Genomic DNA, 72089 nt, shown 5'->3' on the forward strand with positions numbered 1-72089 from the left:
TAAGTAATCACAAAAATTAATTAATTAATTATTTTAAATATAGAAAACTAACTTCATCATACTCTTTATTTTATTTTAGAAATTTAAGAAACATCTTCAAGTTATAAATGATTAAGTTAAAACTAAAACATCCTAACTTAATAAGATAGGCTAATTTAGAAGAGTCATTTGTTTTTTTAAAAAAATAAACTAATAAAACTAATTAAAGGGGGAAAGGTTGATTTTACTGATTCAAAGAATCGGTTTCATTAACCAAAAAAAAGAAACGAAGAAGGGAGGAGCCGCAGGGGAGCGAAACAGGGGAAAAGGAGGAAGAAGTTTTGTGATGCTGGTGTTTCTGCCGGCGTACGGTGAGTTTCGGGTGAAGGAATTCAGGTGAGAGGATGGGTCGGGCAGGTCGGAGGTGGCTGGCGCGGTTGCAGGGGACGCAGCAGGGCTGCGCGAAGGAAGGACTGGCGGTTGGCGTTCGTCGAGTTTGGTGGTTCAATTGGTTCGGGGTGGTTGGTGGTTCGACTGGTGGTTTTTCGAGTGGTGGTGTGGTGGTGAATAGAAACAGAGGGGGTTGATAATGGTGGTTTTTAATTTCATTTTAAATTTTCAAAATAAAAAATCAAAAATTAGGGAAAAAAGAAAAGAATTGAAGCAAACCTTTTGAGAATGTTTGCATGAATAATTTGGTGTGTGAAATTTGATATTTAAAGAAGAATTTGCTCAGAAAATTTGGAGCTTTGGTCAAGGCCATTAGTAGCGGAGGTGAGGCTATGGTGGTAGCTATGGAGTTTTAGGGGTGGCCTTTTGAAATTTTTACCCCCTAGAATCTGGTTTTGTGGATTGGAATTCAACTCTACTGACAAGAGTTGTAAATTTTGTTGACAATTTGGGCTCCTTTGTTTTCCTTTTTCTTTTTGACTAAAAGACATATGGGTTTGGACTTGGCATTTGGGCTTTGGATTGCTAATATGGATTGCTCAGAATGGATGGAAAATATGTACAAGACTACAAGGATACCCACAACCAAATTTAAAGAGTTTAATTAATTAAAAATAATGAAATGAATAATAAAAAAAGTAAATGATTTAATTGAAACTTGTTAAATAAATCAAAACTAAATGAAATCATTATTTTAATTAACATAGTTATCAAATAAAATCGCGTTGTCATAAAATAATTTTAAAGTGGAATTAATATTAAACCTTAATAAATAATAAAATAATCTTTGAAAATTCAGGGTATTACACTCTAGCCCGACCCTGGAATGCAGGCAACCTCAAAAGATTATATGTATAATGTTTGTTACTTGCAATAAGGACATATGTAATAGCTTAACAACAAATTGCAGCTAGAGTCGGACTATCAGACTTAACGATTAAAAATAGTTTGACACTTTCTGTAATCAATCAAAAGTTGACTTAACCAGTCGCAAAGACTTAAACAATCAGTAGATTCTCCACAATCCATTAAAGGACTTAACCAATCGGACAACTATAACTTAACCAGTTGGAAACATAAAACTTAGCCAACTTCAAAAATATAATAAATGATTATAACTAAACCAGTTATTCAAGAAAAGTAAGTCACTCGGATAATATTGCAAATAACAAACACAATTGGTGACGAAGAAAGCAAATATTTCATTAAGTTGATCAAGAGATTACAATGCAAGGTCAGCTACTATAAAAGGCAGAAAAATAGCTACATACAAGTAAGATAAGCCTAAGAGATAGGGGGGAGAAGTTCGGACGCATCGCTAGCATTTGCGACGGAGTTATAGCCAATCATTTCATTGCCCTGGGCCACCTCGTCGACCCGAGCCGCCTCGTCCGCCACCACGGCATCATCTTCCTCTTCCTCTTCCTCGCCCTCATCCAGGCCCATTTAGGCCTGATCTCGACAGTCTCATCCTCGTAGGCCTCCTGGTACTTAGACCAGATATCGTTCCACTCCATCGAGGGACAATAATCGGCCATCACTCCCTTCAACCGCTACAAGGCTTCATCCTCAACCATCTTGTGAGACTTGTGACCTACTTCAGGGTTGTAGTCGTCACAAGCCTGGATAGAGAAAAAACAAATTATTGTTAACATCAAGGTCAAACCAACAAACCAAATTCAAATCAGATAAAGGGACAACTTACGTCAAGCCACAAATGGTTAAGCTTATTCGTCTCCTTCTTGTAGAGGGTTGAATTGATATGCTCTCGGCTAGTGGGAGTGTAGAGGATCTCCAGAGTCTGGTTCACCCTCTTGTTATTGTCTAAGCGTTGCAGCTTAGTGAAGGGGATATGAGTGGACTCCTCAGCATTAGGATCCCCCACCGCCCGCTTGGGAATAGGAGATCGGGGGTGTAGTCAGGACTTTCTAGAGGCTGGAAGTCAAAGGAGTGAAGGACAATGCCAGTATCCCCGGTCCTTTCCAAGAACTCGACCCGAGGGCTTGTGACCTCCACAGACTTGGTCAGCTTGGCCTTCTTGGCCGCCTCCCTCTTAGCCCTGGCTTTGGACGAAACATTCTCCGTTTGGGTTACCTTATCTGCTGAGCGTTCCTTCCTCTTTTTCTACTTCGGGATAACAAGATCCTAAAAACTAATTGAGTTAGCAAATCCACCAGATACAAAGTAATAGAATGCAGAATAGTAAACTTGAGTCGGTACAACATACATTGGGGCAGCATGTTTCTTTATGGCCTTAGCACTCAGTTCGGCCCATATCCAAACCGCCTTGAGCGCAGCAAAATTTAATCGTTCTTCCATCGTTGGATCCGACTCAGTGAAGAAAGCTAATGAAGGCTCTACAAAACCAAAAGAAAAAGTTAGACCAAATAACAATGTGCAAAATGGTTGCGACTGAAAATCGGACCCCCTCGGCAGATTACCCTTCGAAAAGGCCAGGCTCAGTCCTTCAGCAACAAGAAAGTGCTTGTTCTTGAAAAGGGGGAAGCTATGCAGCCAATTGCCAGTCACATAGATCCCCCCCTCCCTCCCGTTCACTATCTTTGATTTTAGCTACATGTTACAAGCCGCCACAACCTCTTCGTCGTTCTGCTTGGGGACCCGAAAGTTAAGCTCATAGTCGGATAGTCGGCACCCCCAGTCTCCGCGAAAGTATACGAAGGCGAACTCTCTCCTGAACCCCTTTTGCGACGTGGACAGGTGAGTCACAATCTTATAACCCCTTTGGACCCGAAAACTCCACCAACCCGGGACATTCTCCCTGACCATCATCTCCACAAGTTTGTACATATCCCGCCACAAGGTGAAGGTCGGCATTACCCTGATTATTTCACATATAGTTTGCACAGCGAGTATGCCTCCTCGGGAATTCGGTGAAATCTGGCATAGGGAGAGATTATAAGCATTCGGAATCATCTTGACAAAGGGAGTCAAGGAAAACCGAAATCCCATCTTCATGGGCTTGTAATATATTGTTGTACAACCAGGAGGTGGAGTCAAGATCGTCTGGTTAGCTTCTGATCGGACCAAATGTAAAGGGTCCTTTATTAAAAACCTTGCACTTATATCCCAAAGATCCTCCTTCAGGGCCTTCATCAAGGCAGGAAAGGGGATATAGGTGTGAGGAACTCCCTTCGGATCTAAGTCAGCAAACTTTGGTTGGCCTGAAGTCGACGCCTCGCCTTCCTCCCTCGGCATAGTTATCCTAACTACACCATCAGACAATTATTGGTCTAAGAAACTGCTCGAGGAGGGATAGGCTAGGGACACCTCCCACGGATAGAGAATAATGCCCTCGGCCTCCTACTACACTTGCGATGGAGAACTCGGGAGAGAGACTGCGTCGGGTACAGCCGACGGGTCGGGGAAATTGATTAAAGTCGACACCAACGTTATTCCTACCCCCTCACCTCCTCGAACAATTAATAGGGAGGTGAATTTGGGGGTCACTGACTAGGATAAGCCTCCCGTTATTTATAAACAAGGGAGTCGATTGAGGTTTATTGAAAGAATAGAAACTTAAAAGAAAATTAAGAACATACCTGGTCGGACGATAAAACTGGGAAGACTGAAATAGAGAGTTGAGAGACAATTGGAGGATTTTTTGAGAGAGAAAGTTTGAGAAATGAAAAAATGATTAAAACATATATCTCCTCTCTCATATATATAGGCGCACCTCGGGGGAAGTGCAACGCCAACCTCCCCGCGTCGCCTTAATGAGGTTTTTGGGAGGCCCAATTAAACCAATTCAGCCCAGGAGCCATGGCCTAAGGGAGGCGAAACGTCAAAGTCCAGAAGCCTATGGAAGATGAAACGTCAGAATTCCCCAACAGTACCCAGTCTGGTTAAAAATAAGAGGGCCCCCAAACCCCCAAGAATCTAAGACTGCCATGTGGCATTTGAGGTTGAATGCACCCGCTCCGGCCAAAACAACCGTTACACTCTCAGCCTATGACAACATAATTATCAGTTGGTACCCACTCGGACAGCGTGGGGCTCATTAGCCCCTCATCTTAGTGGCGTCCGACCCACTCGGCCAACATGAGATCCTTTCTCCTCTGCCGAGTCGCTTCTGTACTTAGTCAAATATGGCTAAGTACTAATTGGCACCCGCTCGGACAGCATGGAGCTCATTATCCCCTCATCCGAGTGGCATACGAACTTGGCCAATAGGAGATCCCCTCTCCTTTGTCGAGTCGCTCCTATACTTAGCCAAATATGACTAAGTACCAATGGGTGATACCCGCTTAGCATGTGGCTCATTAGCCTCTAATCCGAGTGGCACCCCACCCACTCGGCCAATAAAAGATCCCCTCTCCTTTATCGAGTCACTTCTATATTTAGCCAAATATAACTATGTATCATTTGGTACCCACTCGGACATCAGGGGGCTCATTAACCTCTCATCCGAGTAACGTCAGACCCACTCGACCAATGGGAGATCCCCTCTCCTTCGCCGAGTCGCTTCTGTACTTAGCCAAATATGACTAAGTACCAGTTGATACACACTCAGACAACGTGGGGCTAATTCGACCAATAGGAGATTTCCTCTCCTTTGTCGAGTTACTTTTGTACTTAGCCAAATATAGCTAAGTACCGATGATACCCATTCGGACAGCATGGGGATCATTAGCCCCTCATCTGAGTAGCGTCTTACCCACTCAGCCAATAGGAGATTATATCTCCTTTGTCGAGTCGCTTCTATACCTAGCCTAATATGGATAAGTACCAATGGGCACCCACTTGAACAGCATAGGGCTTATCAGCCCCTCGTCCGAATGGCGTCCGATCCACTCGACTAGACGAAGGCCCAACAGGGAGAAGTCGGTCTGCCTAGGAAAGATTATCTACAAGGCTCAAAGGTACCCTATTCCGCCACGAATGCACGCCCCTGGGTCGGACCGCAGTGTTCCTACCTCCATGGCGTGGGGATAATTGTTTGAGCTCAATAAAGGGTCCGTCCAATATCTCTGCCACATCATTTAAATTTACCAGACATGTGTCGTAGTGGATCCCACTAGAGAGTTGACATGGCTTCAAGGTGTCTAGGGATCCACAAATGGGGCAAGAAAGGTTAATTGCTTGAAAAGGCAACATAGTCATTGATACCGAGAAAACTCATCCCATCAATGTTGCATGTCTGGGAAGTCGCAATACTATAAATATCACCAATTTCATCAATCATCAAGTACTGAATTCCCACCTAACAAACTAGAGCATCTATCTCTATACTTTCTCTCTCTACCTCAACTGACTTGAGCGTTGGAGGGGCGATCCCATAACAACCCCCGGGTAGTCTAACTTTGTCTTTCAGGTTTCCGGCGTACGATCAACAAATTCAGGCGAGCATTCTTGGGACCTACTCTAACTTAGCACACCTCAACAATACTCAATTTCTAGACAGAAACAACAATCATATGAAAATCTTATATAGTACAAATAATTTAAACATTACTAGTGTTTTTAACAATCATTTCTTCAATGGAAAAATCTTATATAATAAAATTGCGTCAAAGTCAGAGTCAGATTATACATAAATAATACATTAATATAAATAAATAAAATTGATTCATTGTCTCAAAGTCGGAGTTGGATTAAGATGTCAGATTTTTTATGGGATCCGACTCCGATCCTCCTTCGACTCGTAGTTGGACTTTTAAACGGAATCAGATGCGGATTATTTTTTTTGTCGAAGATCGGCTCGAATTTTTTCCTTCAAATCGTAGCGGACTAGGATCGGGTTCATACTGGATTGTCATCCCTAGTTGTCACTTGTCGATTTGTTGACTACTCTCACATAACTACGAAACCTTCTACAATATGTGCAAGTCCGGTATGATGGGCATCTTTCCAATATTTGGGCTCTAGTACATGCATAGAATGAACCTCACGTTTGGGTAACCTCCAACCTCGTGCATGTATTGGCTCAAATTTTGACTCTTTATTACTACTACTGTAATCCAGCAGGTATTCTTAATAAAACCATGAAACTTAAAGACACAAAAGATAAGATCATAGATGTACCAGCAAGGCAACAGACTAAAGACCTTTCAATTTGGAATCAATTAGCCAAATTAAAATCGTGAGCAGCATTACATATGAATAATGAAATAAGACCCAGTTTTTAGGGGCCGATAATATGGACCGATCGACGAAATCATAGAAAAAATGAAAATTGAGAACCCCAAAAGTATAGTTACAATTTTTGGTGAGCGTGACTCATACTATATGAGAAGGATCACAACATCCCACACCACTAAAGACAAAAAAGAAAAATGAAAAAAAAGAAGCTAAGACACGGTGCCATCTTAAATGGTACGGATGGCTAAAGACAAAGACAGCCTCCATAATTAACCTTCTAAACTTATATGGACCATATGTGCACTCTTCGTTTTTTTTTTTTTTAACAATGGTTCAAATGAAATTATTAAGGTAAAATTGGATTTATCACCACAAATTATAACACAAGTGCACCTAATGTTATTAACTATGACTAGTAGTCAAAACACTGCAAGCTGTTGGCTTTGGTGTAGCGAATGTCATAAAAGACGCTGAAGCTAACTTTTTCTAGAAAAATGCTCACGTGACCTAAGCTTCTAATTAAGGAATAAATAGGATTAATGAAAGAAATGAGGAGAAAATCAAAAAGAAAATTATTACAGATTCCACGTTGCCTGCAAGAAAAGTGAATTCTGGCTTCATTTACGACACTCACTGCATCAGGCTAACAGTTTGTGGTGTTTTGGCTACTAGTCAAAGTTGGTGGTAATGGATGCACCCGCACCATAGTTAGTGGTGTTAAGGCCAAATATGCCTATTATTATTTTGAAAATTAAAATACAAGTCAAGACATTATACCCGCTAAATCTTACTGTAACCTTCATATCATGAGTGTTACAAACACAATTTTTAACCCATTTTTGTAATTTCTCTCTCTGACTTAACAGTTTCTCTCTCCATCTTTTCAATTTCTCTTTCATATTTTTGTACTTCCTTTTTAGTTCTCCCCCAAAATAATTTTCTAATTCTCTCCCAATATAATTTAAGAAAAATAAAAAACAAACAAAGACAACAATAATAAACGGAAGTATTTGCAAAGACCAGAGGTGATAATCGAAACAGTTATAATGAGTTTGTCATTTAGTATAATAGTATTTTTTTTTTTTGGTGTTTGCACCCAGTTCATCTTTCGGGCTACATCCGGATCGAGGCCAAGTTCGGGGTGGTTAGGTTTCATTCCTCTCCCAAGTCCCAAGGGTGTTGCGGGGACTCGAACACGAGTCCGTCCTACCAAAGCCAGTCCCCATCACTACTGGGCCAACACTTATTTGGTAGTATAATAGTATATTAGTCTAATGAGGTTTGTGGAAGAGTTGGACATGTTGAGGCCTCGAAGGAGAGGTTGGACCTAACCCAACCACTGAATGGTTTTCTCGTGAGTCCAAATTAATTTTGCTTCGTAGCAATAATATCTCTTATTAACATTGGACACACATGCCCCATGATCTTCTTAATATACAGCTATTATACAACGTGCTTACCATCCACCAGCATTTTGACTTCATAGCCTGTATTAAACTTTGAATTATTCATATACAGGTTAGTGGGTCAAACTCATTTACTTGAAAAAGCAAATGATGTACCATATTAGTTTTTACATTAACATCTATACAAATATATTAAAAGGTGTGCATAAATAAGAAATTGTGTCACTTAAGGAGTTTTAGTTCATGTAATCCATGTCAATAAAAAAATTTAGAAATTGCGTAGTATAGATTTTGATTTTGAGACCTCAAGTACATATATTAAAGTCTTAACCACTAGGCTAAGTTGTATTTAGTGTTATTATCATAAAGTATTATATTAATAAACGAATTTTTTTCTAGCCTAATAACTAATTTTCCTGCAATTTCTGTTAAAAGAGTGTAACTGAAAATCGATAAAATAATTGATGGTGATGATAAGGGTCATGACGAGTGGTGATAACGAACTAGGCCTGCTCGCAAATCGTTTGAGCTCGTCTTAAATAAAGTTCGGCTCATGGTATCTCGACTCAGAACCTCAACGAGCCGAGCCCAGTAAAGTTCACACTCGGTTCATGCGACAATCACCCCTAATCATGGCTCATGCGATGATACTAATTGATAACCCAATATGGGTCATGAGACGATACTATCATACTAGTTGACCAAATATTTTGATTAGTTACATGTAGCTAGTTTGAGAAACTAATTTCATGACCAATTTGTCACCTTGGTTCATGCCAATTATTTTATTAATGCTTCTTTTTAAGAAAAAAATTATTAAAAAGAAACAAATACCAAATAAAATTGTAATTTATAATACTTATATTTTAAATGCTAAAACATTGCTTCATTTACTAATTCAGGTTATATTTTCTCAATCAAGAAGTCGCAGGATCAACCGTACTAAAGTCCTTGTGAAAAGATCTGGCATGCCGTTGGCGGCCGTTTGGTAATCGTTAATAAATTGCGATAATGGAATGACTTTTTAGTGTAATTTTATTAGGGAAGCACCCTTAAAAGCTCCATGGGGAGGCATTTTTTTGTATATGGGTAAACAATCTCACCCCTAAACTTGTGTTTTTGTCTTCAAGGGGAAGCAATCTTCATTACCACTCATTACCACCTACAAGGTAGTATTAGATGGGAATGAAAATTCAAGAAGGAAAGTGGACACTTTAGGATAAATTAGCATTACCATGGAAATGGACAATGATAACTTTCACAAATTTACACACAAATTCATTCTCATTACCACCATTCATAACCAACTACCAAACGAGCCGTGGGAGTACGAGAGGAGGATAAGATACAATAACCCGCATATATGCTCCAATTCATCAGGGTTCCCCTTATCGTATTAAAAGGGGTAAGTAAAACTATTATGAGAGAAAAAATAGTAAAGTAGAATATTCAACTTCTTCTAGCCATGAGTATTAGCAAGAAAAATAACAAAAATGATGTGGAAGTGAGAAAAATGTATTAGAAAAAGGAATGCACGAGTGGGCAAAAAATATGCACTAAGGATCATTTTTTTTAGAGAAAATACACTATATAAAAATTAGTACTATTAGTTAGTACTCCCTCTGTATTTTTTTATCATTCTCACTTAGAATCTTGACACTATTCACAATTAGAGAGAATCTTTTAGATTTTTCTCAATATATAAGAAAAAATATAGTCATGTGGGGTCTTGTTTGATTCGTCTCAATAACTACTTTATTAATATTCAATTATTATAATGTTTACTAATATATAATGAAAGATATTTAATGGCTAATAAGTACATTGACAAACGTGTAAAGTCAAAGTAGGAAAGATAAAAAAATACAGAGGGAGTAAAATCCAAATCCACATAAAAAATAAAAATAAAAAGCCACCCACTAGATACTAGTAGTATTCTCCAGCCAAAGAATGTCCATATTAGTATACTATTACACACGTTTGGCCGTTGCTCTTTTCTAAAAGCCAAATAACCAAGTCCAGCATTTGCCTTGGGGAGAAAAATGAAGGCATATTTCTATTTCTATTTCTATTTCTATTTCTATTTCTATTTCTTTCAACACGTCATTGGAAAGTGTTTAGAATCCAAAGGGTATATAAGGTGGTTTTTGAGGTCCATTGTCTGCCATTGTTTGCTTTTTAAAGAAAAAACAGATCCCCCAGACGTTCTTCTTTGCCTCTTCACCCAACGCAACAGGTATAGTCTATAGTCTATATACATGCTTACATTAGGAATTTATTCTCGTAACTGCTCGAGTGATTCACCCATGAAAGAGATCAATAACAGTAACAGCTAGTGCACTACTCAGCACGGTAAATAAGAGACTAAAACTATATGCTAGCAGCTGCACCAGTAAGCTAGGGCTATACACACCTAAACCCAAATCAAAATGTAACTCGATTCCAGAGGATAAAACTCAAGCTCGAATTGCAACTAAAACTCGATAACTAGATTTTGACCTGAACCCTAAATAAATGGATCCTACCCAAAAACCAATATGAGGAAAGTGGATCTATTTTACACGATATACGAATTAAAGATACACTTGATTGGGCGAACATGACTAGGCTTGATTTCCTAATAACTACTCACCCAAGTATCAACATATAACTATAGTTACCTGCTTTTTTTCCCATTTCCTTGGCCAGTTCTCAACTAAAATCTTGTGATATAAACCTCCAAATCACAAAATCTGCAGCTGATGAGTTGAGAAATTAGAAAAAAAGTCTAAAATGGGGAAGAAAAAAACATGGTACATGTGCTTTCCAATAAACATTTAAGGATATTTGTTGATGTCACTATTTTCTACTACTTCCAGAACCATTCTGGAAAGATGAAACCTTTTCCCGTCAGGGTACTACAATTTTAGGATGGCAACCTGGGGCCTCAATGGCTCAAAAGGCAGGGCAACGAGTAAAAGGAGCTATGGTCTTAAGGACCCAAACACATGAAGAAAGAAGGGATAAGAGGAAAAGGGGAGCCTCCCATGTGCCTTGATGAGAAAACGAACCTTGGTCCTGGTGACTCCCAAAGTTCGCGAGGATTCTCAAGTGAAAGTTGTTATCCCCATCAGGCCATCACCTCCTACCTTCTTTTTCCATGTGCTAAAACAAACAAACTAAATCTCTAGCACAGTAGCAGCATGCTATGCTGCCAATGGGTTCTGCTACAAGTTTATCCTGAATCTTATAGTGTACTACTACAAGTCTACACTAAAATTAATCATATACCCCTAGGTTCAACTTGCTAACATGTCTCTTTAGGTTGAATGCAGGGAGTTGCACTATTCAGGGGAAGTTGAATTTCCTAGAAAATGCGATAAATTGCATAGTTGACTGCAGCTAGCAGAACTCCCTGTAAAGTTCCACTTACCTGGGTTGGGGGGGGGGGGACTTCTCAGGATTTTGCAGTTCCTGTGTTTTTTTTTTGTCAACCAAAAACCACTTATATACTCTCCAAATGTCCAACATTGGAAATTGAAGTCTCCAAAAGGTAATGTAATCCTATGACACGTTCGACTGATTTGCAATTCAACAAATATATAAAAGGAAACGCTGCATAACTCTACACGTTGCATGACTCGTTGAACCAACGTCCAACAAAACAATTAAAGACGTATTGCCATTAATCAAGATTCAAGATGTTTTGCATAGCAAACTTATCTTATGACATCTCCCGAACAAACAATAACACCAAAGGTGTAAAATGACACGATAGTCACACAGATCTCCGAAACTCAAAACACCTCAACTTTACCAATAATTCGGTCAACTTCAAAACAACATTGTATATCCAAACAAAAGTTTGCTCACATGTAAAATCAGTTTAACTTATACAAGTCACTAAAGATAGATATAACTCAATTAGTTAACCACCTTTAGGGTTTGAAATTAACAACATAAAGACCAGAAGAACCAGCATCATCCTCAACTACAGTTACTAAACATACAGGGTGGTCAAAAACAAACCCTGGAACAAACCATAACTTGCAAAATATGTCAATATGAATCCTGCCTTCTCTATTCATCAAATCATTGCTATACATGAAATTTTGCATTGAGCAAAGAGCTACACACATAGAATAAACATTATTCAACAGCTCTCTTTTATGTCAAACTAAAAAAGAGAATATCTATGAACTCAAAGGTACTACCTACACATATATAATCAGCAAATTGATATTCGATCATTGATCAACCAGGAAAAAATTAGAGAAACTCAAATCACATCAACTAACCTACTCCGATCACCCCCCAAGAACCAAACTTTTAACTCCCCATTGACCTGAGCTCCTCCAACGACAACTTAATTTGATCTTGAACCAACTCCAAACGCTTCGAATACACCTCAAGCTCCAAAATTTGCTGTTTTCTCCACTTCTCATCCATTACATCCCCGCCATTATTCCCCACCAAATTCGGCCCTGAAAAATTCAAGGGAACGGCATTTAATGCCAAAGCCCCGACGCCCTTGATCCCACCACCACCACTGCCTGCCATAACGGTCCCATTCACTGCATTACTCACCAAATCCTTAACCAAAGGCGACAAACAACTCCTCACAGCCTCCTCTATCAACCCCTGCATTGTTGAACCAAGATTGATATTACTACTACTAATATTATTAGTATTATTATTATTCGCGTTGTGATTAATACTATTTTCGTTCACATTAATCCCACCCTCTCCACCAACATTCCCTCCCAAACTCACATTCCTCCCAAACTTCTCCTCCACTTTCACCCTAGGCCTCTTCCTCGACGACAATTTTGCAGCAGGACTATTCAAATTGGACATCATAATATCAAAACCAACAGCATTACTATTAATACTATTATTATTGTTATTATTATAACTACCAGTGCTACCTGCCTTATGATCCACCATCATCGGTGTCGAACCCCCCGCCGCGCTGTTGAGGTTGATATGACTTATCACAAAGCTGCTATTCGGTGGCCTCGGAGGCGTCCCTGCTGCTAGAACCGAATTAGGGTTAGGGTTAGGGTTTTGATCGTCATCATCAAATTCAACAACACCTCGAAAATTAGGGGACAAATTAGTCCAAATCTTCCTTGAAATCTCAAACGTAGCTTGATCATGAGGACTCTTAAAGACAAAATCTTTACCAGAACTCATCTTACTCAAAACATTCCGATACTTCTTCTTCAACCTCCTCAATTTCTCAACCAACTGATTCTTATTAAACTCCAATTGCAGCTTAGACTTGATCTGATCATAAAACGCCGCCGTATCATGATGATGACCAGACGACGTCGTACCACGGCTAGATGTATACTCTAGAAAACCTTGAAGAAGCTCGATCTCGTCTTCATCAGTCCATAGACGTTGAAACAACCTTCTAGAATCATCGATCGGCTTCTTCTCTGGAGTTACGATGAGAGAAGAGGATACCAGAGGATCAATACGGTGACGTTTAGGGTCAGGTAACGCGATTGTAACAGCGTTAACTGACGTCGGAGGAGGAACGGAAACAGCGACAGAGATTGAAGAGGAAGGAATGGCGACAGTAACGGCGGTGGAATCTGCTTCAACATCTCCGGCGATGACGGAATCTCCGGCGGAAGAAGAATCGGAATCTCCGGCGACATCGTCATCTGGAACGGCGCCGTTTAGAGGTTCACTGTCGTCGTCATCGTCGTCGAAGTCGTCGTCGTTGAAAGGAGGATGTGGTTCTACCTCGAAAGCCATAGCACCATGAAAGGTTGGGAGGAGAGAGAAAATTGAGGTTGTTGGTTAGGTTAAAAGTTTTACAAGTTAGGAGAGAGAGAGAGAGAGAGTTAGGACCGGAAAGGGTGGTTAGGAGATGGGAGTTCACGAGTTGTTTGTTTGAGGGATAGATGGATGGATGGATGTGTGAATGAATTGTTATGTTATGAGTTATGACTTATGTGTGGAAATTGTAATGTGTCCCTATTGCGTGTTGGGGTTGTGTTTGTTTGGGAGAAGAAACCAAATGGGTGAGGGGGCCACTTGTGTCAATGTGTGTGTGGGTTAAGTGAGTTTATTGGACTTTGTTTGGGGGGTGTGTGGGTTAAGAATTAAGATGATGAAATTGTCTAAATGTCTACTAATCAATGAGAGTAGGTGACTACTATGCATTGTTGTTGATTAGATGGAAGACTACGGCCTGCGAGTGTGTTTGGCAATTGGTTGTTGGTTGTTGGTTGTTGGCTGTTGGTTGTTTTGTATTGCTGGTTTGAGTGGTTTTGCATTGCTGGTTTGAGGGGTTGTTTTGCGTTTGTTGATTGATTATTGACTATTTATGAATGTGTTATGGTGAAACTAGTTGATGGTGTTAGTTGTTTAATACAAAATGAAATAATATATATACTAGGGACGAAGCATATAAGGGGCATCAAAGGGTTGTGGCCCCTGCTAGCCCAATCATACCTGTAATATATAAGATGTCCAAATAAAAGAAAATTATGAATTCTAGTAAAGTGATCCCTCACAACACAATAATAATAATAAAAAAAAAACAGGTATACTTGGCTCTCCTCCTTAACCATGTCTGACTTTACCCTTGATATATACCAAAAGTTAATACATGAAACTCTTTTATTTTAACCCTAATTACAAACTCTGATCAAAAAATAATGTGTGTGCAATAAGCAAAGTAGAATGCTACAGACTTTTTTGGCTCTAATATGAAACTCACTCATTAATAGTAGAAGGAAAAGGAATACCTTGTGCAAATGTTTCCACTTAAGTCAAATGTACAAATTGAAAACACGTTCAATGTAGATAAAGGTGTAAATGGAATGATAAAACTCTTAGATTCTAGTTATTAACTCATATTAGTATGAACATGCATAAAAGTGGTTTGGCAAACGTGCAACTCCTAATATCATATGACTCACCTAATATGATAATTAGAAACCTTAGACATACAATCTGAAGTTGACTCAACAAAAACTCCATTTATTTTACACATACCTTTTTTAGAGGTATTTTCAAACATACCTAATTGAACTCTTATAGGATAATATTTAAAATATTTTTATTCTATGAAACTCTGAGAAAAACAAACTCTTATAATGACTCAACCATCTAAATGCATGTAATAATTTTACAAATAAAGAAAACACGTAAATTAAAACTACCAAATGAGTAGTGAAAGAATTATAGGCATATGTTATACCATGTTTAAGACAATTACATATATAAAGAATGATTGTTTGGCCCTAATCTTTTAGATTGAATTTAGCTAAGTAAAATTAAATGAAGTTGAAGCTAAAGATGGTTGATGGATGTTGTTGGCCATTTTAGTAGTAGTTTTCCCTCTACCACGATTTGAACGTTCTCACCATGTTAATGGGTGATTGTCTGATAGCCAAATAACTGATAATACATGCCGTAGTCATGTTCATTGTTCCCGCAATATGTACACTGAGCACTTCATTCATCGTCTATCCTAATTAGTAACTTCACTCTAGTCTCTCTCTAAAAGCTCCCAAACCCTAAAAACACTCAACTCGCCTCCCAACACAGGCTCGATGGTGGCCACTTGGAGCGTCGCTCACGCGATCGTCAGCGAGCTTGCACGTAGTTCATTCGATCTACATAAGGTTTAGTTCCCTCTCCCCTCGTTTTTCCCGTTTTTATGTCATTCTTCTTCCCCCTCCCCTATTTGTCGTTGTCGGTCCCCCTTCCCCCTCCCCTGTTAGTGGTCATTGGTACCCCCCCTTCCCCCTCCCCTGTAAGTGGTCATTGGTCCCCCCTTCCCCCTCCCATGTTAGTGGTCCTCGATCCCCTTCCCTTTACCCTAGGTGTTGGTCTCCCCTTCCCCCCTCCCCCTCCCCTGTTGGTGGTAGTAAGTCTTCCCTTCCCCCTCCCCTTTTAGAAGTAGTCATCCCCCCCCCCTTTTCCCCTCTTCTGTTAGTGGTAGTAGGTCTTCCCTTCCCCCTTCCTATTAGTAGTAGTCGGTCTCCCCTTTCCCCCCCTCCCCTATTAGTGTTCATCTATTTTCCCTTCCCCTTCCTTGTTCCATGTTTGATGTTTTACCACATCTTCCCCTTCCCCATCCCCTGTTAGGTGCTTTAGTGCATCTTCCCCTTCCCCTGTTCGTTGTTGTATTGTGGCATGGTCAATCGATTCGAGTGACTGTCTTGTCGTCGGCGCTGTTTGGTTTGTTGTTATAGCTTAGGTGTGGTTGGTTCTCTTGAGAAGCACCGACAAAGTTCGTATAGTGAAGACTAGTAAGCGAAGGTTGTTTTTGCCTATGGTGATTAGTCCTTCAGTTTGTTTCAGTTTCGTTTTCTATTTTAGTCTTAGTTTAGTCGTATCCACATCCAATTATCCTTGCCATTTTTTTTATGGTTATGCTAGGATGGTGGTTAGTAGTGCTAGGTGGGTAATAGAAGGATCTTGGTTTCATGTGATGAGAAATGATCTAGGAAATAAGATGCAGTGAGAGTTGGAAACAGTTAGAGAAGCGTGATAGAGGGGCGACTGATGAAGAAGGGACCGAAGATAGAGGGGCGACAGATAGAAGAGATACAGAAAGAAGAAATAGAGCTAAGGAATGTATAAACTATTTTTTTAAACACAAATTGGAATATTAAATTACCTAGCCATAAAGGCCCAAAGTTTTACATACAAAAAAGAGTATAGACGATGAAACGTAGTCAGATACTAAGCCAACTACAAGCCCTTAACTTTACAATTTTTTTTTTTTTTAAAAAAAAAACAGTAGCAAAACGTAAGCATGATATTGTGAAAGTATTATTTGGTGTTGTGATATATGCAAAGGAGTATAAAAGGATTATTTGGTGTTGTATTATATATTTAGCTTAATAATATGGTTTAAAGTCGAATTGCACAAAACCATAAAAAAATATTTCACACAAAGCTTTTATGTTATGATATTGTTTAGAGTGTCTTATAAATCATCCTTTTACTTTGTTTGTGGCTCTTTAATATTTATGTTATTCTACTTTGGTGTCATAATGATGCAATATATTATTGAGACGTTTATTTATAATAGAGATGATATCATATTTTACTTTACGAGTTTTTATACTCAAATTCAGCTTCGTATTTGGCTTTGATGTGTATGTATTTAACTTTCAATTTGATATGTACAGATTTGTCATTTATATATAATAGACAAATTACTTTAGTTGTTGGACAAATTGAGCTCCCTATTGATTATCTCAAATTATTTTTCAAGGTTATTATGACAATTAATCTCTATCATATATGTCAAGAGGGGTAGTTCTTCAAATCACTACATAATAGAATGAAATAACATCAATAAATTATAATAATTGCACTAAAAATTAATACGTGTACTCTTTAATGGATGAAAATAATACAAGTTATGCAACAAAAAAATGGAATGAATTAAGAATTAAAGACGTTAAATGTCTATTAAAAAATTATATTTGTATTCGCACGCATCGCGTGCATATAAGACTAGTCTATATAAATGAAAACCTAATAATTTGAGATACGGTGGAGAAATTTTTACTTAATAATTGGAGCGTTTTTGGTCAATTAAAGCACTCCGATGATTGAAGGTGGAGGTCAAAAAATTTGGAGAAAAAACACATAAATTTCGAAATGCGGTTGTAGAGGTGAGTTTTAAAAAAATTCAATTTCTTTTTGCATGTGAGAAAATCTGAAATCTGGAGATTGTCAGTGTTTTGGAATTATTATTTGCTGAACCATGTGAGAGATGATTCTAGTAGGATTAGTTATTGAACCATGGAGGAGAGTTTCTCATATATGGAAAGAAATTGTGTTTTTTCAAATTCTTAGTCCATGATAAGATTGATTTTTGAATTTTTTTTTTTTTTTTTTTGGAAAGTTATAGTTATATCTGTGATTGTGAGTAAAATGTTGATTCAAAATGTTTGTTTTTTTAAAACACTCTGTAAATATGTTTTTTCGAATGGTGTTCGAACTTATGCAATGTATTCAAATGCAATTCTCAAATTTAAGTTTGTGGATGACTTGATGGGGAAAAATTAGTTATATTTATAAATTTTTGAGAAAAGTTTAAGATTTGATGGGGAAAAATTAGTTCTATTTAGAAATTTATGAGAAAATTTTGAGAGCAAATTATCGGATCATTTAGTGCAAGTTGTCAGGTGTAAATCAGAAATTTATCAGTTCGTTTAGTGCATCTGTCACATAAGGTTAAATTACTTGCATTGCAGTGTTAGTAAGAATTACCTTTTCTGATTGAATTTGTTGTTGCTATGTTTGTTTGCTCCTCTTGATTGATAATGGTACTCACTTCTCACTGTGTCCAAAATTAAATGTTAGACTTGAATAATTTAGGGGCTTGTGCTTTTCCGTAGAATTATGATGTGTTGTACATGTTTTCTTTTGTTTTGCAGGCTAAAGTAAGAATTGGGTTTTGCTGAATAATAGAAGGGTGGGAATAGAAAGAAGATGAAGCAAGAAACTGCCCTGTAGTTTTGATTTGGTTTCAAGTGTTTTTGAATTTTATGGTGCAGTTGTAACTGTAATAATCGGATTTCCCCCTTTTTTAATTTTTTCCCCCTAATCTTAGTGAGGGCAAAATAAGGATTACAATATTTTGGTGTCTCCCCTCTCTTCCCATATAGAATAGAGATTCAAGAGTCTTGAGATTTATCATCTTGTGAACAAAAGGGTTCGACAAGATGAAATGCAACAATCTATCTCTGAAGATAATTTGGGTTAACATACTCTCTCTCATTATATTAGGTCTTTTTTGACAAGACAAATTACCTAAACCCACCAAAAGTTACCCAAGATCAGATTCATTTGGATTGGATCAGCAACAAGTTGGGTTTTTTTAGTAGGGTATGTAAGAACAAGTGAAGCTCATCTTAATGCTTGTTTGCTTTATATTTGGTTGTAATAACATTAGGTTGTAATTTCATTTTTAAATTAATGTAAATTTTTGCAATGTCGAAAAAAATATACATACACTGAACAACAATAAAGACAATAGGTGTCGCGACCTGAATTTAACTTGACATACACTAGTGGAAAAATGAAGAAGGGCTGCGCTAAAAAAGGCATGTAGGGCTGCGCTTTTTGACAGCAGCCCTTTCAGTAGCAGCCCTTCACTTTTTAAGTAGGGCTGCGCTAGAAGGGCTTAAGCTAGAAGGGCTGCGCTAGTTAGGAAAAAGCGCAGCCCTTCTAGCCCAGAAGGGCTGCGCTAGTTAGGAAAAAGCGCAGCCCTTCTGGGCTAGAAGGGCTGCGCTTTTTCCTAACTAGCGCAGCCCTTCCTACCAAAAAAAAAAAATTTTTTTTTTTTTTGTCATTTTTTTACTCATAATCTCACATTTTCTGAAATTAAACAGAAGAGAAACGAAACGAAAATACTAAACCCAAAACAATAAAAAAAATGAAACGAAAATGAAAAAAAGGAACAAAAACTAATATACAAAGAGAAGTATACAATAAGTATACAAGAAGTATACAAGAACATTAATCAAAATAAACAAAGAGAAGTATACAAGAATAACATTAATCAAAATAAACAACGAGAAGTATACAAGAATAACATTAATCAAAATAAACAAAGAGAAGTATACAAGAATAACATTCAAAACAAAGAGAAGTATACAAGAACATTAATCAAAACAAAGAGAAGTATACAAGCAAGAACATTAATCAAAACAAAGAGAAGTATACAAGAACATTAATCAAAATATATAAACAAAGAGAAGTATACAAGAACATTATAGATCTGAAAAAATACAAGAACTACAACCTAATAATGTTTAAATACATAAAACAAAACCCAAATACATAATTTAAAGGAAAAAAAAATTTCGGAAAAACTTAAAATGGCTATTTGGAGGCTTAAACGAACTCGGATGGCTTAAAAAGCCTAAACATCACCGCAAAGCAGTGAGTTTGACATGTTGGCTCGTTCCGCTTCCGAAAAGGTATCACAATAGGCAATCGGACTCCGTCGTCATGTTTAGTGCAAATCGGAAAAACTTAAAATGGGTTTTTGAGACAAATGTTTATGGGAGTTTTTGAGAGAGAAGAGAAGATAGAGAGAGAAGAGAGGGTGAGAGATAAGGAGGAAAGGAATAATGAGGGACGTGAGAGAGGAGAGAGAATGAGGGATAATATATTTGACGAATCCCCGCTCAATATTTCAAAGCGCGCGATTCCGAAATTTCAAAATTTTTCAGGAAGGGCTGCGCTTTTTTTAAAAAGCGCAGCCCTACTAAGCAGAAGGGCTGCGCTTTTTAAAAAAGCGCAACCCTTCACTTAGTAGGGCTGCGCTTTTCAAAAAGGCGCAGCCCTTCTTACCTACAGAAGGGCTGCGCTTTTTTGAAAAAGCGCAGCCCTACTAGTGAAGGGCTGCGCCTTTTTTAAAAAGCGCAGCCCTTCTTCTTAGTAGGGCTGCGCTTTTTTAAAAAAGCGCAGCCCTTTATGTTTTTTCCCCTAGTGATATAATATACTCCCTCCATCTCATAATATAATAATGCTTGTTTCTCATTCTTTAAGGGAAATAAAACTTGAAATGATATACAATTGATGTTGTGGAGAAAAACTGATTTTCTGAGAAAGAATGGGGACTAATGGATTAAAGAGTTTTTAATGTAAATCAACCTAAAAATAATTTAATGGAGAATAATTAATGTGGAATTAAAAAGGAAACAAGAACAATATTTCAGAAAAACCAAAAAAGAATACAACACATTGTATTATGGGAGAACCTCATAAGCATTTCTTACAGTGTTTTCAAACCCACCCACCCCCTCTGTTTCTCATTTGTTTTCAAGCCCGCTCGAGGTCCGGACCGGCCCGTTTTCCGCTATGTGGGATGCGGGCCTGTCACGGTCAAGAAATTTTATTTCCAGCCCGCACCAGCATGAGCGCGCGTGGGCCGGCCGGCGGGCCGAACGCTCCTTTCCTTTGTTTTTTACCCTGAAACTGTCAAAAATACAACATAAAACATGGGCCGGCCCACGGGAAGCACGAGCTCGGGCCGGGGGCTCGTGGACAAATTTTTAAAATTTCAAGCCCGGCCCGCCATTTACTCAAGCCCGCGAGCCGAGCCCGTGAACAAGCTCGGCTCGGCCCATGCCCACCTCTAGTTATAGCTTATAATAGTTTCCAATATGTTATACTCGCTCCGTTTCCTAAAGATCTTCCCTCTTTCCGTTTAAGTGCGTGTCCAAAAGATCTTCCCTCTTTTACTTTATTCCTTATTTGGAATTTATTTTTCCCTTTTTACCCTCTTATGTCCCTATCATATGGTCCACCATTACATTATTAATTCAATTTTACTCCCTTTCTCTCTCCTACTTTAACCCATTTTTATTTGTTTATTTATCTTAACCCCTTTCTCTCTCCTACTTTACCCACCCCACACCCCACACAAATAAAACCTCATTGGTATTTGTAGGAACAGTAACAAGAAAGATCTTTAGAAAACGGAGGTAGTAGCTCATAACACGCATATCAATCTAGGTTGAAATGCATTGCCCAAATAGAGTGCGTCCCAAATCCCAATGTTACCCATTTGTGTGGATATGAGCACACACTAACACTCGCAAATTCTTACATTGTTTTCAAACCAAAACCCCCCCCCCCCCTCCTCTGTTTCTTCCAAGTTTGTTTCCAAAATGTCCAGTAATAGCTTATAACAGTTGCCAATATGTTATAGCTCCTAGCACACATATCAATCTAGATTGAAGAAAATAAATGCATTACCCAACTAGAGTTTGTCCTATCATTACCTATGTGGGTGGGTATAAGAAGAAATTGTAAATTGTATTAGCGAGTTAATGATTGTATTAGCTAGTTTGACTAGCAAATTATATTAGCAGTTTCCATAAAAGTGTTTGGTAAGTAACTAATAGCTACTTGTTATTTGATCGTGTAATATGATCAATAAGGACATGACATATCTATTATTGTACTTTTTATTATTTGTATATGTAACTTTTTAAAAGTTTAGGATATAAATGTAATTTAGCCTACTCATACCAAAACTTCTAATGTGAAAAAACTACTCCCCTAATTTTTTTCAAAAAATGTTTTTATGCCCAATTAGCTATCCTAAATCTTATTTACCAAACAGTCAAATTTAAAAGTGACTAGTTAAATACTCTAACATTTGTTCACAACTATAGTTTTCATTAAACCTCTCCTTACCAAGTAAGTATAACCGTATAAATTAACAAGAGAGAAAAGGTCATAGAGGAGACAGACTAGAGAACCGTTGACGAGGTAGAACCAAATTTAGCAGGTCTTCAGCGAAGGAAAGAAGAAAGTGCAAGATGTGTGGCAGAAAGCAGAAAGGCATGCATGCAGGTGAGCCATCAATTAGTGATTCCAACGGGCATTATTGCTCCTTCCACTAGAAACTAAGGCTATGTTGAGTTCACCTGAAATTTTCTGATTTGAACTTATCTGATCTGAACTTATTTTTTCTGATCTGATCTGATCTGAACTTATTTTTTCTGATCTGATCTGATCTGATATGATTTACAAGATCTTATCTTTTATAAAATATATTATTACTATTATATTATTACTTTGTAAATCATTATTATGCAATACATTATAAGATATTCTTTATAGTATTACTATTATTATCATTTTATTTCTATTACAACTTTTACACAATTTTTATCATTAATAATAATTATTATTATTATCATTATTATAAGAACAACAATAATAATTATAATCATAATTATTAATATTACTAAAAAATAATTATATAACTCAAGTCATTATTTTATAAGAGCACTTATACAATGTTTCACACTTTCCCTTAAAAAAAAGTTTCACACTTGAGATGTCGGCAAACTCAACTCTTTTTTTCAATATAAAATAGAATAAGATATGCAAACAACTATGACTTGAGCAAAAAATAAATAAATATCGTGCAACTTCAAATAGCTAGAGAGATTTGGAATTCGGTAGGAAGAGGTATACCGAATCTAAATTTATAATTTGTATCTCATACTTAGCTTATTTTGAAATGTAATCCGAACTTAGTAGTTTCGTTGTCATGAATTTGAGATATCATATTTTATATCTTTCTTATTTTTGCGTCAATTTTATATTATTAACACGTGGCTTTTAATTTTCTATTATTTAATAACAACAAAATAACTTAATATAATAATAACAATGACATTTTAAATGGTAACCAGATAATAATAATTACCAATATTAATAATTAATAAGTACAACAATAACAACAATAATAATTCTTTTGAACAAATGTACTAGTAAATAATTATACTCCCTTTGTATTTTTTTTATCTTTCTCACTTAGAATCTTGACACTATTCACAATTAGAGATAAACTTTTAGATTTTTCTCAATATATAAGAAAAAATATAGTCATGTGGGGTCTTGTTTGATTCGTCTCAATGAGTACTTTATTAATATTCGATTATTATAATTTTTATTAATATGTAGTGAAAGATTTTTAATAATAATGAGTTTTTAAATATGGTCTGATATGATCTGAACTGATCTGATATGGTCTGATCTGATCTGATCTGGTATGGTCTGATCTGGTCTGATCTGATCTGATCTGATCTGGTCTGATCTGATCTGATCTGATCTGGTCTGATCTGATCTGATCTGATTTGATTTGATCTGAACTTATTTTTTCTGATCTGATCTGAACATATTTTTTCTAGTCTGATATGATCTGATCTGATTAGATCTGAAATAAGCAAAAATAAGGTGAACTGAACATAGCCTAAGTACTCTCTAAACGGGAGTATTAGATATGCTCTAAAATTATTAAACACTCACCCTTTCAAGTTTCAACCGCAATTTTTGGATCCACCAATTATTTATTGCAAATCCAAATGAACTATATTATACAAAAATTAATTGTAACAAAATAAAAGTTGACTATAGATATAAAAATAGATTAAAACAAAGAAAATGATTACATTATACAAAAATTAACTATATCATACAAAAATTAACTATTACATACAAAAATTAACTATATAAAAGGTGGATTATATCATACCAAAATTGACTACACAAGAAGATTATATCATACTAAAACTGACTATATTAAATAAACACTAAGTCACTGACTATATCATATAGAACTGACCATATCATACAATACTTTATACTTACTTAGGGTGCGTTCTCTTTAACTTATTGGCCTTGAACTTATCTGAACTGAACTTATTGGAACTTATTAAACCTGATTGGACCTGATTCAACTTATTGAACCTGATTGAACTTGATTGGAACTTATTGGACCTTATTAGAACTTATTGACCTTATTGAAACTTATTAGATCTTATTGGCCCTGATTGAAACTTATTAGACCTTATTGGACCTGATTGAAACTTATTAGACCTTATTGGACTTGATTGAAACTTATTTGACCTTATTAGACAAAAAAATTGACCATTAATAACATAAATATTACCCCTAACGTAAATACTACCCCTCAAAATTTATTATGAAGTAATAATTATTAAAATTCGTCCTTTAAAAAAATTATTAATTATCTCTTTTGATAATTAATTTAACCAAAAAAATTTACTATTTATATATTTGCCTATACATAACTTTGACCACTAATATATCTAATACTCTTGTTTTGATTTTATAAAGCACTAGTGAAAAATCAAAAGTTGATTAACATTTATTGCTAACAAGTTAAAATTGGTACATATGAAAAATTCTCACCCCACTTTCATTTATGTGAAGGTAGTAGAATGCATTAACTCATTATCTCTCACTCTACATTTATATCTACACTAGTTTTTATATGCACGCGATGCGTGCGAAGATACGTAGAAAATTAATTTCTTTTAGGAGATGAAGAAAATTAAATCAACTAGTTTTTATATGCACGCGATGCGTGCGAACATACGTACAAATTTTTTTTTTAGGAGATGAAAAAATTAAATTAATTATTAATTTTTCTAATAAATTAGGAATATTTGAATTCTTGATGGTTTTCTTTTTGTAATATTTTTTTATTTTTTAAATTTATTAGATAGTTTTCTTTTTTATTTTTTCATTAAAGGAAGTAGTTATAATATAGATGTTATGAGGGTAAAATGGGGTTTCTAATATTTTGGTGTCCTACCCCTCTTCCCATATAGAACTAGTTATTAGGCCCGGGCTACGCCCCGGGTAAGAAAAATTTCATTTATTAATATTGTATTTTGATATGATATCACTAATTACAGCTTGGTCTAGTGGTTAAAACTTTAGTACATGAACTTGAGGTCACGGGATCAAAACCTATACCATGCAATTTCTGATTTTTTTTGTTGTACATGGATTATATCAACTAAAACTCCCTAGGGAGAGCGCCACGTGGCACCGTTCCTGGTTTGCGCACGCCTTTTAATATATTAGTATAGATAGAGATAAAAAAAAGAAAACTACCTAGTCTTACATGCACGCAATGCGTGCGATAATGTGTGATAACAAATTAAGTACAAAATAAAATTAATTGGGTAGAAAAACCGTCTTTAGATTTTATTTTTTCAAAAAACTGATATTCAGTTTAAATGTCTTACTTTCCCCCCCTTTTTCATTCAAATGAAATAGTTAGTTATCCTCTAATTTTTTTTCCTTTTTTTCCTTTTTCTATTTTTTGGTGTCCCCCATGTGTTGCCTTATATAATAGAGATTGTTATTAGTAACGAAAATATGTCATCTCTAGTTATTTAAAGTCGGATTGCAAAATATTGTAACTATAATGATTATTATTGTTAACCTTAATTATTTGACCATGACTATAATATTAATTAATAATAATATAATCACCTAATAGTAATATGAATAATCAAATAATAGACAATAATACAAGTATAATACTATACATTGTGGTACTTTGATAAAAAATTCTAATAATAACATAATCAGCTAATAGTAATATGATTAATAAAATAATAGACAATAATACAAATATATTATATAATAATAAACACAATACAAGTATAATACTATATAATCATCGTGGTACTTTAATTAAAATTTTAATAATAACATAATGGACAATAATACAAATGTTTATTGAACATTGACTATTTGGACCTTATTAGACCTTATTGGAACTTATTGCACCTGATTGGAACTTATTGAACCTGATTGGAACTTATTGGACCTTATTAGACCTGATTAGAGCTTATTGCCTTTATTGGACCTTATTGAAACTTATCTGAATTTATCTAAACTTATTAGACCTGACACTTAATTTTTTAAAGTGAGAAGAACGCACCTTAATATGCAGTAAGTTATTATGCATCTAATCCATTCAAATTTATTTTACCCTTTCAATTATCTGATGCGAAAGTCATGATATAACCAAAGCTATAGGAAAAAAATAAAAACCCCATACAAGTGGAGTTCACCTACAGTTTATGCACAATAAACAGCTATAGACCCACACCTTATCCAACCAACACCCTCCCAAAACAAAAGGTCTAAAACTTGGCATATGCCTTTTCCATGGATCCTTCTTCCCTCTCCTTCCTCCACAAACTTCTAAGTTTTCAACCAAAACAAACAAACTTCTTAACATTACCACATTTCCAAACTCCTCCCAAAATTAAGCTCCAAAATTAGTTTTCACTTATACAACCAAAAAAAAACCACCATTAAAACAATAATGGCTTCTGCCATTACAAGACCAACAACCTTCTCATTCCACCTTTCCTCACCTTCTCCTCCAAAACCCAAACTTCACTTCACAACATCAACCATTTCCTCTAAAACCCACAAATTTTTCCCACTACAAAACACCTCAAATGGTCTCAATCTCACCCCAAAATCAGTTGATGTATCAAAAGAAGACCAACCCATTATAGAGAATCCAAATTCAGAGGAACCCAGTTCATCAGATTCAGAGAATTTTGATAAACGTAGATTGGAAGAGAAATTTGCAGTGTTAAACACAGGAATTTATGAGTGTAGATCATGTGGTTATAAGTATGATGAATCTGCTGGTGATCCTAACTACCCTGTACCTCCAGGGCTGCCCTTCTCGCAGCTGCCGGAGGATTGGAGGTGTCCAACTTGTGGAGCTGCTAAGAGCTTTTTTGATAGTAAGAGTGTAGAAATTGCCGGTTTTGCGCAGAATCAACAGTTTGGACTTGGGGGTAATTCACTTACTTCTGGACAGAAAGCTCTTCTTATCTATGGTGCATTGTTTGCTTTCTTTTTGTTGTTTTTATCAGGGTACTTTTTGCCATAGTAGTATATTTGAGAAGATTTAAAGGGGGGGGGGGAAATTAAATGTAGTTTTTGTGGATGGGATGTAATTGTAATACTATTGAAATATCAGTACAGAAGGAAAATTTTTCAGATGGATTGATAGTTGCTTTTTATGTGAGCATGATGAAGTATGTTTTGCTTTGTGTGTTTGTACATTGATTTTGAAGAAAAGTGACAATCTTGGGGAGAAAATTTGGTTTTGTAATACATGGATTGAATCAAATGCGGAAGATATAATTATGTATCATGGAGGAAATGTTTGTATAGTATATAAATCTTTCTATCATACTATCTAATCTCATCGAATATTGTGGATTCTAGCCTGCTCATTTCAGTTAAGATACGAAATTTGAATAGTTGTGATCAGAGAAAGAAGTCGTATCTCCTCTAATCGCAAGGTTAAGGTTGCAGAGAATGAGAGAATTATGTGTGTTCCTATGTAAGCAGAACAATACTACTATATGGTTACGGGTACTGTATACTAGCTTGATGTATGATTTTAGACAAAGGATCATCATTGAGGTTCTGAATGATAGTTGAAAAGATCAAATAAGTCTAGGATCTTGATTCTTGGGTGTATGTAAGGTTAATGTATCTCGTTAAAGTCATTGTACAACCTATATATCATATAGTACTTCTTACGATTTTTTCACAAAATACCTTCAAGTTTTCGGTTTATTCACAAGGTACCCTCGCACTTTTGGATATACACGGGGTACCCCTCAGTTTCACTATAATACACCCAAGTGCCATTAATGACTAACGACATTAACTGCCGTTAATCATTAACCCTAATCTTTTGTTTTAAATCCTAATTAACCTAACTAAACCCTAACTTCTAACCATAATCCCTAACCCTCCCCCTATCCTCCTACCACCCCCTCCCACACCTTCCTACCACCCCTGCCCCCTCCCCCACCCCAGCAGCCACCACCCATGCCCCATTCCCCATCCTAGCAGCTCCCCCCTCCCTCACCTCCCGCAGCCCCCAAACTTGATTTTCGCAACCCTACCCCCTCACCCTGTCGATTTTCGCACCCTTCCCCTACCCCCGTTGAATTCTGCAACCCTCCCCCCCACCCCCCTCGATTTCTGGGCTCACGACTGGCTTTAGCTTTAATATGGTGAAGGATAAAGTCGTTTCTCTACAGCAATCCTAAAAGCACCTTTTTGAGGAGAGAGAAAGAGAGCTTGTTTTAGCTTCAATGGCGAAAAAGAGAGTTGTATCTGGGTGAGAGAGGTCGAATCTAGGCAAGAGAGTGGTCGAATCTGGGAGAGAGAGAGGTCGAATCTGGGCTGCGACTGGTGGTTATTGGTGTGAGAGATGTCGAAATCGAGGGGGGCGCTGTGGAAATTGACCGGGGGGCTCTGCATGGTTGTTGGGAGGGGGCGTTGTTGGGGTGGTGGGGAGGGGGGTTGCGGGGTGGGGGAGGGGGCAACGGTGGTGGGAGGGTGTGGGAGTGGGTGGTGGGGAAGGGAGGCTGGGGTGGGAGGGTGGGGGCAAGGGTGGTGGGAAGGTGGGAGGAGAGTGGGGGAGGGTTAAGGGTTAGGGTTTAAGGTTATAAGTTAGGATTAGAAGGTAGGTTTTAGTTAGGTTAATTAGGACTAATTAGGGTTTAGTTAGGGTTAAGACTTAAGACTAACGTCTTTAACCGTCGATAGTTATTAAGGGCATTTGGTTGTATTATTGTGAAACTGAGGGGTACCCTGTGTATTTTCAAAAATGCGAGATCATCTTGTCTATAAACCGAAAATTCGGGGGTATTTGGTGAAAAAATCGTACTTCTTACTTCGTGAAAAATTCAAATGGAAAAATGTGGATATGTTGTGCCATCTTTCATGGATATATTTACAACTTTGAAAATGAGATTGGATACATGCTAGGTACTAATAAATGATTAAATTGTTGTGAGAAATAGAGAGAGAAGTTATGCAAATATATCAGAGAGTATTGTATTGCATTGATGTGAAGAACTGATTTCTTACATCGGTATTTATAGGCAAAAGTATACTGTTTTTAACATTACATTTTCAACGATTTCTGCGCGGACGAAAACTTTCCTAACATGCAGTAAATGCATGGCATGACATTCACTATGCTTGAACAGTGAAATTTTCCAATTCACTGTTTCTCAACACTCCCCCTTGAATGTCCATTTATAATTCATAATAGACGTTATCTTATTAAGAATCTTTGTTAGGAAAAATCCTGTGGGAATAATCCTAACTAGGGAAAGAGTATAACTATTATGTATCTTTATATGCTTAAAATCAACTGCCTCATTAAAAACCTTGTCAGGAAAAACCCGTGGGATAAAAACCTGATCGAAGGGAAAAAGAGTGCAGCGCATATAATACTCCCCCTGAATTAGCATATATCATGAAGATGACGCATTCCAATTTTTGGACTAATTCTTCAAATTTCTTCGCCGGAAGGGATTTGGTGAATAAATCTGCAAGATTCTCACATGATTGGATTTGTCGAATGTTGATCGTCCCTTCCTTTTGGAGGTCATGAGTGAAGAAGAGCTTTGGTGATAAATGTTTAGTTCTGTCTCCTTTGATGTACCCTTCGCTTACTTGGGTGATGCATGCAGTATTGTCTTCGTAGATGATAGTTGGATTTGTTGTTATTGTTTCCATCCCGCATTCTTCTTGGATATTCTTGATCATTGACCTTAGCCATACACATTCCCTTCCAGCTTCATAAAGAGCAATTAATTCGCATGATTTGATGATGTGGCCGTCAAAGTCTGCTTTGTAGATTTCCAAGATATTGCAGTACCTCCATAAGTGAATACATATCCGGATTGAGACTTAGCCTTTTGTGGGTCTGAGAGGTAGCCAGCATCTGCATATCCAATGAGTGACGCATTTGGTCTTGACTGATAGAATAATCCGAGATCTTGTGTTCCTCGAAGATAACGTAATAAGTGTCTGACTCCATTCCAATGTCTCTTGGTTGGTGCATTGCTGTATCTAGCTAACAAGTTTACTGAAAAAGCTATGTCAGGTCGAGTATTGTTAGCCAAGTACATTAAAGCACCAATTGCACTTAGATATGGTACTTCAGGACCAAGAATCTCCTCGTTTTCTTCTCGTGGTCTGAATGGATCATCTTTCTCATTCAGGGAACGCACTACCATTGGAGAACTTATTGGGTGGGCTTTGTCCATGAAAAAACGTTTCAGGATTTTTTCTGTATAGTTTGATTGATGGACAAAAATCCCATTTCTTAGATGTTCCATTTGCAGGCCAAGGCAAAATTTTGTCTTCCCGAGATCTTTCATCTCAAATTCTTTCATCAAGTATTTTGCAGTCGCTTCAAGTTCTCTAGGAGTTCCGATAATGTTCAAATCATCGACATATACAGCAATGATCGCGAATCCTGATTTAGATCGCTTAATGAAAACACAGGGACTGATTTGATTATTTTTGAATCCTTCTTTCAATAGGTATTCACTAAGACGATTATACCACATTCTTCCAGATTGTTTTAACCCATAGAGTGATTTTCTCAATTTTATTGAGAACATCTCTTTGGGCATGCAATTTTCTGGTAGTTTTAGTCCTTCAGGAACTTTCATATAAATATCTGTGTCAAGTGAGCCATACAAATATGCGGTCACTACATCCATCAATCTCATTTGCAATCCTTTCGAAACTGATAAACTTACCAGAAATCTTAGTGTAGTTGCATCGACTACTGGAGAATATGTCTCATCATAATCAATCCCTGGCATTTGCGAAAGCCTTGGGCTACTAATCTTGCCTTATATCTAGTAACCTCATTTTTCTCATTTCGTTTTCTCACGAATACCCATTTGTACCCAACTGGTTTTACACCTTTTGGTATTTGGGTTATTTGACCGAATACTTCACGTTTTTCAAGTGATCTCAATTCTGCTTGAATTGCCTCTTTCCATTTTGGCCAATCTTTTCTACGGCGACATTCATCAACTGTATTTGGCTCTACATCATTTTCATCGTATGTCATTTCAACCGCTATCGAGTAAGCAAAAATTTCATTCAAGACAACATCTTTTCGATTCCATTGTCTCTTTGTAGAAACATAATTAATTGAAGTTTCATTGTTGTCTACGCTTTCATGTTCCTTTTCTTCTGGAACACGTTTCTCTTCATTTTTGTTTTCATCATGCTCTGTTGGGAGATTTATATTAATTTCGTTCGTTGTCTCCCCTTGCCTTTTCATTTTTCTCGGTTTTAAATCTTTAGAACCGGGTGGTCTGCCACGTTTTCGACGTGCTATTGACTCATTTTCAATTGCCTTATTGTCATTAGGAATTTCAATCCGTTCCGGAGCATTCGCAGCAGGTACATGTGACTTTGTCACTTTCTTAGAATCTGTGAATGCATCTGGCAATTGGTTTGCAATACTTTGCAGATGAACAATTTTCTTGACTTCTTGTTCACATGAATTTGTTCTCGGGTCCAGAAACGACATTTGCGATGCGTTCCATGTAATTTCCGATTTTATATTTTGTGGGTCCACTTTCTCTCCCCCTAAGGATGGGAATACCGACTCATTAAAATGACAGTCGGCAAATCGAGCCGTAAATAGATCACCAGTTGTTGGCTCTAAATATTTGATAATTGATGGAGATTCAAATCCAACATATATTCCCATCCTTCTTTGTGGACCCATTTTAGTACGTTGGGGCGGAGCAATAGGTACATGTACAGCGCACCCAAAAATTCTCAAATGTGAGATATTCGGTTCTCGACCAGATACTAATTGTAATGGTGAGAATTTGTGATAGGCTGTCGGCCTTAATCTTATCAATGTTGCCGCATGTAATATAGCATGACCCCAAGTAGTAGATGGCAATTTTGACCTCATTATTAATGGTCTTGCAATTAATTGTAGTCTTTTGATTAATGATTCAGCAAGACCATTTTGTGTATGTACATGAGGTACAGGGTGCTCAACAATAATCCCAATAGACATGCAATAGTCATTAAATGTTTGGGATGTAAATTCCCCAGCATTGTCTAATCTTATTTTCTTTATTGTATGATCTGGGAATTGAGTTCTTAATCGAATTATTTGAGCCAAAAGTTTTGCAAATGCAACATTTCTGCTTGACAGAAGGCTCACATGTGACCATCGAGTAGAGGCATCAATTAATACCATGAAATAACGAAATGGTCCACATGCAGGATGAATAGGCCCACAAATATCTCCTTGAATTCTTTCTAAAAACATTGGAGATTCAGTGGCAATCTTATTTATAGATGGCTGATTATCAATTTGCCAAGTGAGCATGCAGAGCATGTTAATTCATTTGACCGAGGAATTTTGACATTCTTTATAGAGTGTCCATTTGAGTTTTCAATGATTCTATGCATCATTCCTGTGCCAGGATGGCCTAATCGGTCATGCCATAGAGTAAATGATTTTCATTATCTAACTTCTGGTTAGATATCATATTAATTTCAATCGGACGTATATCTATGCGATATAGTCCCGAGGAAATTGCTGGCAATTTTTCATAGATGTATTTCTTGCCGTTTTTCTCTGCCGTTAGGCATATGAATTCCTCTTTGTTCACCGTCATTGTTTCCAAATGGTAACCATTCTGACGTACATCTTTGAAACTTATGAGGTTCCTTCGAGATTTACTCGAATATAATGCGTCATTAATTATCAATTTTGTCCCATTTGGAAATATAATGCAAGCTTTTCCAGAGCCTTCAATTAGCTTGGCTGTCCCAGAAATTGTACTAACATTTGCTTGGAATATTGTAAGTTTTGAAAAATACTCTTTATTTTTCAATATGGTGTGTGTTGTCCCACTGTCCAGGAGACATTGTTCTTTAATTCCAACTTCTGATGAATTCATATCTTCATAAATAATAAATACGATGATTAGTATAAGAAAAATACGTATTTTTATTAATAATAAAGGAACAAATACATGAAAGTGGATATTGAAGCAGTTGAAATAAACTAAGCACATTAATCGATTGTGATCTAAACAAACTTATTTTCAACTTCAGCATCATCCATAAAAAAATCTGAAACATCAAGGCTGGGCATGGATGTAGTGGCTTCATTAACAAAGTTTGCTTCAGCATTTTTTCCTTTGTTTTTTATTGAAGCTTGATATAGATCTACCAAATGTTTGGCAGTACGACATGTGCGGCCCCAGTGCCCGGTCATGCCACATCTATGGCAAGTATCATTTCCTTTATAGGACGTCTGCCTTGATTTCCAGATGATTGTCCCCAATTTTTATCAGAATGTTTAAAATTATTATTTCTTGGGGAAAATCGGCCTCTTCCACGTCCACGCCCTCGGCCACGGTAATTACCACGTCCTCTCCCACGACCGTTGTAATTACCGCGTCCACCACTATGTATAGCATTTGCTTCTGGTGGATTAGAGCTTTCTATTGCATTTATCTCATGAGTGGCTGAAGACCCCGTAGGTCTAAGATTATGATTTTTCAGCAAAAGATCATTATTTTGTTCAGCCACAAGTAGTACTGAGATTAGCTCAGAGTACTTTTTGAAAGCTCTGAACCTGTATTGTTCTGCCAATATGATATTAGAGGCGTGGAAAGTGGAGAGCGTTTTGTTTATCATTTGCTCTTCTGTGATGGGATGATCACAATATCTTAACAATGATACAATTCTAAACAATGTTGAATTGTAATCACTGACCGTTTTAAAATCCTGGAACCTCAGATTGGTCCAGTCATAATGTGCCTTTGGGAGAAGCACATTTTTGTGATGCCCATATCTTTCATTTAGGCTATCCCATAGTTCTTTTGGATCATCCACAAGTAGATATTCACTTTTTAAACTTTCATGTAAATGATGTCTTAGGAGGACTAAGGCTTTTGCCTTTTCTTGTACAGTCGCAATTTTAACTGATGCGGCTGTTGTAGTTGCATCCCCTTGTTGGGTTGTCACATCTTTAATTGTATGTTCCAGTCCTTGGGCCTTTAAATTCATTTGGGCGTCCACCGTCCATTCTAAAAACTTTTGCCCAGATAGATCTAGTATGTTAAATTGTCTTTTCACTAGATCTCCCATTCTTTTGACTACAAATAGGTAAATATTTGAAATTAGTAATGATGATAAATCACATATATATATTATCTCCCCCTGATTTATATCATTATTATTATAGATAAATAATACAAACAAAAAAAACTAAAAATAGCGTACAACAATAATGAAGCTAAGCAAAAAAAACAAGAAAATACCAAAAATAGAAACAAAATACAACAAGTGAATAAACAAAAAAAACTTCCTAAAATGCACTTAAAGACAAAAAAAATTGATATTCATGTGCATTTTTCGCCATTCTTCCGGGGGAAATTTTTTTTTTTGTCTCCTATTTATGTATTAGGAGATATATCATTAATGCCATGAGGAGGAAAAAGAAACCGGCTATAAGAAATAAGTAGAGTTTTATTTTCCTAAAATCCTCTTCAAAAGAGGAAGATGAGGGTGGAGGACGGTTGTCGTCGGCGTTAAACATGGTGGCCGGAAGGTTGAGGAAGAAGGAAAAAAATTTGTGGGTTTAGAGAAAAAAAATCGGAAGAAGATAAGGGATATGTGGTGAAAATGGGGATGGTAATCCGCTTTTATAGAGGGTTATCCCTAACTGTGCAGTTCATATACAGTTAAAAAATATACAACGCAATAAAATTCTAATATTGACAAATATATATTAGAGCATGCTAGTAAATTGGTAATATAATATATGTAACTATAAATGCAAAAAAAGTAGAAGATTAGAGACAATAATATATAATAAGTTCTGAATGCTTGTTCCCTGCATACATACGACATTATTGCACATATAAGACATAATAATGCTATCATTCACTAGGCCGTCCATATAGGTGGCAATAAAAAAAATTAACCTGTCCATATAGGCGGTTTAAGAGCAGATAAAATAAAATAACGTAAATAAAATGTCCTTGCCCTCCATGAAGGTGGCGTTAAAATTATTTGTTTTCTGCGTTAGTAGTATGGTGACGTTTACTACTAGTTTCTTCCTGTTCATCTCTATCTCTTTTATTACTGGGCGGAGGTTGATTTTCAGCTGGTTGTATAGGAGGGTTATTATTGGTGTTGGGAACAGGGGTTTGTGGGTTTTCTCTGGTATGAGTATTTGTACCGTTGTTACGGTTACTGGGTCGGGGCTGTATTACAGTTCCCCTCGCTGGGTTGGTAGTGAATGGCACATTGTTTCGCTCTATCCAAAAATAAATACCCGAGACAGAGACATTGTGTAAAACAATGTTAATCCCGTTACTTTGTTGGTCCATGTTCGGGTAGTAAAAGGGTTGGGCTTGGAGAAAAAAATTTAAACTTAAAAACAAAATGGATGTAAAAATTTTAAAGATACCTTAAAAAAAATTTCCGGTAGAACACTCGTGCTGATAACGTGTTGTGAGAAATAGAGAGAGAAGTTATGCAAATATATCAGAGAGTATTGTATTGCATTGATGTGAAGAACTGATTTCTTACATCGGTATTTATAGGCAAAAGTATACTGTTTTTAACATTACATTTTCAACGATTTCTGCGCGGACGAAAAACTTTCCTAACATGCAGTAAATGCATGGCATGACATTCACTATGCTTGAACAGTGAAATTTTCCAATTCACTGTTTCTCAACATAAATGTTATAGTCGGGTTGTGATCTGAAGTTAGTACAACTCTCTCTCACACACGTACTAGTGGGTGAAAGATTAGGGACAAACAAGCTTCTGCTCAAAGACACAAAATCTGATTAATAGTATACTCTTAATCTTATGTAACAACATAATCCTTACAATTAATAAAATGAATGAACCTCATAGAAACTCAATGACTAGAGAAATCCCCATACTAAAAGGAAATGAACTCTAGAATCATTGGATACAAAGTATCCAATTGTTGTTATAATATTTAAAAGAGATCATAACCAATAAATATAGCATCCAAAGAGCCAAGATTCGGAGAAAAGAGAGAGAAGAGCAAGAAATGAATAAGGCACGAGAAAGATAGAATACTCCATGACTTATCTCTTTTTTTTTTCAAGAACCATGACCTATCTCTTGCTTTCTTTCTATGGGAATTTCACCAAAGGATAATCATAGAAGGCAAGCCATTAAAACTAACAAACTTATAACTGAAAATTGATAATCTGGCGACTGGTAATGATATCGCACAGTCTGTAATTATATGGGATGCTTGTCATTAGGCATTCGTTTGAGGCACTATTAGTAGTTTGAGCATTGAAAAGGCCATACGGGGTTGATGTTGTGGGTTCAATTTGAATCTTTTGTTAATTAGTTGAGGTGGTAACATCCACATCTGCAACGCAAAAGCCTTGTCTTCCCCCAAAGTAGTGTTGATATTCCCACTACTTGCTAGGGATGAGCAGAATTTTCAGGTACCCAGAACCGGACCCGGTATGGACCTGCCGGGTCTGGACCCAGTCCCGGTCCAACTGGGTCCGGGTCTAGGTACAAAAAATTGGACCCAGTTGCATCTGGTTCCAATTCTGAGTAGAATTTTGTCGGACCCGGTACCTGGTGGGTACCCAGTTTGACCGGTTCCAGCTCTGGGTACTCGGTTGGAGCGGGTCTAGGTCCGGGTACCCGATACTTAGAATTGGTTTTTTTCATATACTCATATAGAATTGGTAATAGATAATAGTTGTTAAGTAAAAAGTTAGTACTAGTAGCCTTTAGGCCCATTTAATTTTTTTTAAAAATTTTATAACTCAATTAGCCCATCTTAGTATGTTGTTAAACTTACAATTGGGTACCCAGTTCTGGACTTGGTACCCACCGGGTCCGGGTTTGTGTCCAAAAATTTAGGACCCGGTTGACCAATTCAAATTCCAATTTCAGATTATTACTACCCACTAGGTCCGGGTCTATGAAATTCTACCGGGTACTTGGTTGTGCTCAACCCTATTATTTTATGCATTCCCAGTCACGTCCAAGCTCACGCGTTTTGTTAAGTGTTCAATACGCCACAAAACAAAAGAATCGTATTAAATTGGTGAAACATAAGTGAAGATGAAATGAGTAGTAGGTGATAGCCTAGTGGTCTTGGTTTCACATGCTATTTCAGAGATCTTGGGATCGAATCTCACCCATGCAAGGAGGAATTCCCAATTCCCCCTACTTGCAAATAGACCTGGCAAAGTTGGTCCTGATCCGCAAATTATGTCCGAAATATTCGATACATGGTCTAATCCGGGTTCGAAACTTGATCCGAACACAAAACGATCACGTCCGGTCCGAAATGATCTTGATCTAAAAGTCATCTGAAATCCAAATGATCGGATATGATCTTGCCTGATCTGAAATCAATCTGACCCGAAGGAAACCCGATCGGAAAGCAATCCCAAAATTATTGGCTTCGATTGACTCGGCCAAAGTGTGGTGCATCTTATGTACAATTCGACTTGGCTTGAAATTTTATTTTTCCTTCATATTTTCAAAATCTTATAACTTATATACAATGTTTCTAAGAATAAATAAACAAAACTATAGAAGAATTTCATGTAAGTATATGTAACGAATACTCAAATAGTTAGATGGAATAATTTTTAAAAATGTAGGGAGTACTAACTACTAAATCATTAATATCCAATAAAAGGGGTAATAATAGAATAATTAATATTTTGAAATATTAGTATATTAATTACACATAGAATAAAATTTATTTATATAGGACAACCCTACCCAAAAAAGCTCAAAATCTTTCTTACCAATCTAATCCGATGATAATCTGAAACCATAATCCGAATTCCAATCTGAAATACAATAGTTCAAACGATGTACGAATCCAAAACGTTCCAGTTCTGTCCGATCCCGACCCAAATATAACTTGATTCAAAAACAGTCCGATCTAAATTGGTCTGGTCCGAATCTAATCTAATTGGTCCGATTGCCAGATCTACTTGCAAAGATTAAATAATGTGTCCACTTTACTACTTTATAAAGTTTTTGGAGGGAATACTATGAAGGTGCATTTGATATATGCCACTATCCTTCTTTGCACGCAATGCGTGCATGGATTATTTTGGCAATTATTACTAAATTTCGTCTAAATATAATTGTGAAGAATGTAAGTTACAAGCATCATTAGTTCTAATTAAATATCATATGATGTAAATACAAAATATAAAAATTACTTGATGAAGAAGTTGTTTTCTTGGTATTTTTATTACTTGTTAATGGATGTTGATATTGTTATTGCATTTCAAAGTTTAGGTAAAATTAAAACCTTATGTCTTTGGTTTTGTAATTGATTGAAAATGCTTTAGTTATGTTAATTTGTTCTACAAACATAAACTTTTTCTTTCACTGTACATATTTTCATGAAAGTTTATTTTAGCTACTTTGAGTTTCTTTTGATATACATATTTTAAATTAGGAAGGGCTATGGTTGTGGAAAATCTCACAATCTTAATAGGTAAGTATTTTTTTATCGAATGAAGGATTAAAAAGTTTTTTCAAAGGGGGACACCATAGCTCTCCATTGACTATATAATAGAGATAATTATTCTGAAAACCACTTGCGCGATTAATGAAGGGTCAATTAAAAATTAATTACTCATTACTTTCAATTTGTTGTTTCACTGTAGATAACTGTCTTTGACAATTATCAATTGTCATTATCAATAGCAATTTCCTCTTCAAAATATGATTATCTTATAATCTTCTTCATCTCCCTAACTATATTCATAGGAGAATTACTGTACAGATTGCTTTGTGGTAACTTAATCTCTCTATATATCTAAAACTCAAAGCAAACAAATGTCATACTGTCACATGTTCTCCCCCTCTCAAGTAACTAAGATCAATTAAATTATAAAAATGTGTGTGTTAAGAGTCAAACCCACAACCTCTCCTTTAAGATATAAATACACTAACCAACTAATCTACAAGCTCATATTGATTTTTTTTTTATTGTAATAGAAGTAATTATGGTTCTTAAGCTGACAAACAAATTGGACTCCTACATTAATTGACCTATCAAATAAATGAGTAATATATTAAGATATTCTCGTGGTACAAGTTATATTACCTATCATAAGTTTTCGTTTACAATAATAGTGATAACAAAATATCAAATCAACTTTGTTGTATTATAATAAAAATTTCTATTGCTCAATTTATGCTTAGCCTTTTACAAAATAAAAAACACAGTATTACTTGAAGGAGAAATTTGAGAAAAATATATTGTAATTAATTTCAATCAATTATAAGTAGGAATGAAAATGGAACGTGTCTTTATGACTTGAAAAATGATATTACAAACTTTTGTCGTGTCAAATCAACTATTTGAAGGACCGATCCATTGTATGATATTATGCAGCGGATAACTATTTATCTTAAATATATACATATAAACTTTTATAAGAGTGATTTAATTAATTCAAAAAGTTGTCCTTTAGACATGAGTAGCCTTTTGTCCTAAATAGGTCACTTTTACTTATATACAAGTGACTCATTTAAGGTAAATAATTATTCTTTGTTTAAAAATGACAAGCATTTTGACTCAAAAGAGTGACCCATCTTGCGAAAAGTGAATAACTTAAAAATTAATTTATTATGAACTCGATAGTCACTATTAATTGAAAATTATGAAATATTGGAGATCGTTACGTGTAATTTAAATGTATGCGTTGATATAGGACATATAATTCAATTAATTTCCATTAAAAAATAATAAACGAATTATACACAATGACTAGGAACTTCGCAGTGCAACAACTAATTACTTAACCATAACCCAAAAGCCATCTAGAAAAATGAGAGTTAATTATACCTTAACAACAATACAAACACGTCAGAAGGAGAGTGTAACTTGAGTGCATAACAATTAACAGCATAAATGGGAGACAAATTGAAAGTCAATGCCAAATGGTTGACCATTTCATTAAGATCCAACATTTAGCAACCTTCTTCTAAATGAATTTCTCTTACCATGTGCTTCCGGGCAAACAATTAACAAAAGAAGGTGTGAACTCACACTAGTCCATTTTATAAGTTGTAACCCGAAAAATACAATATATCTGGATACACGTTAATAGTTCAATGATACATGTCGAAATGAAACTAATGAGATCTTACCTAATACTCCCTCTGTTTCAAATTAATAGTTACACTTACACTTTTCACGCATGTCAATGCAGAACTTTGAGGACATATATCTTTAGTTTTGTATTTGTAAAAATTATAAATATACATATTAATAAAATACATACTAATACGAATCTAACAAGATCTCACATGACTATGTTTTTATTCACGTATAAATCACAAACGAGGGTCAAAGTGCAATTTGTGAATAGTGTAAAATGTCAAAGTGTAACTATTAATTTGAAACAGAGGTAGGAATATATTAACAAATAAGATAGATGCCCTAAATTTACAGAGTTTGACCTTGTGAAATAATGGAACTAAAAAAGGACAAAAGGAACACTTTTTATTTACTAATAACTCAGTGCAAAGCAGAATAAACGACATTTTGAACACTACGAACTGACTGAAAACAGCATCATCAGAAAAAAATGCAGAATAAACGAATTAATTCAAGCAACAATAACACTATTTCACAGCCATGGAAACTCTTAAATCAAAATGATAGAACCAAAAAAAACTTCTAAATGAAATTTCATAAAAGCTGGAGTTCAATGACTAAACCGGGAGAATAACAAGTTCTGAAATCATATATTGAGGAAAGAAAGTTGTTAGTATCAGCAAAATTGTAAATTGTAAATTGTAAATATTAGCAATTGTTGTACATTTCGTACTGTGACTAACCTGATTTCTATTACAATTGAAACAAGTTACTATCATAGACCTCGAGTGTCTACCATCACCATACTCCTAACTTGTAAGATGTTCTAATTTACAGATGTGCAGCCCACTAAAATGACCTTGGTGGTAACATATCAATACACTAAAAACAGAAGATGCGCAAGCTTCCGATAATAAACAACAAATTTGCTCCTTCAAATCCTGAATCATCAGCAAGTGCCTCTTCTTTGCTGTGAAATAGCTTAAGAATTGTACCAATCTAGAACATATTTTACTGTACAGATCAGCAATATTATGAATCACATGAACCCTGTTGAACAGTATCTTTTTTGGCAGTTAAAATTTATTCTTGCTGTGTTGGTCGTTGTGTCTTAGCTTGGTACAATGGCCTGAGCTGCTTTTGCGATGACATCTGCTGCTGCCGGAAATGCATGTTATTTCCAGCTTCTGGTCTATTAATCCAATTCATAGGCGGTGATGGAAGCTGACCAACATTTTGGACATAGCTGTTTTGTTGATTGGGCATGGGTGTTGGCCCAGTATTTTGGTTCCTTGATCTCATCATTGCTGGTGGTCTATTCCTAATCCCTCCTAGTGTCAAATTCGACATAGCTGCTCCCAAATCGCGGTCATTGTGTCTACTTCCACGTGACTCATAGGGTGGCCTGTGGCCATTTGACATGGGTCGGGGCATATGATGCTGCCCATTATAGTAATTGCTATCATCATAGTAACCTCTTTCGTACCCCGAAGGTCCAGCTGGCCTTGGCCTATTAAACAAAGGGTTTCCTGGATGATTTGGATGGGGCATATATTCCAATAATCCAGGAGATGAATCAGCATGTTTAATATTCAACGTGTTTTTGAGAAGGCGGTGAGCAGCTTCCCCCAATTGTGGCCCACGTATTGTTCCTGGTACTTGAGGCCTGACATATAGATTAAGTAGGCAGTAATGAAACCAAAAATTAAAGGAAAGAAAAAAAGAACAAGTGGCAATAGTGTTTATGCACAACTATCACCCATTATGTTTCCAACCAATTTCCATATATGATACGTTTCAGAAGTGACTGTCCAGGTCGTGTAATTGTTTGTGCATTACACATCTTTCCAACCGATTTCCATTTATGATACGTTTCAGAAATGACTGTCCAGGTCGTGTAATTGTTTGTGCATCACACATGAGACAATTGTGGTGACCAAAGGACCTTGCTGAAAAACATACCATCATTTTCTTTGTTCATGCATTGGACTGCTAGGCAACAATTGATCATATGACTTATAAGGACATAAATATCTCTTTTATTATAGATCTGACGAAATTCATAAAAGAGTTACTGGATCAATTACTTGTACACCATATCCAATCTGAGCCATCCAAATACAATCAAACCACCATATTACCAACTATATTCAATCAAGTGAAAAGTCATGCAAGGAAGAAAATTAGGGATATAAATGTCCAACTCAAAACAACCCACTCAACCCCATTTATGTCGCGCTTATGTAGGCAAAAATGTCTGAAAGGGTAAAACTGACAAATTTTAGATCTTCTAGATTCTTCTAATGATAAGCCATTTATGTCAGTGGTATAAAGAACACCATAGGATTAAAGAGAGAAAATAAAGTTGTACCTTCCACGTCCAAAATTACGCCTATTGCCATTGTCTTCATGCCATAATGCGGGGAAAGGTTTCACGTCAGTATATTTTACCACCTGCTCAATTGCAAGAGAAGTGGAGGTTAGCCAACCAAACATGAATTTAAAATTCTTGAAACAAATGCTAGTATCTCTGAATATGAGGAGAGACTGGATCTCTGCAAAATGTCTAACCATTACACTCTAATATCATCCAGGATTTATTGTGGCATTGGCGCATTGCTAGTTCAATCTCAGATTAATACAACATAAATTACATGAAGTAACCTTCCCCATTGAGCAGTGAGCAGACGATGTAGTAATATATGTCCTGGTAATTGTCTCAGATAAAAGGAATCTACATACCTTAGCTGGCATGTTAACACCCTTTGGAGGCTCTGAAATGTGTTTATGAGGCAGGGGATTCAAGTATGTTACATTCCTGCAGAACAAATGGTAATGTTCCTCTTAATATAAGCACATAAAAAAAACAAGACTCAGCAACACACCAGCAGCAGACACCACTTACAAAGCTAGATTGTTCGTAATATCTGGTAGCCCATATACTGGGGAAGGGACCACTTGCCTCCATCCATTCCTCTCAGATAACCATAAATAACCATTCATCCCAACACTGCATAAGGTGAAAAGAAAAAGACGGGACATAAAAATCCCATGAACAACTGAAGTTAAATCTAATTTTCTGTTAAAAGTCAAAAATTAAGAACCTACCTAGCATAGCTGTCAATTGGCCAAGCATATCTTTGGTTAGGAGGCGTCTGATAGTAGAAATGGTAATATGAAACAATTTGAGAACCCATAGGATGAGCAGGGTGGACATATAACATATCAAACATCACAGTATTCCGATGCTGCTCTTCTACCTGCAGAGTGCATAGGTCTTATATAGTGAAAAGCAAAGCAGAAATGCATAATACGATCATTGATACATCACAGTAATTTCAAGAGAAAATAGTTTCACCAATTAAGCAGTCATCAAGATTCTGGGCTCAGGTATCATATAAATCTATAATCAAAGGCATATCGCATACAAACAAAAAGAAAACCAAGAGATGATGGTGCTGCTAGAGTTTCATGATTAAAATTAGTGACCATCATAGAAGTTTTAGTGAAACGGGAAAGAATTAATACTACTTGTATTGGGCAATTCAAAACAAATTATCACTTAAACAGAGATTTTTCAATTCTCTCATTAAAAATCCCTGTTGGGGTAAAACTGGATGCGTTGCAAACCAGGCCTTTAGAAAGCGCTTTTACACCTTATAGTAATCCCATTTTGATGAAAGGTGTATTCCAAAAACACCTTGTTTCTCCTTTAAATCCTTTAAACCATGGACTAGGGGCACCGAAATGATTTCTACTAGACCCAACATCATTTAAAAGGTCTCTGAGAGTTCAAAATCCCTATCCAAATGCAATGCACTGTGCATTGGGTCCATTGAGAAGATCAGTGTCAAAAGTCATAACAATCAAAAGATGAGTTAATCTCGGAAAAAGAGATTAGAGAGTACTTAACACAGCTGGATTCAATGATAAGTCACTAGCCATTTCCAGAAATCACAAGCAAGCTGAAAAGCTATTTTAAGCTTCTCTAGAGAAGCTAAAGATTAAGACAGCGTTTCCATTCGCTTATCTTTACTACAAACACACCTTATAGTGGGGAATTACCTAGACATTTTGCCAAACACAGCCAAAGGATGGTAATCTGTTAGCAGCGAAAGAGGCTAAGCCATGAAACTTGGAATGAAGACAAAGGTAAGACCAAATTCATTGTGATAGATTATGTTTCAGGTTTTCAAATTTTCCACGTCAGTCTTCAGCTTATGATTAGGACCCTGATGTTATGCTTTGCTCGTGGTTTTGTGCTATGAATTTTAATGAGAATTATTGAGTTTTCAGCAATTCCCCAATCTCTCAATTTCTTTTAACTTCATTTAAATATATTAGAGTTGCAAAAAGAAAATCAGAAAATACACCAAGGGGATGTCATCCATAAGGAGGGTCGTGGCAAAACAATCATGTTCTCCTTTCTTAAGCTATCATAAGACTTTTTATCCAGTTAGTATATACAGATTCAAGAAAAGTCAAGAGCCACTGAGCACTAAGCTCCAGTTATACAGCCTCCCTAAAAAGGGAGGGACGGGAGGAAAGGGAGGGACTCAAATTTTTATAAGAGAAACCTCCTCCCTAAAGATTCAGCTGATTTTCAAGCACACAAAATTGGAAGATGGCACACCCCTACTCTAGAGAATTGGAACAATTGTATAACGAATAATGCAACTCAGACTGTTCACTACTTCATTCTGACCAATTTGGCTCAAATACCATCAATGCTCAAGAGCCAAAACTCAAAGAGCTGACTGATAGTATTTGAGACTTTTTTGTTTTTAGCAAAGTGATGACTAAGAACTTGCAGCAGACAAAGACAATCTGAACATTTCAGAGAAGACGAGAAATGAGGGGATCCTGGAACTAACCGTCAAAGTTTCTTGAAGTTTATTAGTTTCAGCAAGCAATTTCTTTTCATCGATGAATGGTAACTTTGCCACACCCTGTCCAAGAATTTGAAGGGAAAGGGAGAAGAATAAATGAAATGGGAAAAGATCACAAAAGATAAATTATTAAATTCATCAGTTTAGCATGGGAGGGAGAAAAGACAAAAAGGGTGGTTCTGATGGACCTAAAATATACCTGCCAAGCGAAGCGTTTACCATTCATATCGATATCAAAATCTGACAACATGAAACTGATATGAGATCGTGACTGAAAAATATGGCTAGTCTACAACTACAACTCTACAAGGAGATAAAATAACATTACCAGACGGATAAAAATCAACCAGAGGTGATGATGGGTCTGTCATCAAGTTCCTGTACATCTGTGGCAAAGCATCGGAACTGTACCAAAACAAAAAAAATATATACATATATTATCGGTCAAACACATATGTCACAGAGACAAGCTGGTAACTCAAAATATGAGCAATCAAAACCTTGCAGCTGGTAGAGTTCCCAAGAGTTGATCAAAAGGCTTAAATGGCTCTCCCAAGAAAAAGGTGATTTCCAAATCAACTAAATCTTTCAGATCAGAGGCAAACGGAGCATAATGGTACGGATAGAACCTTCATAGAAAACAACAAATACATTAGAAAGCATGACAAACAAATCGGGAACGACCCAGAACATCCATACCAATAGGAATTTGCTTTATGTGGAGAAGACAGTTTATACAGACAGATTATTCGAAGTAAACTCAAAGTATGTTCAATTGTAAACTTGTGTGGAGTAGCAACTAAATTACCACTGCCATGAGCAAACACCTTGGTAGTAGTAACGGCAAACCCAACATAAACCTTCTATGTACTTCAAGACCTGCATATAGATTAGATCTCGAGTCAAGGACCCATCAGGTAAAAGCAAAGTTTGCAAACCTGTAATTTCATCTAGTCAAGTATTTAATACATGATTCAAAAAGGAAAATTAAAGCCTCTATCTGGTTGAATCCAAATGCTGGACATGCAACCAGAGTATAGTAAGCTGGATACATAATGTGTCAGCAAAACATATCAGGTCAGTTCGTCGAACTCCTTCCTTCTAAATAAATACATGAGGCAAGGAAGACAAAACCAACAATAGTACCACCTAATGCTGGATAGTAAGACCAACTGTATGAGAGAGCTTGTCCTATGCTTAGTTTAAAAGGCGCATGGTGCACCGAGGCACAAAGCGTGAGGCGAAAGGGAGGCGCAATTTGCGAAGGCACACACATCCCACAGGTGAGGCTCTATATTTATACTCAAAACAACATAATAATTAAAAAATATATAAGCTACTGCCTAATATTGATTAGCTACTGAAAATTGTATGATTACCTATATTTAGTATATCATTAAATAAAGCTACTTGTTGAAAAAAAAATTCTGGCCATAGGCTAAGAAGCAGCAGAAGAAGAAAAGGAGAGGATAAGGAAGAAAAGAAAAGGTAAAATGTAAAAGGTAAAAGAACACATGGCTATGACTATCTCAGTCATAAAGGTAAAATAAAAAACAAGGAAACTCTTACAGCGTGAAGTGGAAAAGAAAAGAATGAAGCAGATAGTGGAAGGAGAGAGAGGGACTAAAAAGGCTGCTCGCAGGCGAAGGACACCGGAGATACGATGGCACATGGCTCGCAGGCGACCTCTGTCACCTCCGTCGAGTTGGCGTCCATCAATATCCAGCAAATCATGAATTAGGGTTTTTCTCCCATATTAGGGATTTTTAATTTGGGTTCAATTTGATGACATTTAATGCAATTAACAAGGCATTTTGCTCAAAATTAGTAAATTAAAGCCAAGGTAAGTATAAAATCGAAGAAATTTTGTTTTTTCTTTGATTTTTAAAAAACTACTCTCTCCCCTCTCCCCGGCGCTTCTCCACCAAAGGTGGCGCGCCTTACACCTCCCAAAAGGCGCATGAAGCACGCGCCTCTACTCGACTGGTGTAACCTGCATCCCCTGGGTTTCAGAAGGTGATTTGCTTTGCGCCTCAACTGGTCTAGCGCCTTGGGCGCGCTTTTTAAAACTAAGGTCCTATGAAGGAGAGGAGGGAAAAAGGGGAACCACAAGCGAGTTACTAAATAAAAGTCTCTCCTCCAGAAAAATATCTAAGATAGCAAAGCCAAAATCCAACAAGCTACCCATAAAAATTAAAAAGTGAAACAATGAGGAGAGAAACATCTCATAGATTCCCATGAGCAGATAGAGCAAAGATTACAAGTCCCAACCTAGAACTTTGACCGCATGATACCCCTCCTCCCGGCCCCAGAAAAGAAGATAGAAAAGAAAGGGAACAGACTACATGATTCTTCTACATGCCTAACCAATTACCTGTGTCATTTGTTTCAGATTTGAGTACAGCATTTCGGACCAGCACCCCCCCCCCCCCAACAACAAAATAGAGAAGAAGTCCCAGGAAAATAATGAGATAAATCAAAATATTCAAGGAAAAAAAAGTAAACTTATGATATAATAAACAGTTCTCTGATTCTATAATCCAGGGTGCAAAGAACAAAAAGTCGAAACATCTAAGCCAAAGGAACAATTGGGAGGTGATCAAGCTTTGCCAAGAAAGGTGTCTAAACACAATGTCCTAAAAATTGAACAGCCATCATTTTTTTCCTTCTGGAATCAATCATGTAAAAAAAGGCTAACTAAATTGAAACATCTGAGCACAAGAAACTAAAGGGAGATGCTTGAACTTTCCCAAGAATAGTCAAATAAACAAAGATATCTTTCCTTTCTTATGGAAACAATTTTCATCTAAGATCCTCAAAGTGGGGTCTACTGACTTAAACCATGTAGGATATAACAAGTAGACAGCTCTTTTTGTAATATTGCAGAATGTTGTAAAGGGAAGACATAATTCCATGGAGCAACTGCATGTTAAGTTCCCTGCTTAGACTTTTGAGAAATGTCTGCCAAACAACGTTTATGACAACATCCAGGCAACTCTAGACGCAGTACAAGAGAAGCCATTCAAAATGCAGGCAAAAAGTTGGAGGATGCAAAATGCTCATACATATTAATTTGCATAAGTGCTTAGCATTGAAACTGATGGTACTGACCACATCTTTCCTAATTTTGTCAATTTCATCCTGAGTTGTTGCACCAAATTTCTCTGCATAATACCTCTCTTTATACCCAGGCTCCCCAAGTTTGATCTGCAAAAAAAATACTGATTCATTAATGTACTTGAGAGTGCCAAAGAGTTTGAGAACTGAGACTCATAAGCACGGCAAGAAACAGGTAAAGAATACTAGAATAGTACGCAAGCAGCAATACACTTTCCAATATTCAGAAAAGCATAATTGCAAATGTGACACATCTGATCTGATTCAATATCCCTACTTTTTTTTCTAAATGTATATCAGTGTTCTAACTTCTAACTATAAATTATCACAGAATAATTGAAAATGAAAACAGTTACAGCAAAAACAAAGAAAAAAAGTCCAATGAGAGCAATAATAAGAAAAAATGAAGCAACATTACGCAAATATATCCTTCTGTTTAACTTCCATTTTTTTTGATCTTTTGCCTCTTAACAAATTCTTATTAAACACAATGATCGGCTAGGGTCCAGGAACAACACATTGTTCAACCCAGAAAATAACAGTACCAAGAGCAAAAGCATCAAAACTCAGATTGTTCTTCACAATGATGAAAAATATTTAAATAGATTGACCAAAGGCATGAAGCTAGAACCAAATTTGTGACCTCTCCAAGTAGAAGCAAAGAAATGGAAGCGCTACAAAGCCTCTAACTCAAAATCAAAGCAGAAAAATATCAACTCTCTAAAATCAGATCAATTGGCCAGTAGAATCAGCCATATTAAGCCATTTTAGCTAAACAAGCATAGATTCAGTTGCCAAAGATAGTAGTGATTTCCGGTTACATGTCATAGATCAGACATCTCGTTACATTCGGTGCAATAATTTGCAAAGACTTAAATAGTTGTAGCTCTTCAAAGATGGTCAAATGATCAAGCCTCACCTTGTCTTCCGCTGGAGGCTGTGGCTCTTCAAAAGGTTCTCTTGATTCTCGTTTTGCCTTGTTCTTCATCTCCTCATTGTTCTCATACATCTATAAATCAAAGGACATTTACGAACCCATTAAAAATTAAAATCTTATTAAATCAAGTATATTCAAACATGCAATTGCATAGTCCTTTTTTAAATTAAGATTAGCCAAATGTTTGCATGAAACATGGGATCATCATAGCAACCAACTTATGAATTTTGACCCTTCATGGGATCAACTTGGGTAACTCATTGTTATTTCTTTAGAAAGTTAGCAATTAGGTAATGCAAACATTGTCTGGCCAAAATTTTATGTGTCAAGAAGTTGAGGAGAAAAAAAAAATCCATTTCTTTAAAGGACATGAGCTATCCAACCTACCACCTTCCATCTAATTATATAACAGAGCAGAGCACATGAAACAGAGAATTGATAGGTACCATTAGATGGATGTTGATTATTATATAAAGCCGCATGGGAGGTTGACTCGACAAAAAAGACTTTGCAAGCAGTGTTTTAGTTTGCAGTTGTAGCAATGGTTGTGAAAAGCTAAAAAACCTATATAACCCAGTCGTGATGCCATGATGCAACCAAGATTCAATCCCTAAATTCAGGTCACCAGAATTACAAATATAGAATTACTAAACAAGACTTGGCAGCCTTACTCAACAGCACTAACATTTAGCGAGCCACTTGAAATGCTTCAGTTTAGTGCTTCTAATCAACCAATATTAGCAATCATAACACATAACACCTCCAGCAGCCAATACTGCTGATATACTTTCAGCACTACTATGAAACAGCATATATCAGGTAGCTATTGACATGGCAAACAAATTAGAACAAAAAAGAGTCCTGTTTGGTGCTTCTCATCAATCAACTTTAGCAATCATAAAACATAACATCTCCAGAAGCCACTAGCACCAATACAGAATATATCTGAAAACTATTGCCATGGCAATCAGATTAGAGAAAATGAAACATAAAAACCCTTCCGACCTAATGTAATTTCGGCTATCATTTAAAAAATCAGACACCAAGTATGGACAAGAGATTGTACTTATCACAAGAAATACTAGGAAAGAATGGAGGAAAAGAGTGTACATTCTAGCAAAAAAGAAATAAGCCCTCGGGAAAGCACGATTTAAAAAATAGAAAATACTTAAGCAGCGAGCATATAGTGTTTACAACTTGTCTTCTGTTGGGGTGGGGGGGGGGGGAGGAGATCGTGTTTGAAGTAACAATTTTTACATGCATACAACAGATGGGAGGGTGTGTACACACACATAAAGCATACGTGAGTAAAACTACAAACATGAGCAGAACTCAGTCCACTGAGTCTGCATTGTCAATAACGTATAAACTAAAGCATAGCAAATACATTGGATGAGAAAGGAAGCAGAGTAATGGGAACCTGCTGCATGCGAACCCGTTTCTGGAAGATTTGTTCTTCATGAACAGCAACTGATTGAACAAAATGTTCCACTTTATCTAGAAAGACCTGAGTACCAAAATTACTACCATTAACGCCTATCAAGAATAGAAAGAGACTTCTATGGTGCTTTATTCATTGAAGAGTAAGAATTAAAACATTTCATACAACACATGGGGAATATTTAGCATCATGGAGAAAGGATTAATATTGCCATATAATGAGAAATAGGACAGTCATATTCAAGAGGACCCAAGCCCATATTGGGTAGCAATTATGCTGAAGACCCTCTCTCCTCCCCCCCCCCCCCCCCCCTCTCCCCCCACTCTCCCACCCTCTCTCTCTCTCTCATTTTCTCCAGCCTTATCTAGGAGCTATCTCTGCTCATCCCATCTCCGGTGGCTGTTCACAAAAAATTCCTCCCATTTATCCTAGCACCTAGTAACCTGCTGGGACCACCGAAAAAAATACCCGTCAAAGTTGGGACCGCCATTGCTTAATTGATAGTTGGAACTTTAAAAATTGTTCAGTCATAGTTGGTACTCCTAGCATCATATTTTCTTTAAAAAAAAGAGTGTAACAAAGATTGTTATCCGCCTTTTTGCGTCTCCCCTGTGCCTCTCTAGAAATGCTTCACCTAGCCAATACAAGTGTTTGACTCTTATCACATTGGGCTTTGGTGTGGAAGCTTCACTAGTTAAAACAAGGAACTATATAGACCCCAGGGCCTACACTTGGATGTAGACTTGTAAAAGTATTTAACTACTTTTTCTATCAGCTAACCCCCTATCTTCTCTAAGCACTGAGGATTATTTTCTAGATAGAAAACTTGATTGTTTTGTATATTGTTTTGACACAATAAACTATAAGAATTTATTAAAACATATTCTTTGGTCATAATTTAGCGTTTTCTACTTTCCCTTCTTTGCTCTAAAGGAGGCACTACACCGTTCCTGTTTCTGTGCTACATGAACCATAATTGTCGTCAGACGTAATAAAAGGCATATTAGTCCCCTGTAGCAAGTAGCAACCACACTTTATATGACACACAATATATATTCTATAAACAGCAATGAAAAGTTTCGTCTTGTTTTTGTTTGTTTATATAGGTAGTGTAGTTCCTAAGCAGCACAAATATTTAACATTTCTATTCTATAATGAAGCAGCTAGCATCCTATCAGTGAGTTACGCCAATCAGAAAGCAGCCATAAGTGCATTATTTTAGAATAAGTTCCGATCGTGGATACAGGCTCCTGGGACACTGTAATATTTGGGACTCGCAGTCAAAAGAATTCTTTTGGCAGGGGAAATTACAAAACCCGAAACAAACATCCCAAAACGTTATCCAGGAAGATCAAAATTTCCGGCAAACATTCAGATTTCAGACCTATTTGCCTGGTTGCAAATTTTCATAAATTTTGCTTAAGGTTCTTTCAAACCATTTGGATTTGGTCTTACCTCGTAAGATTTCTGATGACCAGAGTGCCTTTGTGAGTGGGGTAGACAGATTCTGGAAGCTACTCTGGTAGCTAACGAGGTGGTGGATGATAATCTCAAGGCAGGCAGTATGGCGTTATTTTCAGCACGATTTTAATAAATCTCATGATATTTTCTAAATATTTTTTTGATAAGGTGATGGAGATTGGAGAATATGGTTTTGGTCCTAAAAGGTAGGATCAATAGTACGTTCTTTTTTTCAGAGTTAGTTAATGGACAGCCAAGGAGGTGGTTTGGCTACTCGTGGTTTGAGCCTTGAGTTAGGCAATCCTCTTTCTGCTTTTGTGTTCTCTTTGGAGATTGATGTCTTCAGTAGGCAGTTGTTAAGGAACAAAGACGTGGGTTCCTCACATGGGTTTTCATTTTGGAAGGGAAATGGTGGAATCCCACTTGCATTATCAGATAATCAAATGATTGGGATATGCCAACAAGGTCACAGGTCGTCATACTAGTCCTTAAAGGTCGCTCAACACAAATTTTAACTCTTCTTTCACTAGGTCAAGTACAAGAAGGGTAACAGAGATCATGTTGGTATTTGGAAGTATTTTTTGGCAGGGAGCAGCCTTCCAGTATACTTTTTCCCTCTCTTTGATATTTTTAGCTACAAATCTTACTCCTCTTTCTTAGTTTTGGGTGACGGACTATTTTCCTACTATATTTCATAGTTAGGAGTTCATAGGAGCCAATTAACTTGTTAAGGATCCTTAAATTTGTTTCTTAGTCACACTCCCATCGTAGAAGAGTGTGGTCGGATGACTCTTAAGATTTTTTATCTCTCGCACCTGTCCCAACCCCTTTTAGAAAAGGCCAAATTCACAATCCCTTCCCCTTTCTACTTTGGAATAATAAGGATCTGAAACTATTCAAAACTTTTGCCTTTGGGTTGCCAGTTTGGGGAAGCTCAATACTTGTGTTAGAACCATACAACACAAGACTTGATTTCTTCACGTGTTTATGTCTTGCCAATGAGGAAATCATTTGTTTTCACATTGTGACATGACAGTTTCTTTGGAAAAGGTCATTTGGTTTTGGTAGAGAAGGGATGCATCAAATTTCCCTTTCTACTCTTTGAAGTCCTCTCCACAAACAATATATGAAGTTCGGAACTTCGAAGGCGAAAGAGACATAATTTTCTGGGATCTCTTATTGGAGGTTCTACAAATTCTTTTTCGAGGGAAGACGAGGTTTTTATAGTTTGATTTTTGTGATTTACCTTTTTGTGTATTCCAACTTTTCTGAAGAAAGGTTAGGTAATGAACTTTCTTCTCATTCTTTCCCACATTCTTTGTTTGCTTTATCTAAATAAGAACACTAGAAGGCATATCATTCAGACTTTTATATCTTTATAACACTTACTTTCTCTGTTCTTTTTTGTAACCATTTTCCAACTTTTCACTTTCTACTTCTAAAACAAATGGTATGTTCCTGCATCCATTTCTAATGGGAACTACAAAATAAAATATGACAAAGCAAGACTGACAAAATAAGTCTGAATTAGATAAAAACAACTTACTTCACCAGAATCAGTCAGATAACCACCTGTAGCTGCAAATTCTTTTCTGTATACATGCATCAACAGGTTTATAGCACCCTGAAATAGAAAAAAAACATGCCACACATATATTGAGGAAGATTCAGATCGATAAGAAAATATTTGGGGAAAAGGAGGACAGCTCCACATTGATGGTGCAATACTATGAACTTTGTAGTCTAAACAAGAAGATAATTTAAGAGCAAGATTAACCTTTAACAAGGCATGAAAAGTAAAGTCACAAAACATATGGAAACATAACTTTTCATACCTCTCGTATTTCTAATGTAGGCATATGCGGAAGGAAGTCATTGCCAACAAAGAAACACAGGAACACAAAATCATCAATTAACCGTTCAAAATTTGTAGGAAAAGGTGCATCAGGAATCTCCAGGTCATATTGTAGATATTCTCTTAATACCCATATGTTGAGGAACTGCAAGAATCCACAAAAAAAGTAATATAATAATTAAAGAGTTGACAAACATGTCTGCAAACAAGTTGACCAAAAATCACTAGCGCCCAGAAGATCAAGCACAAAACCTGATATTTTTTCTTGTAAACAGGGGTATCATCTACCAATTTTCCATTTTCATCAGGCTTAGCACGACAATCAGCTGCCAGATGACCACCTTGGCCACAAAGAAAACATTTCTCCTGCTGTGAAGGCAGAGTGACAACCTAAATGCAAGAAAAATAGTTATGAAACTGATAAAGACAAACAAGATATATAAATTATTATCTCAAAAGCACAATGCAGAACATAACAAACCTCTCTCAGAATTGAAAAGTGCACCTCATGTGTGGCCAAAGCCAACATTATCAAATCAGCATCCTGTAAATTGAAAGTGAAACAGTGACATCAATATAGACGTAAACACAGGGGGGAAAAATGGAACGTCAATATATAGGGATACATAGATAAACTACAAAGAACTCACCAATCCATACAGGCAATGTCGAGTATTAGGATCAAAACCAGGCTGATCTCTTTGCAACCGAATGTACGACATGATTTTATGTTCTCCTTCGCCGGGTACATTAGCATCAGATAGAATAACCTTCAAATAAGCACCCAATGCAGCCTCATAAATAAATATGGAAAGAAATTCTCCTGAAATCCAGAAGTATATGGGGAAAAGATAAAGAAGGGAATACTCCAATAAAGGAATCATCCGATCAGATCTTTAAGGGACTAAAGAGCACAGGAGTTATATGACAGCTAACCTTCATCCTCCGCCAGCCAGCGTGGTTGTTCAATCTCTTCTGTACATAATACTGAAGTGCCACTGAGAGCACATACATAAATTCTGTACCAGGAGTAATGACATTTGAGTCGCTTGTTTCTCGTCTTTCTTTAGTGGCTAGAGTTCTTCCTTCAGCCTCAAAATCTTTCCTCAGTCTCTCCTCCTCTGCTTCCTATAATGAAATCATAAGCATCAGCATCAAGATTCTGAGAATTGTCATCAAAAAGTAAGAAAAGGCTCAACCAAATAAAGACAAAGTGAATTTACAGCCTCTGCAGCATCTTTTGCAGCTCTGAAGCGCCTTGAACGTTGCTGATTCATTTTAGCTCTTGGTGCAACTCCATCTATCAGTTCCAGGATGACACATAAGTGATTCCACATTGCAATAAGTCATGACATTAAAAAAAAAAAAAAAGAGGACATATGATAAACCAAATTTACCAATTGCCATGTAGAGAACCTTCCTTGGACGAACCAATGAAATTATATGATCAATGTAAGCAAAAATTGTTTTGAATACATCATCATAAGTTGCAGGTGCAGGCTGCAATATTAGAAAACAAATATCAGCAAACTTCCCTTTTTGCCTGGAAAAGAAGGGGAAGTCACCCAACAGTAAGCAATTAGGAGACCTCTCTCTATGTAGCCATTAACTAACAGCTCAAAAATGGAAAGTTATCTTCCAGAAAATTTGTTATACCCAATAACAAAAAGCTGAAAACTTCAACCAAAAATACTCAGAATTCCCAAAAAAAAAACTTGCTAGCAACAATGAGAAAGAAATTACCTTTCCATCAGGATGAAAACAAGGATGAATAATTCCATTCATATCCAAGTATAAATTATCAAACTCCATTCCATTGGGATTAGGATTTGAAATATCAACTGGTTCACCCTCCATTGATTTCTCTTCAACAACGTTGGAAATTGCTAATGGGTAACGATCAGCTAACCATCTGTAGAATGCCGGAACACCCATTGATGTAATTGATCAGACGGCTGAGATCTAAAGTAGGGCACAGTTGATTGAAGAAGAACTTGGTTTTTTTGGTTTGATTTTCTTTTTTTCTGGGTTATTCTTCTTCTTTTCTTTTCTTTTTTGTTGATCTAAAAGAACGAGGGAAATCTAATTTAGGTTGAAGTATAAAGGATTAATTTTTCTGGGTTGATACTTATAGTTGTTGTAATCCTAAATCTACTATGTTTTTGTTTGGAGTGCTTATCTTAAACTATATGTGTAAGTATGATTAACAAGCTCGGTTTGGTTTCTTTGTTTGGATATTCTGTTTTACTTATTCTTTTTTTTTTTTTTGAGGGGGTGTTTTACTTCTTCTAATCACCTATGTTGAACCAAATTTGATGATGACATATAATCTTTTGGGGATTTTTTTTCCTAATGTTTGTTGAAATATAATACGATTCTATATTTTATAAGATAAATTTGTAAAATTCTTTAAAGGAGCATTGTGGTCATTACAACTTTTTGGGAAAAAAAAGTTGTCATTAAAAAGTGTCTTGATTATGCACATGATATTATTTTTAACAAAAATTATTAAAAGAGACAGTCTAATTTTAATATAAAAGTAGACCTAGTCAGTAAATGGATTAAACTACTCATCGAAAGAAATTAACCTAGTCATTATTGAGCTAATTTTGTTATAAATATTGGATTTACCATTGTCTAATTTTAATTTAAACATAGGCGGTCCCTTACAAGACAAACTCTAATTTTAAAAAATATATTTTGTTAGAGTGATGTTTATTTGTTCAATCTAGTTTCGAAGTTTTAAATTAATTTAATTAGCTAGCTTCTTATTATAAAGGAGGAAAGTTGAAGCATAATAAAAATATTCCCATTGATAATAAGAAATTAACGAGTCCACTCATGGTACACCCAGGGGCATTTTCGTGATTAATTGGAACTTCAGGGGCACGTTCGTAATTTCGCGCACTCTCTCTCCTCTTCCTCTTCCGCGTGTTCTCATCTTCCGTGTGCTTTCACTGCCATTTTTTCCGGCGATGCTGCCGCTGCTTTTGCTGTTGCTCATTTCTGACGATACCGTCGTTTTCATCGTCGTCGTCGTCGTCGTCTTCGGCGTAACATTTTGGGGGTTTTGGTCTTCATTTCCAGATCTCGAAGATTCAGATTTTGCCATTGATGAAGATGACCAAAAATTCGAAGCTGATGAAGGTTGGGATGATTGGAATGCAGATGAAAACGAGGAAAACGATGAAGAAGATTCTCAATTCAAGTGTTTGTTCTGTAAATTTCAACTTCATTTCTTCCGATTCCTTGCTTCAACATTGTAGTTCAACACACCATTTTGATTTTTCTGGGTTAAGGAGAGAGATTAGCCAGGATTATGGTTTGTTTACCTTACTTTCAAATCTTTTGTTTCTGATTTTTACAGTTTATGCAAGCTAATGATTGTTTTTTTTTGTTATACGGTCGCCGGAGTGGTTGAGATATGGAGGAGGAGAGAGAAAGTAGTTTGTTCATGGTGTGGTGGTGTGGAGCAGTGCTTATTTACCTAATTTGTGCTTATTCAAGTTTGCTCATTTTCTTAAATGAGTAATGTTTGCTTATTCAAAGTTTGCTCATTTTCTTAGATGAGTAGAAATGCTTGCTCATTTGCTCATTTTGCTTAGTTGCTCATTTTGTTTATTTTGCTCATTTGCTCATTTTGCTCATTTGGAAAAAATAGTCTTGGGTGTACCATGAGCATGGTACACCCAGGTGTACTAAAAATATTCCCTGAAATTAACTAATTGAATTAATTTCAAATATAAAAAATAATTTAAGCACGTGTAGATTGAAATATCACACTAATAGGATTAATTATTTAAGAGAAAACGATAGAGGTACTATTAAGAACATTATAAATCACGTAGGCAATGCGGAGATTTTGAAAAAGGTGATGATACAAAGAAATAAATTCAACAAGCATATGGACTCCTCCAACTACTAGGAGGGAAAACGACTAGCTATAGTGGCTAAGATCAATTCAGACATTCACCATGCATAACTTAAATGGATAAGCGTTAACTCATGTTAGAAATTTTGTGAGAGCATACGATATTTATTTTATCAATAAAGTTCAAATGTCATTATTGAGTGATTTCACCTTCAAAGTGATCACTAAGTATGAGTTTTTTATATTCTTTCATTTGTACTCACAAACCAACATCTCTATGGTAAATATCATCATCTCCACTAAAGCAATCCCGTCTTCAACCCTCAAATATAATACCTTATCTACACTTTCAAAATTTAAAATTATGAAGACTTTCTTAGAAGAGCCACATAATACATGGAGTGAAGTGAGACAGATGACTATAAAATTCACCCGACTACAATATGGAAAAGATTGATTTAGTGAAAATATTCTTAGTGAGTTTATTATAATCATGTTATTAGATGATTTAGTCAAAGTAATTACTTATTAATAAAACAAAGTTAATCATTATGAAGATGGAATTTTTATGTTGCTTTAAATATGTGTGTCTAAACCTAACAAGACAATTATTTGAGAACAGATGGAGTATCTTCTATAATGTGACACATATTTAAATTGTGATTATTAGATGATATATGAATATGGATAATTTAACCAGGATATGGGAAAAAGATATGAAAGTAGAATCAAGCAGAAAGCTACCACTAGGGTAATGTAACTTATTTACATGACGAAGAATCTTTTTTAGATACTGAGATATAATTAGAATGTTATTTCACTATGAACACTACAAGAGGGGGGTGAATTGTATGTGTAGAAATAAAAGTAACTTTTTGCGGAAATTCAAACTTAAACAAATAAACAAGCTAAAGGAACACAAGGGTTTTTTACGAGGAAAAACTTCTTGGGCCCAACAAGAAGAAACAACCTCGACCAGTAGGGATTTTAAACTCAACTCTTTCACTAATTAGGCCAAACAACTCTGTTACAACCTAATTCTACTTACGAGACACACCTTGAGTTCCTAAACTCAAGTTCATGAGCCACTGTTCCCTTAACAGCAGTTCCTCTCAACTTCACTCGAAGTTTTCTCACTCTTTCTAGCTTAACTCAAAGCTTCCCTCTTACAGAACTTCACTCAAAGTCCCCTTACCCCAAAAACCAAAATACAATAGATCGAAATAAGCTTAGTGGAATTAGAGTAAGAAAGCAAAGAACAAATGACTATTATAAGAGAATGAAGGCACTGACACTTTAATTAGTTAAACTCACTAAAACACTTAGTCAGACACAATTTGGAACTTACTTAGACATTATTATTTATAGTGACAGTAATGTAGAACGTGGGAATTAAATCATGCATTTGTGAAAAACCATTATCCCATGATGTTCCTTACCCCAAGGAACACGTTCCTCAAAACATCTCATGATCCCATGATCACTGTTAGACGTGGGAGTGTTTTTAGTTACTGCTTCTTGATTATAGTAACTACTTTGAGCACTACTCGAAAATCAGATTTAATTTAAAATATATTAAATATTATATCTGAAATTAAATTATTTTAATAAAAATATTATCTTTAAAATAAATTCCGTAAAAAACCGAATAACATTTTTATTATCTTTTGAAAAATAAAATCTTTTCCTTAAAAAGATTTTCCATAAAATCATATTTTTCCTTAGATAAAAACGGTTACCTATAAACTAGGCATTATCTTCTCAACTGCCATCAATGTACCGTTGTAATGCTTCAACCTAAGTCTAGTTCCTTTTATTTGTTAGTTCCTTTAACTCATTAGTTTAGTGCCAATTCGTCTGTTCCTTACAAAGGAACAGACTATCATTCTCAAATAAAAACTGACACAGTTCCTTACCATCTTTACTCGTTCCTTTACAATGGAACTAGAAATAAAACACATCGCTTTATTCTTCTTGCTCCAATGCTGCTCCAGTATCAATTAGAGAAACATCTTCACTTAGTCTTCAAAATCCAAACCTGATTTCTTCCTTGACTTAGTATTCTCTTTGTTCCTTTCAATGATACCTTGAAATTCATGCACTTAAAATAACTCGTTAGTCCACTACTTAGTTTGCATCTTTGTTCCTTTGTCATCATCAAAACTAGGGTTCAACATAGAATTAACCTAAAATTAAACCGTATATATTATTTTAGTTTTACTCATTTGAAGATACTTACATCTCATCCTTAATTAACCATATAGTGAAAAAAGATACTTATATTAATATATACTCCCTCTATTTTTTTTATCTTTCTCACTTTCTTGTGCACATCTCCCAATGCATATCTTTGAACTTAAATATCTTTCATCATATATTAGTAAATATTATAACGATTGAATATTAATAATGTACTAATTAAGACGAATCAAACAAGATCCCACGTGACTATATTTTTTCTTATAAATTGAAAAAAATTAGAAGATTCTCTCGAAGTATGAATAGTGTCAAGATTCTAAGTGAGAACGATAAAAAAAATAAAGGGAGTTCTTCATATGTTTCTTTTTACTTGCAATTGTTGACTCTTACGCTTGCAATGCATAACTTCAACCATTAATATCTTCAATTACTGATAATTAAAAATTGTAAAAAGTAAATATTTGAAAAATACACATTGAGACAAATCTAACAAATGTTTGGTAAATGGCTTTTTCATTGGCTTTTGGCTTTTCAATTTGGTCAAACAGTAAAAAAAATTGTTTGGTTATTGGCTTTTTTGTTGCTTGAAAAGCTGGCTTCTAAGCCAAAATGAAAAAGCTGCCTGGAGCTGCTTTTTGGATTGGCTTTTGGCTTATTAGCCCACAAACTCTCTAATAAACAGCCAACAACTACACATAATTTTGCGAAACACTTTTGCAAACAGCTTGCTTAAAAAGCCAACTTAAAAAGTCAATACATACAACCAATGCTTCCAGGCAGTCAAACAAGCCAACTAAACCGGCCAAAAGCCAACAGTCAACCGCCGATTGCCATACAACCCCAAGATCCCACATGAATATGTTTTTCTTAACTATAAATCACCAAACATAAACTAATTGGAGTTTGGTAATAATGTAAAAGTCAAACAGTTGCAAGTAAAAAGAAACGGAGGAATACTAATTTTAACACCCACATAATTCAGCCAAATGAATTTTTATACGTATTTAGGACGTTATTAAGAAAAAAACTAGTTTTAGGACCCGTGCATAATGCACAGGTGTATTTGTTGTTTTATAACATCATTAAATTAAGTCACATAATAAGAACGAAATGAATTACACAATTTCATGAATTCTAAATGTAATTGTGGTAATGAGCACATAATACAAATAAAAAAAGCGTTTAACTCAAACTATATGTTTGCAAACAGTTCCTTGTAATTAAACTACATTTGTTGTACTTGTACGCACACCGTGCGTGTTCTTTTTTTATCAAAGGAGAGGATCTCAAGACCTTTTTTCCTCGTAACTATGGACACGACAACATAAAATTGACCATGGTTGAAAATAGGTTTCGGGTGATACAGGCCTACATGAGACAAATATTGTCCTTGACTGTTATTTAAAGTTATAGCAAAATAAACCATTAAAGAAAACTGACGTCTCTGAAATCTGATAGGAAATTTGGTCGAGTCAGATGGAGTGAGTGTCATTCTTAGGATAAATACCTTTCCTCCGACATTACTTCCAGAAATAACAGTAGCTTCAACAACACAATTGCCTAAATGTTTAACTATCCTCCTGTCATTACATAATCCAAATGTTTGATTAATCGGTTTTTTCACCAAATGCCCCTGAGTTTTCACAAAATTCACCGGGTACCCTCGCACTTTTGAAAATACACGGGGTACCCCTCAGTTTTACAATAATACATCCAAATGCCCTTAATGACTAACGGCGTTAACCGCCGTTAGTCATTAACCCTAATTTCTATTTCAAAACCCTAATTAACCCTAATCCTAACCCTAAATACTAACCTTAACCCCTAAACTTAAACCCTAACCCTCCCACCACCCTCACCCCAGCAGCTCCCCCCTCCCCCACCCCCGTCGACAGTCCCACAGCGCCCCCACCCTCCCTCATTCCGGTCGAATCCCCCCACCCTCCCTCATTCCGGTCGAATCCGCTACCCTCCCCCATTCCGATCGAATCCCCCCACCCTCCCCCATTCCGGTCGAATCCCCCCACCCCGGTCAAATCTCCCCCTCCCCGCTAATTTCCGGCGCTTCTGGGTTCACTTTCACGAAAAAGACCAACGACAGTAGCCTTAGAGTGACGAAGAAACGTCGACGAGGGGAGAGGGACTGCGTGGGATGCAAGGGTGGTGGTTGTGAGGGTGGGGGTTTGCGGCTGTGAGGGTGGGGTTTTCGAGGCTGGGTGGGCGGGGGTGGGGAGGGGGGGGGCTGCCATGGTGGAGAGTGGGAAACGACGGGGGTGGGGGAGGGGGGGCTGTTGAGGGTGGGGGAAGGGGGTTGCTGGGGTGGTGGGAGGGTGGGGGAGGGTTGGTGGCTGGTGGTTAGGGCTGGGTTAGGGTTAGGGTTAGGATTAGGATTAGGGTTAGGGTTAGAGGTAAGAGTTAGGATTCGGGGTTAATTAGGAATTTAAAACAGAAAATTAGGGCTAATGACTAACGGCAGTTAACGCCGTTAGTCATTAAGGGTATTTGGGTGTATTATGTTAAAACTGAGGGGTACCCCGTGTATTTTCAAAAGTGCGGGGGTACCCGGTGAATTTCGTGAAAACTCGGGGGTATTTGGTGAAAAAACCGTTGATTAATATTTCTTAGAAGCATAACTGGCGCACCTACTTTTAATCGTATGATATGATTCGAGAGACCGGAGCATCTTATTGAATTGAGAAATTCAATGGAGTATATTTCATGTACTCCAAAGTTACCCTTTTCTTAGCTTATAGCGTCCGAACTCAAATACACTTTCTCTTCTCCGTGAATGGTAGATAGAACATGATCATTGACTATCTCCACTATCTCATTTGTTGGTGCCAAAATCGCTTTTCATTGGAAATATTTGGCTTCCCAAATATGGTCATGGAGGTTTGGATAAGTGCTATCAACAATTGCTGAATCGGATCGACACCTGGATCTATAAGAAATCTTTTGCAACCTTAATTACGGCTTCGCCATCATTAGGATCTCCAGCCTTACCGTCTCCTACACTTAGTATCCACTTTGAAAATTCCTGCTGTTCATTAGCAGAAGATTTCGAAGAACCTGATTGAAGTCTCATATTGCGAATAAGTGTTAGGACCTTACACGAATCCCACAAGTAAGACGAATTAACGGTATCAAACACGATATCTTGCCTCGTTCCCTTTGGTACAACTGGTAATATCTGCCACAGATCACCACCGAACACCATAACTTTACCCCCAAACGGTTGATGCATGTAATCCCTATCAACATACCTCATTATGTCCCTCAAACTTCTATCAAGTGCTTCTAAACAATACTTACGCATCATGGGCGCTTCATCCCATATAATAAGTTTTGTCTTGATACGAAGATCAGCCAAATCCGACCTAGGACGAATACCGGCACATGTAGAATTCTCAGTTACATTCAAAGGGATACCGAATCTCGAATGCGCCGTTCTTCCTCGTGGAAGGAGGAGAGAAGCAATTCCACTCGAAGCTACAGGCAATACAATTTCGCCCATCTTCCTTATTGCAGCACATAATGTCTTCCAGACATATGTTTTTTTGGTCCCTCCATAGCCGTAGACGAAAAACACACCTCCTTCTTGACTCGACACAACATCCATTCCTTTCCGATAAATAATGGACTGCTCATCAGTTAGACCCTTATACAATTTGTCGTGTTCCAACGTCATTTCCTCTATGTCGTAAGAAAGCTCATCTGCAATAAACTTGTTTTGTCCTTCAAACATGATTAGTTCATCACTTCATCCGGAAAAGGCAAGTCACTAAATCTACGCATGTTGCTACCATTACTTTGGAGCATGGTTTCAATCTCGGCCAATGCAAACGCTTCAATTTGATCGTCTGTCAATTGTAGATCAGCAAAAACATAAAATCAAATTGTAAAACAGTAACTTATACTAAATATGCACATTTCTTAAGAATATAGATATTTACTATTATCAGGATGTGTTCGTAGTTGTGTACCTTTATTTTTCTGAATACCACGCTGCTTGTACAGAATGTCATCATATAGTAACCTCCAAGTCTTATGCCGAAACATCCTCCGGCTTCGACATACTCCCAGATAAAAGTAACATGGAGAACAAATGTCTTAGGTAGTGCCCTGATTCTCTAAAATAAACTTGCTTCTATGATTGAGTCAACATATTCTTATCATCATCAAGTAATCCCCTTGCATAGAAAGCTTCCTTCACTAGTAGAATAAATGTTTATTGTTGCGGTCATTAGTGTCCTATTGCGGCGGGTTTGGCCGCGCAACAATTAAGGGGGCAACAATATGTAATTAATATATTGCTACAGTTTTAAACCGCAATAATATTTGAACATATTGCTGCGGTTTCTTGAGAAAACCGCAACAATATGTATATTTTTCAATCTTAAAAATACAGGTATATTGCTACGGTTTCTTCCCAAAACCGCAGCAATATATGCAGGCCGGGTAAAAAAAAAAAATTATTACTCAAGGCGTAAATTTTTTGTAGTCATAATACACTTATAATATAAACATTGGAGACTATTGCAGTACAATAACAACACAAAAGTAACTAACCCAAACTGCCATATATTCAATAAAAATAATATTTTACAAACCCTAATTACAATATACTTCCTCTGTTTCTAAATAAGTGCAACATTTCTTGTTTGCACGTTTGCCAATGCATTATTTTAACCATTAATATCTTCAATTATCAATAAGTAAAAATTATAAAAAGTTGATATTAAAAAAATTCACATCCGGACGAATCTAACAAGATCCCACATGACTATGTTTTTCCTAAAATGTAAATCACCAAAGCTAATTAAAGTTTAAACTGTGAATAGTAAACACTATGCAAATGTTGCACTTATTTTGAAACGGAGGTAGTATAAAAAAATGAAAACAGACTAATAAGGACAAATTTAAAAAAAACGAAAAAGAAAAAAATAGAGATATACAAAGATCTAAAATGAAACAAAAATACAGAGAATTAACAAAAAAAATTAAAAATTAAAGAAAAAAGGGAAAACATCATTGAATCTTGAAACCGACGAACGCCGGTGGTGGAGACGAACGGAATGCAAACGAACCACCACTGGTACGAGGCGACCTTACACGCTGCTTCTCGCGACGAAGATATCGACGACCTTACGCTGCTTCTCGCGACGGAGACATGGACGAGGCGAGGGAAGAGGGCTGAAATTCGAGGCGACGCTCTTGAGATCTAAAGGCAACGAGGGTTGAAAATTTCGCTGAGATCTAAAGACAGACGACGATGAGACCTAACGATGGGAAGCACGACGAAGAGACGGCCATCGCGGTAGATGTGCGACATCAAACTAGACGACCATTGCGTTCGAATTTTACTGGGCGACGAAGGAGGAGATGAGAGAGAGTGAGGAGAGAGAGAGGAAAGAGAGAGAGGAGAGAGAGAGAGGATAGCGTGATTTTTTTTTACTGATCTGATGAGGAGGAAATGAGAGGGAGAGAGAGGAGAGAGAGTGAGGAGAGAGGGTTTAAAAAAACGGCTGGGAGGAGTTGTTAAAAGGAAGAAGGAATAAAACCCTACGGGCATTTTATTTTAAAACATCCTATTGCTGCGGTTTTTAGTAGGAACCGGCAATAGGTTCAAATATTAATAAAAAACTAATATTTTAATATATTGCTGCGGTTTTACTGAAAACCGCAGCAATATAGTTGGTCAAAAAGTCAACTTAAGTTTGAAAATTTCCACATTGACATCTATTGCTGCGGTTTCTTACCGAAACCGCAGCAATATGTCTATTTTATATTTTCCTTTTCTTTTTACGTGATACATTGCTGCGTATGGGTAAAACCGCATCAATACTACCGCAGCAATGAGCAATTATTCTACTAGTGCTTGAATGTAGGATACACTACACCATCAACTGTTCTAATGTCTTCATAGCACGTCGCTCCTATTACAAAATTGAGCAACGTTCTAAGATAGAACTTCTCACCAGATCCTGGCGAGACGTGGTAGATTCAACCTATTACGGTTTTTATTGTGAAGTGAAAATAATATCAATTTCAAATTAACGATATATAATAATTATAATATAGACATGCCGTATTTTTATTTTTTTTCTACATAAATATAATTTTACTACTCTAAAAGAAAGGGGTAAAAATCGATATTTATTAGAGTACTCATATACAAAACTATATGTTCAATATATAAGTAAGGGAACAATTAACATAAAAAACAAAATTGAGTGATAGAATCTTCTAAGACACAAAATAAATCATTTATTAACACAACAAGAATGTCAGTCGTTAGCGTCCGAAAAAATTAGACGCTAAAAACGCGAAATCGGACGCTAAACATATTAGCGTCCGCCAACGGACGCTAAATGGCTGATGCAAAACCCTTGGTCGCTAATTCTGCAAATAGCGTCCGCAAAGCGGACGCTAAAAAGTTAGCGTCTGATCTTTCGTATTTAGCGACCGTTTCCAAGACAATCGCTAATTAGCGACCGCTGGAGAAAACAGACGCTAATTAGCGACCGTCCGTAGCAGACGCTAATTAGCGACCTAGGCGGTCGCTAATTAGCGACCGTGTCCTGGCAGTCGCTAATTAGCGACTGTTTTGTCGGAGGATACGCATTTGCACTTCTTTTTTTTGGTACGCATTTGCACTTCTTTTTTTTATTTTTTTGCTTTTGGTTAACTAGTATTAAATGTAATAACTTTTTGCTTTTAATTAATTGATATTAAATGTAATAAATATGGAATGATGCAAATACGATACTTCTTTAATTCAATTATTATTAATAATAAATGTAATTACAAGTGAAAAAATAATTCTAGAACTAAATTTTAGTATACTTAGAACAAAATCTAATACATAATTACATGTACACTTTAAGCTCCACAAGAAAAATCTGGAACCAAAACGAACTTCAAATCTGTATCTGGATCGAAACCAACTTCAAATCTGGAACTCAAACGCAAATCTCATAACCCTGCAAATCAACAAAAGGAAAGAAATTAATGAAATTAACCAGAAAAAAAACAATTATTAACAGTATTAGACCTGCCCAAATTACCATGTGCACAAGCACAAATTGAAGATACTGCAACACCAAAGCAAAATAATACATCTAGATAGCACACCTACACCTAATTCACAAAACCTCCACAAACTGCGGTAAAAAAAGTGGGATTTTTATATACAACTGGTATACTTTTCTCTATTTTAACAAAACCAGCAAGCGAATTACGTTTCTCATACCACAAACTAGGTAATACTGATAAGCTTCCCCAGATAGCTCAAGGAGCACGAATCCAACAACCTTCAAATTATCCACTTACGGCAAATATAGCTCAATGATATAGCACAATCCCACAATCCAGTTTCCTTTTTCCTTTCCTTAGGGAGTGGTTAATCCTATCTTTTACGACTTACTAATACAATCAATAAACTGACCGAAATTGGAATGAATGGACTGACCACCAACATGAATACCACTAAAGCATATAATTTTTTCAACACCTTTTACTACTTAACTACTACTAGTCCAAACTCCAAAGTCTATCTACAAAATGACTGATACTGGAATAAACCTAACTACCAAACTATAGAATTCAACACTAACCAAGTCAAAGCTGATGACATTATAAAAAATGGACAACATGACCAAGAAACCAAAATACTCATGTCATAATCAAACAATATTTGATCAAAAATAGCATATGAAAAGAAACTGTAAATTTAATCAATTAAAACAGCAATAACAACAGTAAAGATTATTGTCTACAAGGGAAGGTAGTAGTATGTGAAGACAATCAACAACGTTTTGTCCATATCACAAGCAATAAAACACAACACATAGATCTCGCGGAAAATCAGCTATATCCGATCTTGATTGACCTTCACTGAGATTCTTAAAAGTAGAACTTACCCCAATAATAGCGTTACCACTCAAAACATCTATAGCAGCCAAGATCCCCCTATTATACACCACAGAAAGAAACATCATAGCAAAACAGAGAAGTGTCAGCAACCATAAATATTTGAAAACTTCAGAAATAAGAAAAGCAAAGACATCTCACATTTTCTACCTAGCAACAAGAAAATAACTCCCACACATCCCACAAGGTCCTTTAAGATACATTGAACAAGACTGTTCAACTGGCTATATGTACTTTCCAGCATGCAACAACTCAAATATTGCCAGGTTTAGAATCAAAATCAACCGAAACATGAAAAGGATTTCTTGAAAAGTAAAATTACGATTTCGATATAAAGCATAAATAATTTAATAAATAGCAGTACATATATCAAAATGCATATATGGAAGAATGAACAAGTAAATAAACATATTGACACAAAGCAAAATATGAATGGTAGGTTCAGCTAGTTCTACGAGACACCAGTTTTTGGAACAACAATACCTAGGTTTTCCACATTGTAACTTTCAAGACAATGATCTAGAGCTTCAAAACAACAAAGTGCTAGTTGTCTCCTTGCAATAATGCAAGTGTCTAGTAAAATAATACTACCAATTTAACTACAAGTCTAGTAAAATTGTATACCATACATGGTTGAATGTCTTATGTAAACTGAAAACTTATTGTCAGAGCTTAGTAAATGGCCAATTAGACTTAGATTATAAACTAGTTATGTTCACTATGCACATAATGATGTTGAGTAGTTTGTGCATACAATTATTAGTGAGTTTTGAGAGTCCTAAGTTCCAAAAGAGATAATTCAAGTGTATTTATATATGCTTCTTAATTATGAGACTCTAGCCAGTGATAACTGATATACATCTTGTGTCATCAATTCATATATTAACCAAACTCTTAACTTGGTGGTCTCATCTCAACTCTTGAGTTCTAACTTCTAATATCATGTTAATCTTTCTACATACTATTATTTTTGTTCTTACTACTTATTATCTAGTGATTTCTACAAGGTACATTATATTGGTTGATTGTTGAATATGTCTAAGTTTAAGATTCTAACAGCATACACTTAATTACAAGGAGAAACAACCGAAATTGGAAAAGAGCCAAGTAAAAGGATACCAAAAATAAGCATGCATGAGCATAATATAGCATGCAGTTAGGATGGGAGTGACTAGAAATCGCATGCGAGGATGCAAAATGCAGTGTGTCTAGTGTCACAGCCACAGAGGGGATGTTCGATCACATGTCTTTTTCAAAGAAAAACACCAAATTATAACGAGAGATCATAAGATTTCATAGTGTCCTTAAACCATCTATCACCATCCATATAAAACACATACATACAATAACAGTACAAGTGTTAGTTAGCACTCTACTATGTTTAAGTACAATAATGCAATTGGTTAGCACATATACCAATTAAACAGTCAGCCATGGTGCATGCTGGAGAGTTAAGCTTTTAATAAAATCATGCCAATCTTAAATTGCTTAATCACATGAAGATAAAGCAGATACACAGTCGCACCATAGAAAACATAAAGATCAAAGTGTACAGAAATAAACTCATAGACATGTACACTTATGTAAGAGATTTCCCCTCGAAGACAATAGGTGCAGCCAAGATGCATAAGCCAATATGAACCTGCAAAGGGAGGAAAAGCTTCAGTAGCAAGCATAGCAACAATAATCATCACAGCAACAAAAACCCAACGAAAAAATCAAGAAAAAACCAGATCTGAAACAAAAATCGAAAAAGAGAGAGGATAAATAAAAATCGAGAAAACGAAAAAAACATACGAAAGAAGGATTCGAAAATAAAAATCGAAAAAAAGAGAGGAAGAAGAAAAGAAGAGCGAGAAAGAAGACGTAGAAAACCTAAAACGAAATTAACAAAAAAAACTAGATCTGAAACAACCCACATAAAAAACTCAAAAAAATCACTAACCCTAAAACGAAAACCTGCGATGGTGAGAAATCGATCGAACCTCCTTCAAATCAGAGAAAGTGTGGTAGCGGACCATTGAAGACCGTCGACGGTGAGAGAGAAAAAATAGAGAGGAAGAAGAAAAGAAGAGCGAGAAAGAAGACGTAAAAAGAGATAGGGTTGTGACTTGTGAATTGTGATGTGAGGTGGGTCGTGTTTTTCTTTAGACCATGGAATACCGTCTGTCATATCAGACGGTAAACTTGTACAACGAACACTAATTAGCGTCTGTTTAAAAAACGGACGCTAATTTTACAAAAATAGATGCTAATTTGCGTCCGTTTAAAGACGGACGCTAATTTTACAAAAACAGATGCTAATTTGCGTCTGATGGGGCCAGATGGTAAATTCAGACGCTAAAAGCGCGGATTCTTGTTGTGTAACGAACTATATAAGAAGATGAACATCAAAGTAAACTTAAAAAATATATGATAGGAAAAACATAAGTTCTCGATTACAATTGCAAGCATCACACACTCTTCTTGGTTCATCCGAAACTTCGTAGTAGTAATCATCACCTTCCCAACTCTTCCTCTTAGCATTAATGATTGCTTTTTTCGCATAGAAAAATCTTGATTCAATAGAAAGCTTATTATCTATCCATATTCCAGAGAAATTAGAACAAACTTTTTTACGACATTCTACAATCCCTTTCAAATCTATGTATATTAGTGTCATCGGTATAATTTTGAAACCAAGCTTCTTGTAACTCGCATATTTACTGCATATATGTATGAGCTCTAATAAATAACTTGTCACTAAATATCCTTTATTTGATGCTTTCTCAAAACATGCAATACCATCTTCTATCTTCGATTGAGTAAAAAATTGTACCTACAAAAAATCATTAAATTAATATGTTAATTAAAACCAAATTTAATACATGTAATTTCTTTTAAAGATTCAAATCGTTTAATTAAATGCTATTTAAAGTCAAACCGAAGAAATAACATATTATAAGGAAATTATTGTAGAAAAATTAACATTCCAACTCGAACAATAGCCTCAACATTGTTGCACTCTAAACATCGAATAAATAAACAATCCATCTTATCAATGTAATCCCTAGATACGTTTAGCAAGCTTTTTATTGATATTTTTTGTAGAACTTTGTCATCCTCACAAATATTATTGAGTACCTTTGTAATAGCCCAGGTATTTTAAGTAGATTTAATTAAGGGCTAATTATTTATATTAAATTAATTTACGATGTTTTGGTATAAGTTGACCGGATTTTCTTCAAGAAATTTAGTGTTTTAAGACAAAAGGAAAATTATGTTCTATAATGTATTTGCTTATATGGTTTAAGAATTAGTATTTTTAGTTTAGAAAAAAAAATGTATTCTCCCTCAATGTAGTTGAGGTGTCAAAATATATTAACATTTCATGCTTTTATCTCTCCTCTTCTCTGTCATCATGTCCAAACAAAATGAGGACAACAAAACCCAAATACTTGAGTTGTCAAATTTCCAATACTTAATCTGATGAGTTTATAACTAGCAAATCCATCTTAAACTTCTTCTTATTCAACACTAGAAAATCAAAGAAACCCCAATTCTCAGTTTTCATTCTCGCATCCTCTCATTCACCGACATCCCTCTCAATCCTCTGTTCTGTCCGTCAAATTCAAGCAGCATACGCTCATTTTTTGGTCTTTGTTCCTTTATCAAAGTTGTAGATCTCTTCGAGTTATTGAATTTAGGCTCAAAAATTTCTTCAATCGGAGTTCGGAGCTAGGAGTTATGATCTCTGGAAATTGTAGTTGTTGCTGCCACTGTTGCAGCGTTTTTTCTCTCTCCTCTTCTTCGTGGATGCTGCTGCCACGAGTGTGGTTGTTTCCGAGCCTTCGTGCTACTGCATGTCGGTGATGGCGTTGCATATGCCGGTAATTGTCTGATTTCATTTGCCGTCAATTTTAATATAGTTCTGAAATTGAGTTCTTGATTTTTATTCTTTTGATATATAAGAGAAGCAAATGTAAATTATGTTCACTTAAGATTGGAAGCTATACCATCCTTTGTTTTTATCTCTTCTAATTGTGAACAAGTTTAAGTATGTTGAGTTTATAATTTATTCTCGTTAGTTTAAGACTTTGAAAACAACAATTTGAATATCAGTTGGTAAATTAGTTTTG

General features: G+C 36.2%; 4 protein-coding genes and 1 long non-coding RNA gene across 7 annotated transcripts in view; 2 read left to right on the top strand and 3 right to left on the bottom strand.

Moving 5' to 3' along the window:
* Nucleotides 1–11972: 11972 nt before the first annotated feature.
* Nucleotides 11973–13893, bottom strand: LOC104890963 (probable transcription factor At3g04930). 2 transcript variants are annotated; one of them, XM_010676584.4, is made up of 2 exons: nucleotides 12846–13889; nucleotides 11973–12554 (listed from the first exon to the last, which is right to left on the bottom strand). In XM_010676584.4, the coding sequence occupies exons 1-2, from the start codon at nucleotides 13680–13682 to the stop codon at nucleotides 12243–12245; spliced, it is 1149 nt and encodes a 382-aa protein (XP_010674886.2). In that variant the 5' UTR covers nucleotides 13683–13889; the 3' UTR covers nucleotides 11973–12242. The 2 variants fall into 2 exon arrangements, with proteins under 2 accessions (XP_010674886.2, XP_010674885.2); XM_010676583.4 differs by having other exon boundaries at nucleotides 11973–13893.
* A 12425-nt stretch (nucleotides 13894–26318) lies between these two features.
* Nucleotides 26319–27286, top strand: LOC104890964 (hypothetical protein). The gene has a single exon (XM_010676586.4). It carries the CDS (start codon nucleotides 26590–26592, stop codon nucleotides 27172–27174), a length of 585 nt encoding a protein of 194 aa, XP_010674888.1. The 5' UTR covers nucleotides 26319–26589; the 3' UTR covers nucleotides 27175–27286.
* Nucleotides 27287–40900: 13614 nt separating this feature from the next.
* Nucleotides 40901–56367, bottom strand: LOC104890966 (5'-3' exoribonuclease 4). Of its 2 annotated transcripts, XM_010676587.4 has the most exons (22): nucleotides 55713–56367; nucleotides 55367–55469; nucleotides 55193–55269; nucleotides 54906–55097; nucleotides 54620–54739; nucleotides 54451–54513; nucleotides 54222–54359; nucleotides 53950–54114; nucleotides 53661–53738; nucleotides 50633–50719; nucleotides 49195–49284; nucleotides 48270–48365; nucleotides 45967–46037; nucleotides 45659–45787; nucleotides 45487–45563; nucleotides 45358–45398; nucleotides 45144–45218; nucleotides 43378–43529; nucleotides 43175–43279; nucleotides 43012–43087; nucleotides 42641–42723; nucleotides 40901–41935 (listed from the first exon to the last, which is right to left on the bottom strand). In XM_010676587.4, the coding sequence occupies exons 1-22, from the start codon at nucleotides 55902–55904 to the stop codon at nucleotides 41353–41355; spliced, it is 2793 nt and encodes a 930-aa protein (XP_010674889.1). In that variant the 5' UTR covers nucleotides 55905–56367; the 3' UTR covers nucleotides 40901–41352. The 2 variants fall into 2 exon arrangements, with proteins under 2 accessions (XP_010674889.1, XP_010674890.1); XM_010676588.4 differs by lacking the exons at nucleotides 55367–55469; nucleotides 55713–56367 and having other exon boundaries at nucleotides 54906–55090.
* Nucleotides 56368–62980: 6613 nt separating this feature from the next.
* Nucleotides 62981–63727, bottom strand: LOC104891063 (uncharacterized). Its single transcript, XM_010676711.2, has one exon. The coding sequence runs from the start codon at nucleotides 63725–63727 to the stop codon at nucleotides 62981–62983; it is 747 nt and encodes a 248-aa protein (XP_010675013.2).
* Nucleotides 63728–71102: 7375 nt separating this feature from the next.
* The window catches only part of LOC104890967 (uncharacterized), a 3585-nt gene continuing 2598 nt past the window's right edge, over nucleotides 71103–72089 (top strand). The window contains exon 1 of the long non-coding RNA XR_789734.4: nucleotides 71103–72089. This exon is cut by the window's right edge and continues 452 nt beyond it. This is a non-coding gene — a long non-coding RNA (uncharacterized LOC104890967).

The sequence above is a fragment of the Beta vulgaris genome, chromosome 4, assembly GCF_026745355.1.
Source record: "Beta vulgaris subsp. vulgaris cultivar EL10 chromosome 4, EL10.2, whole genome shotgun sequence".
Taxonomy (NCBI): Eukaryota; Viridiplantae; Streptophyta; class Magnoliopsida; order Caryophyllales; family Amaranthaceae; genus Beta; species Beta vulgaris.

Bases quoted from the DNA above. Each gene is read 5' to 3' on its own strand.
- LOC104890963 (XM_010676583.4), bottom strand. From the start codon at position 13,682: ATGGCTTTCGAGGTAGAACCACATCCTCCTTTCAACGACGACGACTTC.
- LOC104891063 (XM_010676711.2), bottom strand. From the start codon at position 63,727: ATGACGTTGGAACACGACAAATTGTATAAGGGTCTAACTGATGAGCAG.
- LOC104890966 (XM_010676587.4), bottom strand. From the start codon at position 55,904: ATGGGTGTTCCGGCATTCTACAGATGGTTAGCTGATCGTTACCCATTA. The intron at 53,739-53,949 runs GTATGAAAAGTT...TTTCTATTTCAG, and splicing joins CTACATTAGAAATACGAGAG to GGTGCTATAAACCTGTTGAT. The intron at 45,564-45,658 runs GTTTTGATTGCT...GTTTTGGTACAG, and splicing joins GGAACTCTACCAGCTGCAAG to TTCCGATGCTTTGCCACAGA.
- LOC104890964 (XM_010676586.4), top strand. From the start codon at position 26,590: ATGGCTTCTGCCATTACAAGACCAACAACCTTCTCATTCCACCTTTCC.